Below are 72,089 nucleotides of genomic sequence, written 5' to 3'. Positions count from 1 at the left end.
GTAGACAGGTCTTTGTTAAAGATGTCTCTGCTGGACAGAGCTAGAGGATTGTTTTAACCAGAACACTCGTGCATACTCCTATCCAAATGAAAAGATATTAAAGAGAGTTTGCAATGAGAGTTGGATTTTAATGGACTGTAATTCATAAGGTCTCCTCAGAATGAGGAGAAGGTGTCTCTAAGCCACTGTAAAACTAACAGAAAAACGTTAAACAGGCTTATACATCAGTTGTCTAAAATACACTCCACTGGAGCCCTAGTTCTCCACTGCTGTGCACTACGTGAGGTCATTCACACCTATGTGAGTGCTAAGAAGCAAAGTTAGCACAAATGTTACCAGTCTGATTTGGGAACCTTTTGCATCCAATTTACAAAGTGTAAACGGCTTCTCAAGGTGCAAGGAAATGGAGAATCAAACTCTGGGCCCAGTCTCAGTCTTCAGCAGCCCATCATCAGCACAGTTTTAAAGAGGTAGAACTAGGTGCCAACATGTTTTTAAAGAGCACTGAACTAAAATTAGTTAGCCAACACATTTAAAAGAGACAGCTAGACAAGGCCTAAGAAGTCTAAACTGGTGTAATTTACATGCTGCAGGAGTTGGGAAAAGGAGGGAGTTACACCAACTTAGATTTCCTTAGACTTACCTCTGAATTTGGTCCTCAGAATCCAGCACTAAAATATCAATAACCTTATTATCACACCATTCAGACATACATCTTGTTATCTTCAGCAGGAAGGGGGAATCTTTCCCAAATGTAATGGGTACTTTCAGCAGCAGTAGCAAGCATTCACTTAAGGCAATGAACTGCAGTATCAAACAGAGGCAGGAATAACGTCTTCAAGAGGAGAGGAGGAGTGTGGTTGCTGTACAGCGTTCTCTCTTCCCACCTTCCCAGACTCCCAGCAGGCAGGCAATTTGAGCAACTTTGCTAGTCTGCTGGAGTAATCCATTGCACTTAGAGGTTTGGAACCTAGGTACCAAAGTGGGTGGGTGGGTGGGTAAATGTGCTTTGTATTCTGTATTCACTCATTCAATACTGAGCACAATTGAACTCAGAATGCTCCTATTTTTGTCATTTGGTAACAGGAACATAAATTTGTTTGTTTTTTTATGACTGAAAATGTTATACAGTCAAGAAGATTCATTCTTGGATGTATTTTGCTTTCAGACATACAGAGTCAGATATTTGGCTGGTGTAAATTGGTGTCACTCCATGTGATATACCTCAGCTGAGAATCTGACTTGTACTATTCAGTTTTTAGTTTTCAAGCCTTACTGCAAACCGGTGAGGTTGCAACCAGATTCCCAGCATGTTGGTACGCCTCAAAACTTCCTTTGCAAACCTCAGCTCATCCTAGAAATGCCACAGCATAGATTACAATGATGGAGCAATTAATACATAGATCACTGGTAAAATGCATCATGTGAATGTTATTAAGCTGTCAGTGGATTCAATGGGGACTGGATTGTTCAAAGGGTTGATACTAAGATACACAGTACATTTCACTTCTAAGCCATCCGTTCAAATCCATACCAGTAATGACTGAAGTCAGTGCCATCTGAAAGTTATTAAATGGTTTAAGCAAAATTAGTTTGTGGTCTTAAAGAAACAGGTTTAAAATACATATAATTCAATATATATAATAGTATTTTATATGAATAAAACTGCATAATATTTGTAAAGTTCACTTTTACCAGGTATGATGTCTTAACTTTTTGCATTTCATATAGCTCAGGAAAGGACAATTAGCTAATCAATTTTACTTTTGTTTTTAGTCAATTTTATTTTATGATTGCACTAATAAGATACTGAAATGTGTCAGATTCAAACACTAAGAAAATATTAAAATCTAAATCCCCCAAACCATCTATTTGCAGTGAATTAAACAGACAAATAAACTTGAAAACTAGAGCTGGTCAAAAAAATGGGAAAACAATTTTGCAGAAAATGTTGAAATTGTGAAGTTATTTTTGTTTTGTTGGGTTCAAAATAGAACTTTGTTTATTTTCTCAAAGTTCTTCACAAAATGTTTTGAACTGTTTTAGATTTCCTACGTTTCTTTTTCTTCTTTTCTCTTATTTTTTATCTTCTTCCTCAAACTTCCCAAATGTCCTCAAGTTTTGAAAAGAGGCAAAATTAAGGTTTTTTTTCTTTTTCTTTTCTTTTGGCGGGGGGAGGGATAGCTCAGTGGTTTGAGCATTGGCCTGCTAAACCCAGGGTTGTGAATTTAACCCTTGAGGGGGCCATTTAGCTCTCTGGGGCAAAAATCTGTCTGGGGATTGGTCCTGCTTTGAGCAGGGGGTTAGACTAGATGACCTTCTGAGGTTCCTTCCAACCCTAATATTCTATGAACTTCATAAATTTTCTTAAGTGGAATTTTTTTTCAAAAGTTAGAGAGGAACAGGAAAAAGTTAAAAATGAAAAGGAACTGCATCCTCCCCCCAAACCCAAACAAACAAAGAAAACACTAGACATTCACTCTATTGCACTTACTAGCAAAAAAGGAAAAAGGAAAGAAAGAGAGCAGAAGATGTGCAATTTGAAAAATGTTTTAATTTTCAAAAAACAAAACAAAATGAAAATTTCATTCACAATTAAATTTCCCATCAAAGTAATTTGCTGAAAATGAGATTTTCCTAAAAATAAATAGAAATTTTTCTATGAAACCCCACTTTTCAGTGGGAAAAAAATTCATTCCAGAAATTTGACCAGCTCTAATGAAAACCTTTCTATTAATTTTAGAGTTGTCAAATCTTTATTTAACCAAACCTAAGTTTGGGGACTAATTTAACTAACAATGCCCCTTTAAATTGATTTTTAAATAGATTATGTTTGGAACATAGAGTTCACTAAATAAGGAAACAACCATTGCATGTCAGCATTAATCTCCAATTTTATAGATTTTTCTACCAAAAGATTTATGCTGGCTGCTGTCCGCCCATAATCTTTAAGGCAGATTGCTAAAGTGGCTGACTGACCTTTCGTTCCAGGGTATAGATTGAGGAAAAACTGCTCAGCCAAACAAAAAACATCAGAAAGATGCAGCAATTCAAAATGGTTCATTCAAAAGGGCATAGCTTCACCAATAATCTATTACAAAAAAATACCCCACTCAAGCCAGAATACTATATATTTTGCAAGTATAGATGGGAATAACTCTTTTCATGTGAACTGAATCCAGTGACCAGGCTGACTTCCTCCACTACAAATGTGTCCGCTCCCCCGCCCCCTCAGTTCTGCCACTTCTTCACTAAACAGTTCTACTTCTCCAACTTAATTGAGTCCCATGCCTGCAATCTCAGCTGCCTTTCTGCCACCTTTGACTCACTTCTCAAACTGCCCCCTCCACCTCTCACTCTGCACAGGATTTCATCAATTTCCTGCAAGAGAAAATTGACAAAGTATGAAATGGCTTCCCCCCCTCTTTTCAGCTCACCTTCCCTTCCCTTTCCCCTACAATGCTTTCCTTCTTCTTCCCTGTCATAGATACAGAACTTTCTCATTTCTTTTCCTCCTCTAATGCACAGAGACCCCCAACTCCTGATCTCCCTTGTGCCCCTCTCCTCCCCTCCTTGACTCTTATCCTTAACCTCTTACTCTCCTCTGGCTCTTTCCTCTCAAATGCAAGAATGCTTTAGTCTCTCCCATCTTAAAAAACCCACATTTGACCCCGCTTGTTTCTTCTATTTACTGCCCCATCTCCCTTCTCCCGTTCATCTCTAAGCTAATTGACTGTGCCATCTACAATTGCTGTCTGGAATTTCTCACTTCTATTTCCATCTTAGACCCTCTCCAATGTGGCTTTTGATCCCTTGCACTCTACTGAAACTGCTCTCACCAGTCTCTAATGACCTGTTCCCAGGTACTTCATCCTCCTCCTTGACCTGTCAGCTGCCTTCAACATAGCCGAACGTTCTATTTTTGAAATCAAGTGCTTGGCTTCCATGCCCTTCCTCTCCTGGTATTCTTCCTACCTCTCTAGTCATTCCTTTGCCATGTCTTTGGCGGATCTTGCTTGTCCCCCGCTCCAGTTTTCTGTGGGGGTTCCATAGGGCCCTGTTCTTGGTCCCTTTCTCTCTCTCTCTCCTACTTTATCTCTGAGCAATTTCTTCTGCAAACACAAATCCAATTACTACCTCTATTCTTACAATTTACAGATCTCTCTACACCAGACTTGTCCAATCTAAAGTCTTGGCCTGTCTCTGACATCTCCTTGTGGCTGTCTAGCAGTCAGCTCAATATGGCTAAAACAGAACTCTTAATCTGTCTCCTATTACTTTTCTTGATCACTGTGGACAACATCCTGCCTGTCACTCATACCCATAACCCAGTTGTCATCTTTGACTTGAACATCTCTCTAAGCAGGGCTGGCTCAAGCGTTTTTAACGCCCCAAGCGGCGAAAAAAAAAACCCAAAAAGCCACGATCAGCGGTACTTCAGCGGCAGCTTTACTGCCACCACTTCATTCTTCAGCGGCAATTCGGTGGCAGGTCCTTCCCTCTGAGAGGGACTGAGGGACCCGCCACCGAATTGCTGCCGAAGAGCCAGACGAGCCGCCCTTTTCCATTGGCCACCCCAAGCACCTGCTTGCTGCGCTGGTGCTTGGAGCCGGCCCTGCCTCTAAGTCCTCAGATACAGGCTATGACCAAATCTTGCAGATTCTTTGTGCATCACATCTCTATGGTTAGGTGTTTCCTATACAATCTCACAACTAAAACTCGCATCCAGGCAATATCCTTCTCTCTGGCCTTGACAAATGCAATCTTACCCCCCTTTTACCCACTCAGGTGCTGCTGAAAATAACTTTTTTCTACCCCATTGCTTTGAATCCTTCCACTGGCTCCCCCTTTTCTATTGCATCAAACATAAGCTACTTGTCTTCACTTTCTAGGCCCTTCACAGCCTATACTCATCCTACCCATCATTTCTCATTCACTAGTGAGATGGCGACTGCCACTTCTCATTGGCCCATGATGCCAGACGCTATTGCCCGTATCACATTTTCAAACCGGCACTTCAGTGCTTTCTCCCATGCTGTCCCTTATGCCTATGAACATCTGCAAAACTAACTCATGATGCTCTTTCGAATCCCTTCTTAAAACTTTCCTTTGCCATAAACTTGACAGCGGGTAGGCTGCTGGTGCACTGATATCACTGCCTATCATGCCGACCAATACTGTCTCATTGTTTCCTCTAACTCCTCTGTTGTCTGTATCTAACTACCATGTCTGGCCTTATAGGTAAATTGTAAGCTCTTTGTGGCATGGACTGTCTTTTTGTTCTGGGTTTTACAGTATCTAGCACACTGGGGTCTTGATCTATGACTAGATATCCTTGGCACTACAGTAAAACTACTATTATTACTACAACAACTACTACTAATTTAAGTCAAAGACATGATGGAAGAGTCCAAACAGGTAAGAGATTCTACTAAGACTTTTTCTAGAGATATGGTATAACTTTTCTTAAAAAAACAGGCATATCATGGGGATTGACATTCAAACTTCCATGGGCTAGAGATCATGGTGTATTGTCTTTGTACCACATCGCTGGTTGATTCTTGCTTGCAGGGCTGGCTCCAGCTGTTTTGCCGCCCAAAGCAGCAAAGAAAAAGAAAAAAAAAGAAAACTCTGAGCTGCCGCCGAAGGACCTGCCGCCGAATTGCCGCTGAAGACTGAAGTGGAGGGATTGAGTTGCCGCCGAAGAGGAAGTGAGGGACTGAAGGGCCCACCGCCAAATTGTCGCCGGAGACCTGACTGTGCCATCCCAATAACGGACGGAGTGCCGCCCCTTTCTATTGGCCACCACAGGCACCTGCTTCTTTCGCTGGTTCCTGGAGCTGGCCCTGCTTGCTTGAGAAGTTCATCCCAGTGCCCCAGGGTTCTCTAGTCAGGCAGAGATACAAACATTGCTCACCTCTCTTCTGCTGGCCTAGGCAGCAAATAGAATGGCTGTCCTAATTCCTAATGGCCATGCTTTCTCTCATCTCAGTGATCTTCTCTTTTCTGTTTCACGCTCCTCACATTCTTCCTAAAGAAACAATGTTCAAAACATTAAAACAGATTTCTATAACAATACTGCCAACAGAATAGAATGCAGTGCTGGATACTCACCACTGACATCAGTAAAGGAGGAATGCAATACCGACGGGTAACCTAAAAGTTCAAGTACAGGATCTCCTTATCTACCCATGTCTACTAATGGCTGATAAAGAAAATAGGGTTACAGTGTGATACCATTATGACACAGCTCTGCAACCCATACTAACCAAAGCTACATTCCCACTGTAAGAGTGATGCCTTCCTATTTTCCCCTCTCCCTTATTACAGCCTGTTTCAGCTTTGTGGTGATGCTTTTTTTTTAATGTCTGTCTTCCAGCTATTTAGAATTTTTTTTTTAATTGGTCTCATGCAGGCCTGACTTATTTTACCTTGTTACAGGTGGTGGAGACTTTCCATGTCTGTTAAATCTTCAGTTCCAAGATAACTGTGCTGAAAACAGAATAGAAATATACCTTTACCATCAGTAGGTGTAAGCCAAAATGTTATTTTATAATCAATACAGCTGTTCAGCAGTTCTATTTAGTGTTTATTTAAAATAAAATATATCTGTTATAGCTATATAATATAAGATCACACGGATCCTTTGGGGGGGAGGGGGAGAGGGAGGAAGGGGAAGGATCACAGAAAGAGGAAGCCTTATTTCTTGTCTCCTTTTTCCCCTTCCCCTGACTTGAGGAAAATATTCTTTAGGCAAGGAGACTATGTTTTTTTGCAATTACTTGTAATTACTGAATGTTGGCCAATATGCTTACTTGATCTTTTCAGTGTATTAACTGTTGCTTTATCTGTGCTAACAGATGGAAGCTGATTTTGCACTACTTGAATTTCATAAATTGGTGCTGCCAAGAACTGCTTTGCAAGTTCTATTGAACTTTTGCTGGATGCGATAAGTTAGATCTTTGTTAATTCCATAGAATAATTAGGATTCTCTGTAAGTGCAAACCTTTGACAGGTACATGATGCTTGCAAGTACAAAAGCTGTTCATGAGTCATTATCATATCAATGCAACATATTGATACCATTGTAAAATAGAAATATGCTGGGCAACAGAACAGGCATAAAATAATCTGAACACCTTCCAGCAAGCTGCCCTCTGACCCGAGACTTTAGCAAGTATTCTCCTGTTAAATGCATGAAATTATCTTTCGGTGCAAAGATGTGTGTGAACCACTTCTGTTACTTTCTTTACTCAACAAACAAAATTTAACAGGTGAAGGGGAGAAGCCTTTTGATTTATGTCACAGACTTATTGCTTATGTTGCCAGAAAACTTCTCCCTTTGGTAAACACATGTTCTAAACATCTGTTTTATCTTTCCATTTGATTATCACATACAATAGCTCTGGCATTTAATTTTTTTCTCCTGCTTCAAATGTCCCGAGATTGCTTATGGAAGATCTAATAAAATCTGCAGTGGAATTATACTAAGAAAGAATTTGGCCCAGTATGCAAGGCATAATTTTCTCAGTCATCACACCAGAGGTACTCTGGGACATTTGGTTTCAGTACCTTCCACTGACTTACTCTGTCACCTTGGGCGAGTCACTTAATCTCTCTCTCTCTCTCTCTCTCCCTCTCTCTCTCTCTTTCTCAGTTCCCATTTGTAATATGGGGATGTTATTATTTCCTTTCTTCTACCCTTTATCTATCTTGTCTACTTAGACTGTAAATTCTTGTCTTATTGTTATGATGATGATGATGATTATTATTATTATTCACAGCACCTCAGAATCTGGATCCTGAATCACACTTAGCCCCACCAGGCAGAAATGTAATATAAACAATAAATAATAGTTGATTGTTACTCAAACTTCTGTTGCAAGTGCAAAGAATCCCCCCTGAGTACACTACAACTCATGCAATTCAAATTGTAACAAAAGATAGATGTAATATACCATGTAAATAAACATTAGGGGAATCTCTATTCCACAAATAATAGGACATCTAGCAGTTTCTCTGTAGTATGGTCAAAGATGGATACATGTTTGCAGGGGTGGGAGAGGCAAAAGTGGCAGTGCTTTAACATCGGCTGTACAGGCCTGTACCAGTGGCCACTTCTTACTGGTATGCCAAACCGGCCTGTACCCGCCCACTTTCACTTCTGCATGCTTGTCATAGTTGCCACAGATAACCCAGAAATATTTGATAGTGAAACCCAGTTAAAGCCATGCTAATGGTCTGGGTCTGGAATAGTGAACCACAACACAAGCCAATATATATAAACAAGTACAAGGTATGATAGATAGTATGTGCCAGAAAGTAATGCCAAAGTATTCTCACAGCCTTGGTTCATCTCTGCATTTTATACATTTCAAAGAGACATTGTTAACATGAAATGGAAGTGGAAGTATGGTAATTTCGCAGTGTATATGCAAGTAAAAGAAAGAAAGTAAATGTAAACCCTGTTCACCAAATTCAGAACCACGTGTGCATCTCAAACACCTCAGAATTCAGGTTTCAGAGTAGCAGCCGTGTTAGTCTGTATCCGCAAAAAGAACAGGCGTACTTGTGGCACCTTAGAGACTAACAAATTTATTAGAGCATAAGCTTTCGTGGACTATAGCCCACTTCTTCGGATGCATATAGAGTGAAACATGTCCGCAATATATGTTTCACTCTATATGCATCCGAAGAAGTGGGCTGTAGTCCACGAAAGCTTATGCTCTAATAAATTTGTTAGTCTCTAAGGGGCCACAAGTACTCCTGTTCTTTTTTCAGAATTCAGGGATATTCAGAGGTGGGATTCTAGTTCAGCCTGCTAAAGAAATAGGGATGTGCACTGAAATTCTTATCCAGATCCAGCTGTGGATTAGAAACCCCCTGAAATTTAGGAGTGGTCACATCTAAAGTTTTGACTCTGGACTCTTACTAGAGAAAAACAGTGCAGGAAAGACAAGAACAGAATATAGCGGCTTTGCAAATGAAATATTCCAACTACCTAAAATGGAGGAAAAAGCAAACCAATCTACCCTTCATGGATGTATTTCTCATAATATCTCTTGCACAAAACCATTTACTAAAAATGACATGACTTGGAAGCCTACTTCAAATGATCTCAACTTCTTGGAATGTAAGGGGTCAAAATATCCAAGAGATTGGTACATTTTTTATACATCAATATGAAAACTCCAGGGCTGCTGCCAGCTGATGAGCCAAGATTGATGTAATATGGTCACTCCGTTTTGTGCTGATTACAATCCAGGCAGCTGCATTCTACCCTAACTATCAGAAGGCTGCATAATTGGGGAGGAAAGAAAGATACTAAGAAAATAGATTCAAATATATGCACCATGTGAATTAAGAATAAGGACAAATTATGGAACTATTTATGAAGTGGTAAAACATCACAACAGAAGCAAAGGCCCCATATTTGGCAACACGAATATCGTTACATAGACCAAACTTTTTCATTTGGCAAAAATAATCTTGGTATATGTATAACCAGATCCACATTATATACTACCAAACAGCAAAGAGTCTGAGTAGCTATAACAGGGATTTTCTTTTTTTTTGTAAGACACCGAGTGCATTTTTGGCTGCATTACAAATAAACCAGAGGTCGGCAACCTCTGGCACATGGCTTGCCAGGGTAAACACCCTGGCGGGCCAGGTCAGTTTGTTTACCTGCTGCATTGGCAGGTTTGGCCGATCGCAGCTCCCACTGGCCGCGGTTCGCCGTCCCACACCAATGGGGGCTGCAGGAAGTGGCGCGGGCGAGGGATGGCTTCCTGCCGCCCCCATTGGCCTGAGACAGCGAACCGCGGCCAGTGGGAGCCACGATTGGCCAAACCTGCCGACGCGGCAGGTAAACAAACTGGCCCGGCCCGAAAGGGTGTTTACCCTGGTGAGACGCGTGCCAGAGGTTGCCGACCCCTGAAATAAACAATAATAAAATATAAGCATCTCAATAGCAGTAGTACAGAGTATTTTCCATAGCACTCAGCATCGGCCTAACTCTGCTCCATTAAAGTCAACTGGTGCTTTACCATTGACTTCAATGAGAGCATAGTTGGGCCAATGCTAAATACTTTTGAAAATTTCATCCTACCTGTGCAGTGTATTCCTGTGGACCTCCTTTCAGATTCAGCTATGTAATTTAGGTATCAATTTTGTAAAAGGCTGACAGCTTGCTAGAATTTACAGTAAATCCTAACCCAGGATCTATGTAATGGGGTGGGAAACAAGGCTGGGATTAATTCTCATCAATGCAAATGTAAAGAAGCAGAGTGGAACTCTGAGAACTTCTAGGTTAGAATTCTTTTAAACAGTTTGCACTATGTTCTTCCTTTAGTTCTTGTGTACATCTCCCCCATAGATAGCAATTTGCCGCAGATTGATCACAAGATATACGACTCTTTCTTAATCAATGCCCTATCATTACAGGGCCATGGGAAGGGGCAGCAGAAGCTTCCTAACAGTGGGAGGGGGGCACTAGTGCCTGAATCATGGCCCCACCCTCCTGCACTGCCTCTTCCCCCTGAGTCCCCGCCCTCATGCTGCCCCTTCCCTGAGGCCCTGTCCTTTTACCCGAGGCCCCACCCTCGCCCTGGCCCTGATCCCCGAGCCCTGCCCTCAAACCACCCCTTCTCCCCAAGGTCCCAGCCTTGTGACACCCCTTCCCCTAAGGCCCCACTCACGCCCCTCCTCTTCCCCGCAAAACTTCTACCCCCTCCCCCATCACTCATCCTCGGGTATTTCTGCACCTTGGTCCCACTTGTTCTCTGCCTGTGGCACTCAATTGTTTAGGCTCATGAGGGCTGTAATACGGTGTTCTAATTTTGGTTGTTGGGTTTGATGTGGGGGTGGCTGGGTGGAGTTTAATGACCTGAGACATATAGGAGATTAGACTAGATAATGTGGTGATCCTTTCTGGCCTTTTATGGGTTCTCTATGATGTAGTCAATTACTTTTGTCAATAATAAAAAACCCAATAATGATAATAATAAGAAAATAAAAAGATTGAGGGGTCTGTTCAAAAGCTTCTGGAAGTCCAGATTTGGCCCATGGTCCTCCTATTGACTAACCTTGATGTAAGTAATATACCTTTTATTAACTAAAAATAAATGATGTCAAGACTTGCAAGAGGTGAGGAAGCTTTGGACTCAAGCATCATTTTTTTTTTTTTAAGGAAAGAAAGAACAATATGTAGACACAGACTCAGATTAATAAATTAGGGAATGATTTTGTACTCTTGACTCTTGATCTCCTGCTGATTTCACTGAGTATATTTCGCTGAGTCAGGAAATCAGGATCAGATGCCTATTCTGGTCTATTATTATTATATTCAGTGCCTGTAGTGTTAGGTCTGAAGATAGATATTAAAGAGCAAAAATCAGCACAGTTTACTTAGGTGTCCTTGCAAAGCTGAGGCAAGTCTTTCTTAAGACAAAACTCTCCACACTGATCTATCACATGTACATTGACAGACTGGGCACTTCTGTGTCTCTCAGTGTTCCAACAGTTTGACCAGTCCCACAGCACCAATAAGTACATAGTTTTCAGAGCCAGGTGGGTAAGCTCACTTTCACTACAACCCTGCTGGGCCCTGAATCCTCTTTTATCTAAAGTCTCCTTGTTCAAAAGAGAAGGCAGCTCACATCTTATAGCTCACCTTTTATTTCGTTCAGTGCTTCCTGCTGTTTCATGATTAAGGCTAGTCTGCATAACCGTAGGGGTCCAGCACAAGTCTGATGACACTCATTAAACTGACAAAATGCCACCTCCTTAAAGTCAATGTAAGTTGATTGCCTTTGCTGCTCACTAGTTCAGCCAAGTTCTCTTTCACATCAGGCCATCTGCAATGCTTTTAACTCTTTGTAGAGAGATTATTTTCCAACTGGAATATAATTGATTCCACTAAACTTGCCGGATTCTCAAATGGTGTGGATCAGGATACCTCCATTGAATCATAGAATCATAGAATATCAGAGTTGGAAGGGACCTCAGGAGGTCATCTAGTCCAACCCCCTGCTCAAAGCAGGACTAATCCCCAACTAAATCATCCCAGCCAGTGCTTTGTCAAGCCAGGCCTTAAAAATCTCTAATGATGGAGATTCCACCACCTCCCTAGGTAACCCATTCCAGTTCTTCACCAACCTCCTAGTGAAATAGTTTTTCCTAATATCCAGCCTAGACCTCCCACACTGCAACTTGAGACCATTGCTCCTTGTTCTGTCATCTGCCACTACTGAGAACAGCCTAGATCAGGGATCAGCAACCTTTGGCACGCGGCCCGTCATGGAAATCTGCTGGCGGGCCGGGATGGTTTGTTTACCTGCAGAGTCCGCAGGTTCGGCCGATCGCAGCTCCCACTGACCGCGGTTTGCCATTCCAGGCCAATGGGGGCTGCGGGAAGCAGCGTGGGCTGAGGGATGTACTGGCCGCCACTTTCCGCAGCCCCCATTGGTCTGGAATGGTGAACCGCAGCTAGTGGGAGCTGTGATTGGCCGAACCTGTGGACAATGCAGGTAAAGAAACCATCCTGGCCCACCAGCGGATCCCTGATGGCCTACATGCCAAAGGTTGCTGATCCCTGTCCTAGATCCATTCTCTTTGGAACCCCCCTTCAGGTAGTCAAAGTCTGCTATCAAATCCCTCCCTCACTCTTCTCTTCTGCAGACTAAATAAGCCCAGTTCCATCAGCCTCTCCTCATGAGTCATGTGCCCCAGCCTCCTAATCCTTTTCGTTGCCCTCCACTGCATTCTCTCCAATTTGTCCAATCCTTTCTGTAGTGGAGGGTCCAAAACTGGATGCAATACTACAGATGTAGCCTCACCATTGTCGAATAGAGGGGAATAATCACTTCCCTCAATCTGCTGGCAGTGCTCCTACTAATGCAGCCCAATATGCGGTTAGCCTTCTTGGCAACAAGGGCACACTCTTGACTTATATCCAACTTCTCATCCACTGTAATCTCCAGGTCCTTTTCTGCAGAACTACCACTTAGCCAGTCAGTCCCCAGCCTGTAGCAGTGCATGGGATTCTTCGATCCTAAGTGCAGGACTCTGCACTTGTCCTTGTTGAACCGCATCAGATTTCTTTTGGCCCAATCCTCCAATTAGTCTAGGTCACTCTGGACCCTATCCCCACTCTCCAGCCTATCTACCTCTCCCCTCAACTTGTCATCCATGAACTTCCTGAGTGTGCAATCCATCCCCTCATCCAGATCATTAATGAAGATGTTGAACAAAACTGGCCCCAGGACTGACCCCTGGAGCACTTCGCTTGATACTGGCTGCCAACTAGACATTGAGCCATTGATCACTACACATTGAGCCTGAGGATCTAGCCAGCTTTCTATCCACCTTATAGTTCAGTCATCCAATCTATACTTTTTTAACTTGCTGGCAAGAATATTGTGGGAGGCTGTATCAAAAGTTTTGCTAACGTCAAGTTACATCATGTCCACTGCTTTCCCCATATCCACAGAGCCAGTTATCTGATCATAGAAGTCAATCAAGTTGGTCAGGCATGACCTACCCTTTGAATCCATGTTGACTGTTCCTGATCACCTTCCTCTCCTCCAGGTGCTTCAAAATAGATTCCTTGAGGAACTCCTCCATAAAGGCAGCAGCACAGAAATAAGGGTGGCATGGTATGGTATTGCTACCCTGACTTCTGCACTGCTGCTGGAGGGGCACTGCCTTCAGAGCTGGGCACCTGGCCAGAAGTTGCTGCCCTCCAGCCACCCAGCTCTGAAAGAAGTGCAGAAGTAAGGGTGGCAACACCACCATGCCCCCACCCATACACAATAACCTTGCAAACTCCCCACTTCCCCATTTTGGGTCGGGACCCCCAGTTTGAGAAACACTGGTCTCCCCCATGAAATCTGTATAGTATAGGGTAAAAGTACACAAAAGACCAGATTTCACCGGGGAGACAGATTTCACAGTCTGTGATGCATTTTTCATGGCCGTGAATTTGGTAGGGCCTTAATTATTCATCTGTGCTCTTCCATCCCATTCCAGATACTCTTTCATCATTCTTGTGGAGGTGAATGATCTTTACCTTGTACCCTGTTTTTCTATTCCTGTTCTTGTGGTTAAAGCACAGGACTGGAAGTCAGGTGACCTAGGTACTGTTCCTTCAGCTACCTCAGATTTCTTATGTGATCTTGGGCCCACTTAAGCCAAAGTGTTCGAACTTTGGTGCTTGAAGTTAAGCCATTTATTTAGGTGTATGAGGTGCTGAAGACCCACAACCTCCAATGAGGTCAATGGCAGTAGAGGACAGTTAGCACCTTCTATGAAGTGCTCAAGCTTATGGTGTATGTTAAAGAATACATGGAAAAAATAGGGATGGAATGTGACAAAATCTTTTAGTTTAGATGGTTGGTGATAGGTGTGCTTCAAATTTGTTCCAGGTTTCTATTATTATTTAATTTTATTTTTTGGTCTTTGGGGATTTTTGCAGGTTCTCTTTGTCTGTGGGAGAGCTAGAGGTTTACAAATTGTATTAATATTAATATACATTTAACTTGACAATAACAATACTTCCCTGCATCATATCAGTGTTACAAAGTCTAACACATCTTTGTGTGAAAAGTGCTTTGAGACTGTTGGATGAAAGATGCTAGAAAAAATGCTTTCACTGGTCATTTGCCTTCAATGCCTTTGTATAGGCCTTGGCTAAAGTCAATGGGATTTAAGCATATGCTGCAAGTTAAGCACATCCCTAAGTGTATTGCTGAATTGTGGCCATAATTCCCACTGATGTCTCTGAGTCATGCATCAGTGTATGACCTTTATTGATGGCTAATATTCTGGCTAGTCTTTACAGTGCCTCGGTTAAGCAATCCTAGACTGTTCTGTAAGCACTATTGACCTTTCTCTGCCTGACATTGGTTTTTCCATTGTTAATTCCATAGAATAATTTCTTTACATAATTGCAATCCTTGGGCAGGTGCTTCCTAGATGAATATAGCAAATAAAGTTCTTGAGTCATTAGTCAGCTAACTGCACCACAACAATACAACTAAATGCAGAAATATGTTGTGTAACTAACCAAGCATAAAATAATTTGGTCTGCATCAAGTGATCTACCTGCCTGACAAAGCATTCTGGATAAAACTGCAGTGGGCTGTTGATGGAATATTCACATTGGTGAGCAAGCTTCTCTGAGCTCGCTTGGAAAAGCTCAAATGCTCACTGCAGTTCAGCCTAGAACAGAGAATGTCTGAAAAATGGTCAGTGATTATTAAAATAGTGCTTTTTGCACTGCTACAATTAAGGATGTCAGAAATGAAGCAGTCACTTGAGAAGCTTAACACAAAACACTTTAAGATTCCCTGTACTCTTCTGCTTCCAAAAAAGTTTTCTAACATGGTGAAAATACAAAAAAGGCTTTGCAAGTAGAAGAGGGAACGGAAGAAGAATCGCTAGACAGATTTCAGGGGCAGCAAACAAAACTTGAAGAGCAAAATGATGAAGAGAAGAGAATTGTAAATCACGAGCTGAAACCAAAATTCTTATGCCAAGAGAAAGGAAGTCAATCTAATCTCAAAACATAATGATTATGACCTCATGATGTTTCAAAAATAAAAAATACGATGAATCATATACTTGGAGCACAAGCCCCTTACTTTTTAGCTATTCTTTTAAAAATCATTAGTGAATTTTGTGTTCATGAAAACTGCCAGATTGACAGTGACTCACATCTAGCATCCACAGTATGTGTGCAGTGGTATTTCAGGCTTACCCACACTGTTCTGCTTGTATGCCTGAACCATAATTCACTGATACCACCTCTGGGAGCCAGCAGGTAGTTCAGTGTTCATTCCCATTCACTCCTTGGCCTCTCTTCTGAGACTCTCAGCAAGGGGTCCAAATTGTGCTAATTGTGGTGGTAGTTTTACAGTGTCCCCAACCCACAAATAATTCTTGAAAATGGAAATGAGTGTTTGAAAACTAAAGCACACACAGGCCTTGTCTTCATTGACAAAAAGTTTTTTTTTTTTTTTACCGTGAAATAACTACCACAGGTTATCTATCCTGCTGTAAAAATATAGCTTTAATTTGACTGTGAGGAAAAGTAGCTGAGGTCAACCACAGGTGGGGATGTTATAGGGCAGACAAATACCTTTTCTCCATTTAGGATTTTACAATGAGATAACTATCACATGTTTGTTATCTCATTGTAAAGAATCACCTTTTTTTTTTAGCTGAGAAGACAAAAAGCTTGAGGTTTGTCTTCTCTGCAGGGTTAGCTCAAGTTATCTACACTCAAATGAAAGGAATCACACTACACAACAATACTCAAGTTGCACGGACTTGGTATTTGCAGGACAGAGTAACTGCATCCTCACCACATTACTAGCTCCAGCATTAGCAGCACTCAAACTTCAACCCACAGCCCTGATGGCCAGCTAACTCAAGATTAAACCACAACTTAGCTAGACTGAGAGACTTTTGTGTGTGGATGAAATTTGGGCTGGGGTAACACTTGAGTTGCACCTTGAGCTAACACTGAAGTGAAGATAAGCCCTTTATTCTGTATTTGGGTAAGTAGAAGAATAGAAACCAGAAGTCAACTATAAGAACTTGAAACTTATCAGGGCAGTCTGTTCATTGCACTCTGGGGAGAGTTCTTTTTTGTGGAAAAACCTATTTTTATAAAGTAGAAAGAACCTACACATGCTTCTTTCTTAGCTTTGATACTGAAAAGTACATAAGCAAGTGCTTAACTTTAATCAATTGCTTAAATCCTTCACTACTCAGCAAAACATTTATATGGTGTACAGAAGCACATGCCTTAGTTCCTCACTATTTAGCAAAGCATTTAAGCATGCGCCTAAATCCGATTCAAAGTCAATGTGACTTGAGCACATGTTTAAAGTTAAGCACGAGTAAGTGTTTTTACTGAATTAGGGACTAATGTCCAAATTGTGCTGTGAAAACACAGGCCCATGTTGGGCCCTCCCCCGCATAGGAAGCTTAGGGTGGTGATCTACAGCTGTGTGCTGCCTGGAGTGGAAAGGGAGTGCACACACTGCATCACTGTTTAGGAGCATAGAACATTCCCTCCAGTATGTGTCCAGCCAATGCGGGGGGGGGGGGGGGGGGGGGGAGGGGAAGTGCCATGGCTAGAGGTGCTGGGAGGGAGCAGTCCCTACACTCAGTGCAGGGGCTACAAATTTGCCTGACATTTGTGCAGGGGACAAAAATGGAGGGAGAGTCTTTCTGTGTTATTTTCCCCCTCAAGTCCCCATGCGAGATAATTTATTAAAGCCCTCGGCATCTAGACTTTGACTTTGGCTCAATCTCTTGGCCCTGCGTTGATTACAGCTGCTCAGCAACATAGCAGAGTTCCTTCCCTCTGACAGGAATCCTTCCATTGACCGGATTTAAATTGCTCGCCCGTCTCTGTCAGGGCAGGGAGAGATGGGGACAAGGTAGAATGGAAAGTGTTCTGCTGATTCTGGGCCATCACAGCAGTTCATGTGTGACCTCTGCAGCAGGGGCGGCTCTAGCTTTTTTGCCACCCCAACCTTCGGTGGCATGCCTGCGGGAGGTCCGCTGGTCCCGCAGCTATGACATACCCGTTGCCGAATTGCCGCTGAATCCGTGGAACCGACAGACCTCCCGCAGGCAAGCTGCTGAAGGCTGCCTGACTGCCGCCCTCGCAGGGACCGGCAGGGCGCCCCCCATGGGTTGCTGCCCCAGGCACGTGCTTGGAGCGCTGGTGCCTGGAGCCACCGCTGCCTCTGTAGCTGGTGGAGTTTAGAACAGCCTCTGGCTGGCCCAGGAGAGTGGGAAGGTGGCATAGAACCATCCCTTCTCTCCTCTCCTGCTCTCCTTAGCTGCATGACTCTACACTTGGCTGAGAATTTTCACCATGTATCACAATTGTACAGTAGGATAAATTAATAATTTTGTGTCCCTCCAGTGTCCACCTTTCAAAATGTCTCATTTCAGCTCTTCGAGAGGTGGTCCAGAATTTGCATATAATGCTGCAATATAAATTATGTAAGGATAATGATTCAAGGACTCTTGAAAGACTTTAAAACCCCTGCTGTCTGCAAGGCACACCTGTGCTTCTTTACTTATTAATATGCATTTCTTTGTTTCTGTGTTTATATTTAGAACACTGGAAAGGGCAGATTGGAAGAGCATAGCTTTTGAAGAAGCTAATAATAGAAGTCATGTAAAGAACTGGAGAAAATATGGAAAAGACTCAAATGAGGGATCAAAATACAAAGTTGAAGGTTCAACCCTAGGGCTACAACTAGTACTAATAATCTATGAGCACAGCCCTCAAGAGGAAGTGAGATTGCAAAACCCAAGATTCATGTGTAGCAAAAGTATAGTGCTTACAGAGAGGCTGTAAGACGAGATTCCTATACTTGAGTGGTTAGCAACAACTTGGCAAACAGCTCATAGATTATATTGATATTGGGGTTTCAAGTAGTCTTGGCTCAGAGCTTAGGATCTTGTTTTAGCTTTTAATAAGAGCTAAATCTAGTCCCTGGTGAGGGATTACTAAAATAAGGGGTAGGGAATGTTTAAAAAGGGGAACACATTTCCTTTTGTACATATAGGGGTTGATCCTGCACAGAGCCACGGCAGAGTGCTGCGTGTATAAGTGTAAGGTAAAATGTGATAAGCAGGGGAGCCTGACTCTGCACTAATGAGGCTGTTGGGTTGCTGAGTTATTCCTGACTATTGGTACTCTCAAAATTATACATACTAACAGCCACAGGGGGATACTTATCTATGCACTACATTAGCATAGCATAGGAGAGCACGTTCTCATGGTTTGTCAGACACACCCATTCTCTGCTCAGAGCTCCCATTATCTAGTGGGTCACACTTGTGGGTCAGGAAGCAAGCTCTGAGGAGTTTTGAAACCTAATACCACTCAGTACAGGGAACAATACCTGGGGATAGGTTCACAAAGAATCAGGCCGCCTGGGATTCACAAAGCCCCTTGCTCATCTGCCTCCAAATGCTGTAGGGGCCTAATTCACTTGGTGCCTAAATTTTTGCATTAGAATTTCCTAAATGCCTGTTTCTGCCTCTGAGCATGCATGCTGCAGTCCCACACCACAGGCCCCACATCTGAATGCCTTAGCCCCAGAGTGATACACAAGCCAGGGAAAGACAGGCTTTCCTCCACCTAACTTACCTGAGATCCGGGAAGTGTGCTCAGACCTTGTCTACTGGCTTTAACCCCTCTTGAGAAGCTTACACAAGACAGGGTTGTGGCAGTCCACCTCCCCCCAGACTTTTAGTACAGTGATTAGGGTACTCACTTCAAAGGTAGCAGGTCACTTCAGAGGTAGCACAGTGGTTAGGTAGTGATGTGGGAGGCCCCAGGTCCAAGTCCCCACTCCGCCTGAAAGGGAGTGGGATCTGCTACTTCAATGGGATATTTTGAAGTGGGGCTTCTTCAGTCTCTCCCATTGAAGCTGTTTCATTGTGGATACATAATTTTAAAAAGGCAATCTGACTGGCTCCTGAGTCTCCCAGGTGAGTGGTCTAGCCACCAGGCTACAGAGTCATTCTCACACAGGCTTGCTTGCTTTCTCTCTGGCCCAGTGTTGTAGCCATTCCACTGTGGCTAAATATTGAAAGAATCATTGGGTCAGAAAGAGAGAGAACATTGAGCAAGCCTGGTGATTAGGGCACTCACCTCAGAGATGGGAGATTTGTGATCCAGTCCCCCCAGCTCCAGACACTTTTAAAAAATATTGTATTTTTAGTCACAGTGGAACAGATTCAACAAGAGAGAATGAGGGCACCCCATGTCACAATGTCCCATAATCCAGTGGTTAAAGCACTCACTTCAAAGGTAGCAGATCACAGTCCAAATTCTTTCTTCTCCTTCAAAGAGTGTAGAGGGGACTTGAACTGGGAGTCTCCCATATCCCAAGTGAGTATCCGATTCACTAGGCTAAAAGTTATAAAGAAGTGTCTCCTCCCCTGTGAAACTGAGGGAGGTAGCTCCCTGTAGCATGGATTTAAGTACCTATCTATGAGAGAAGGGCAGTGCTTAGCACATACTTTTGTCTTGGTATCTCCCATTGACTACCTTAGGCAGGGCACCGTCTAGCTTGCTGAGACACCTGTCTCCAATCATTGTATAGGGCGCCTAGGTGCTGAACTCAGGCTTTGTGAATCCCAGTGATATTCTAGGCACCTACGTTTCTTTGTGAATCTAGCGGCTAGTACATAATCTGATGTGCACTTGGGAACTTTTAGTTCATGCCAGCAGGGTCTACATGGTCCAGTTAAGTATACAACATACTGATGTGCTTTAGAAATCACACCCCTCTAGTGTGCTCTGCTGCTTTGTGTAGAAAAGTCCATACACTAGGGCAGACTCTCCCTAGTCCCTGGAATGCATATTGTCCCAAAGAGCACAAGGAGGAGGCATAGTCATGGCTACGCCCCCCCTCTCCCCCCCCCCAAACCAATCAAATTCGAACTATCTTAAGAACTTATAGGGCTCCCATCACTATAGTTTCTGAACTCCTCACAACAGCCCTGTGAGGTCAGGCGGTGTTGTTATTCCCCTTTCACAGGTGGGCACTGAGATGCAGAAAGTCTATATGACTTACCCAGAGTCATACAGAAAGTCTCAGGTAGAGGAAGGAAGTGAATCAGGATTTCTTAAGTCCCAGTCAAGCACCTTAAACACAGGACAACCATCCTTCCTCTCACACTGTCCTGCTGAGCAAGCCTGACACAACGGAGCAACAGGCTACTGTGCTCTGAAGCATAGGACAGCCTGCACATGCTTCATTCTCCCAGGTTAGCTGAAGGTGGGGTTGTGTCTCTGTTCATAAGCACATAGATGGTTTCTATCAAGTTAAATGCAGGATTGTGCCTTATAGACACAATTGAGTCCTCTGCTTTTGCTCAATCCTTCCTCACTCAAAAAGTCAATGGAAGTATTTTTCAGGAAGGAATGGGTAAAAAATTAATATAAACACCAGGATTTGCCATTATGTGTCTCCTTATTTTGGATAATGTCTCCTTTTGTCACCCCCCCCCCACTTAACTTATTCTGATTCCTGGTTCAGAAAATATAAAGGTAGATAAATGACTATAAGCATATGTGTTTCTCCTGCCTTCTTTCTGCTGCTTGGCAGATGATCTAAAAAGTAAATGATGCCTGAAGAACTGATAAATTAGCTACTTGAATTCACTTGGTAGGATTGTTTATTTAAGTATAAAGCTTGACAACTTGAAAAGACTTGTGGAAAAGGGTTGCTGTCAGGTCAAAATGTTTATGGCCATGTCCTCAGCTGGTAGAAATGGGCATCCTTGCGTTGACTTTGATGGAGCAATGCCAATATACACCAGCTAAAGAGCTAGTCCCTTAGCTTTACATATGGGGTTACGTTAATATGGTTCCTTTGTCATGCTCATCAGTGTGGGTACTGCTGCACAGTGTTAAGGATGTGCTGCATGGTTAGAATAAATGTTAAACTGAGTCACCTGTAGCCCATCACTAGTTACCAATGCAGGTGGAAATGAAATATCCCACAAGAAGGATAATACACCATTCCCTCTCTCTAAGTAACATAGGTTCTAATATGTAGGTTCTAATATGTAGTGCTCTGCATGAACCATTGCTGATTTAGTGCCTATACAGTCACTGCACTACCAGTACCTCCAGTAATTCAAGCATTGTAAACTGCTTTGGGGGGTACTTGGAGAGCATGAAGGGCGCAATATAACACCAAATTCTCCTCTATTCAGTTTGTGAAACTATGAGTTATACTTGGCAGGGTGGGAGAAAATATTTGTATATGGCTTCTGACTAACTCCTGTGAACAGTTTTTGTGCTGTTTCAAAGTAATTTAACTCTGGGGAGGGAACAAAAGCAATGATCATCCGTCCAGGATCAGAATTAATAGGGCCAGTATTGATCAGCCACAGCTCTTCACACAGAGTTCTGGCCAGAGTCAAATGTAACATTTCTTCACATCTGTCTTTGATTTTCTCCAGAGACTTTCATCTAAAGATGTGCCAGTTGCAGAATGCTAGCCATCTAATTCTACCCATCGGTAGCAGCAAAGAAAAAAATGACACCCCCACTCCGCCCCCCGCAAACCCAGCCAGATAATTGGAAACAGTATGGGCAGAAAGGAAATATTTGTCTACATTTTACATTTCATAGTATGGAAAGGAAAGCTCCTAAATTCAACATGCACAGTTCTTCTTTGGGAATTTCTTAATTTCTGTTTTTAAAAAATACATAATTTTTGTGAAGTAACATTTAAAATAAAGACAAAATGGAAGTGGAAAGGATGAAAAAAGGAATCCAGCCATTTATCCACAATGCTACTGGTAGTAATGTATAACTGCTGTGTTACTGAACTAGGAATTCTTAGACATTCATTATTAATGTATAAATAATAATAATGCAAGTCATTCTAGTTGTCTTAAAAATGATCAAATGGAATAGCATGGCTAATACAAGCGATAATAGGACCTGAAAGCTTGTTTCTACTTCCAGTGACATCAATAAGAGTTTTCAGAGTAGCAGCCGTGTTAGTCTGTATCCGCAAAAAGAAGAACAGGAGTACTTGTGGCACTTTAGAGACTAACAAATTTATTAGAGCATAAGCTTTCGTGGACTACAGCCCACTTCAGCATATGCATCCGAAGAAGTGGGCTGTAGTCCACGAAAGCTTATGCTCTAATAAATTTGTTAGTCTCTAAGGTGCCACAAGTACTCCTGTTCTTCTTTTAATAAGAGTTTTGTTACTGATTTCAATGGTAGCAGTAGCTGACCCTGAGTATATCACATCTCAGTCCTACTGAATTATCAAAACCATTAGCAAAGAAGGGGTAGGTTGTGCAGAAGGTTTGTCATTTGTCTTGGAGCCCAAGATCAAATACTGAATCAAGTCAGAATTGAAAATCAGTTTAGTGGGCTCATTTAAAATGTTCATTTACAGCTCCCTGAAAGAATCATCACAATTCAGAATGATTTCAGCTTGGACTAATGAGAGACAAGGGGACAGCAAGACTGGGACAGCAAGACTGTGGCCTGGTCAGGATGACAGGGCATTGACAAGAGTTCACTTGGAGCAGGGGTGGCCAACCTGTGGCTACGGAGCCACATGTGGCTCTTCAGAAGTTAATATGCAGCTCCTTGTATAGGCACCGACTCCGGGGCTGGAGCTACAGGCGCCAACTTTCCAATGGGCCAGGGGGTGCTCACTGCTCAACCCCTGGCTCTGCCAAAAGCCCTGCCCCCACTCCACTCCACCCCTTCCTGCCCTCTCCCGAGCCTGCAGTGCCCTCACTCCTCCCCCTCTCTCCCCAAGAGCCTCCTGCATGCCATGAAACAGCTGATTGGGAGGTGCGGAGAGGGAGGAGGAGGCGCTGATCAGTGGGGCTGCTGGTGGGCGGGAGGCGCTGGGAGCGGGGGGGGGAGGGAAGCTGATGGGGGGCTGCTGATGTATTACGGTGCCTCTTTGGCAATGTACATTGGTAAATTCTGGCTCCTTCTCAGGTTCAGGTTGGCCACCCCTGATCTGGAGAAAACATGCACAGTTGCCCACTGCATGACTTGCACAACATTTATTTGCATTTGAACATGATGAGTAAAAGAAAATGGACCAGATTCTCTGCTAAAGCTGAGGCACACACAACATAAAATAGAGGCTGCAAAGGTGGTGTCATATTCCTCTGAATCTGGAACAATTGTGAGCAGGGCTGGTTCTCAGGAATAAGTGAGATCAATTTAGGGGCTGCTCAAACAGCTACAAGGGGCTGAAACAGCAGGCAGGGACCAAGATATAGTACAGTGCCTCTGGTCACACCCCGTTTCCTCCACTCATACTTCATATACCACCAGCAAGGAGGGGGATTGCATGCTGTAAAACACAGAGGCTCCTTCTTCCACTGGGATATTCCTGGGGCTAGATATGCAGGCTTTGCAGCCAGAATCCACCAGCAGTTCAGCAGAAAGCAGCTACATTACACTAGGGAACCTGATCCCATCTTTGCAATTTGACTAATGCTGTGAATCAGCATACAAATATCAATAAATATAATAAGCTTGTGAGTGCTGCATGACCTCAGATTAGTGACTAGTTAAAGTAAATGGTGTCAATAACTGTATAAAGATAAATATGAGGAAAACAAATCATTATTTCAAGATCAGTGCAGTCTTCTCTGAGTAGCTGAGATGAAAGATAACACCTCTGTAGTTTTACTTCTGTATGTAAGATGTTAAGGGGCTTGGACATTATTTAACAAATTTACATGAACTAGATTCACACATTGTCAGTGGATGCCCCAAGAATGCAGCAAAACTGCACATTGTTAGAGCAAGAAGACAAAATGCTGCCCTTTCAACAATTCGCTGGTTATCAAAATCAAACATTTCCAGGCAGGCAGAGTCATTTTCCCCCCATTCCCTTCTGAGAAAGAGAGTGATTGTAACATCTTTAGCTCCATTATAGCTTGGTTCCGATTGAGAATTTTCTTAGCTGAATTCCAAATGTCTAGTGAAATACACCCAAGCCTACTAATAACAGTCACCAAGGATACACAGAGATTTAACACAGTGTTTGCAGAGCTGGGAGTAATGGTTGTCAGGCTGAGATAGTGGAGTTACAGTACAGTACTTCATTAGCTCATTTGGAAGAGCTGTGATTTTAGAACAGAAGGTCTCTAATTTGGATCTCAGCATCTAGTCTGTAAGCACCTCACAAATCTCTCCCACCCCTTTTCCTCCCACCCCTAGGTATAACGAAAGGGCTTATTTTAAAAAGTAGCTTTTTCATGAAGATTAAGGGATTGGTGTTTGTTGGATTTTTTAACTATCATTTTTGCTTTATATAACAGTCTTTATGGTCTACTGAATAGGCGTTGTATACAAAAGGAAAATATTCATCTGTGTATGCCTCGAAAACAATCTATCCATTTTTACACAGATAATCTGTTTGTTTTTATATTTTAATATTGCTTTCATTGATTGCAGTAGTCAGGAAGAACAGTTCAATTCTTCATACAATAGCATTTTTTTAAGGGAATGAGGGGACAACACAGCAATTTTGTAAAGCACTGGGTCTTTCTTTCACTCAGATTTTCAAATTTTCTTTTTCCCACTCCCAAAGTTCATTCCTGAGAGATGTGTCAGTTCGAGTTGTATTGGTCATGTAGTGTGGTGACATGAAGTTACAGAGGTAATTTGGTGGAACACATCAACACAACATTGTAAAAACCATCTGCCCTTGGTAAGGGTCAGACCAGGTGTTTGCCACCTGAATCTTTGCAGGCAATAAATAGACAGAATACCCTGTGATAGGCAGGGTGTTGCATGGGATTTTATTATATTTTGTTGCTGTTCAAAGCTCGGCAAAAATAGTGCTAGAAGCAGATTAGGGCAACCAGATTTGATGCTCACTAAATAAGGACAGGGACAAATTTTTCCCTCCACATCAATTAATCTAAGAAACAGATCTGCTAGAGATTCTTGACTGAGCAAGGATGCAGAAGATACTGCCTCTGTAGTATCACTCTTTCCTTCCCCTGAGCTCTGTGGAAGTCCCCAAGCAAGGTTGAAGATCTATGTATAGCAGGAGGTGGTCTGGATGGCTTTGCCTACTGGGGAATCACCATTCTCAGGGACCAAACCTCTACCCATTTCAGAGTTTGGGAGCAAATCCCTGCCCACACCCATGGAAAGAGAAATAAAAAGGAAAAACTGTGTGAGAGAACTATCTAATTCCCTAAACAGGGTTTTCCAGTGCAAACGATTATTGTGGTTCACAGCGTTCTAAGTAGTCATCATCATAGAGGTCCTAATTTAAGAGCCTACATGATGAGGACACAGGAATGCATAGGTGTTTTTCTTTGTCACTTATGATGCAGGATATAACTCATTACTGAGAAAGATACTTCCCTTTTCCAATTCATATCATGCCCTTTCCCTTACCTTTACTAATTAGCGCTAGGCAAATATACAAATATTCAGTTAGATAAAGCTCCAAAATGTCCAGATACTTTCCCCAAGTGTATTCAACCCTTCTTTCAAACCCATCAATCTCCACCCATTAACATTCTCTTACCTATTTCCAGATTCTAACCTCTTTTCCCAGTAAAACAAGCTATCTGTGTGATCTCCTGAAAAAAAAGGCCTTAACTGAGTAGCATTCCATCTCCTGGATTTACTTTCACAATGACATAACCACCTAAGCACACAGTAAGTTCATGGGGGAAATAAAAATCTGTGTTCTTGCAGTTCAAGGTGATGAATTATGTCTTTACACCAAAGCATTTTTACTGTCCCGTGGTTTTTCCCATCGTCTAGCTCTCAGTATTACTGTACCATATCTCCTGTTCCATCATCCGTAGGATAAAACCATGTATCAAAGAGATTGCAAACTATTGCTTTCAAGTCTTGCTCTTCTGCTCATTTCCTGTTAGTCTGCTGATATAACCCATCCAGAGGCATTTTTCATTAGGAGCTATAGTAAGTCAGTTTCTTAACACATGATTTGAATTTTCACAGTAAATATTGGATTCGGCTACCTCTAAGCAATGGAGGTAATGGTTTACGGGCAATCCAGAAGACATGGTTTGTGTCTTGCTAAGATACTTGGTGACACATCTCACTCTGCTCTATTACAATCTTTTTGTGTTAGCCATCTTGAGACCACAAAAGAGATTAGGAATTAGAGGAAAATACTTTTCAATCTACTTTAGACCCAGAGTTCAATATAGGTCCTTCAAGGCACTCCTTTATTCAACTGTCTTTGAGCTATTTTCAAAAATAAAGCAAAGCCTCTCTTTTCAGACAGCCTTTTTGGACACTCTAGGCAAAGCAGATCCTGATAAACAGACCAGATTTAAAAATGAGTGACCTGCAGAGTGCTCCAGAAATTTTAACTGTAAGTTTGAAACATTATTTACACAGAGATTTCAAAAATCTTCAAGGAAACCTCTGCCAAATGGCTTTTTGAAAGAGAGGTCCTGAAATCTGCAGGAGACCGCTGAAAAGAATTTCCAGCATATTACTCCTATCTTTTCTTTAGACACTGCTAAAGTTGGTATCCCTAACTTGAGAGCGCCTATATTCTTTATTCATGGGACTGGTAATCTTGAAGAGTACTTGTGGATGGATTTCCATAAATAGAAAAAACCACACTATTTTCAAGCTAAGTTAAATAACTTTATTACAGCAGGGACAAACAGAATAAAGGGAGAGAGCCTTAGGTGGTGTAAATTAGAGTAAAATCAGATCTCATCCACAAGGCCGTAATTTCCATTGCCCTGCATCTTGTATTATCATCCATGCCTATACAAAGTGGGGGTAAAACCTATCAAATCAAAACGACAGTATTTTACACCCATTTTGCATTCAGTTTGCACCGTGTAAAAGCCTGCTCAAGGTGCAGAGGAGGAGAGAATCAGACCCTAAACATGTTCAAATCTTTGGGCCAGATCCTCAGATGCTGTAAACTGGCATGGCTCCATTGGAATTTCTTATATTTGGAGCCTATCCCAGAACTCTTTTGAGGTGCTGAACAGGCACAAATAACATTGTTTGCGTTCCAAATGTACTTCTTAGTGCATACAATGTGACCAGTTATATAGTGGTTCTCATTTAGCAAACTATAGTAAGCTTTGAAATTCTTTACAATGCATTACAAATTATTAAAATATTACTAATTAGCCTTCAGTAAAATGTCTGCGGTATTTATGGCACTGTAAACCTAAAGATAAGTAAAACTGGTGGTGCTAGTAAAACATCACAGAATTTCTTCTTTTTTCAGTAATCCTTTTTACGGGCTTAAAGAAAAACGATAATATCAAGGTCTTTGGTGGCTCTAGGACATTGATTGCCAAACCAAACCATTCTTCCAAATATCAGTAAACTAGGAGCAGCAGAGTGCTATGAGCTATTTTTCAGCCAAAAGGATTAGATTTGTCTCTTAGACGGGTCTGACATCTAATATAGATTTCCAATGGGTTGAGTTTAGCCAGTCATAGTTGTGACTTTGTGAGAAGAATGTGTGTGTCTGAGGGTGGAGGATGTCCCCTGCTGGGGAACTGAAGCATGCAGCCCAATCTCCTGTATGTAAATTCTTTCCTCTGTGTTATTAGGGGGCCTTCTGTTGTGCTCCCACCTGAGACAGCCCTGGAGGGATTTGTGCCTGTGATCATATCTCTAGAATAATTTCAATTAGTGCTTCACAGTACAGTTGCTTCTAGAGTCATGTAATGAGGCAGGTATGGTTCTTGAGGGCTTGGAAAGAGAAAAAAAGATGAAACATAACATCCTAAGCAGCTATTTGGTTTTATTATTTGTTTCAGAGACATACGAGTAAGAAATATCATCTCTTAGAGACTCGGCCCTGTGGCCTGTCTGCAAAAGCACAGTAGAAAGACTGTACAATAATTAAGGGAAAGTAACAAGCTGCGCTTGTTAATGAATTCAATTTTGATATATTTCCATAAAAGTACCGACATTGTTTATGTAAACAATACAAACTGCATCTGCTATTTAGCTTCGTGTGAGATTTTCCGTATCATTGAGGTTTGGGGAATATCACTTAGGGAGAAAAGCAATTTTAAGGTTATCATCTGAGTGACAAAGACATTAATCTGACAAGATATGCTCAAGAGACCCAAGATGCAATTGTAGAATTCTTTTTGGCTCTCTCACCCATAATTTCATGGAGCTCAGTATAATTAACACACTTCATGGGATTTAAGTAACATTTGTTGCTTCTCCATCAGAATGCAAATTTGAGAATGATATGGATCTGTACAGGAGACAGCAACAACTGTTCCCTAGGTAATAACTTGTGCACTGCTTCCCACTGCAAAAAAGGTGACAGACAAAGCATTACTCAGGTTTTATTAGGAAGTTAACATATGTTTTATAGCTGCTACAAATGCTAAAACTAGGTATGTCATCAAATTAACGAAAATTAAATGGTTTATCGCCAACTTGAAAATTTTAGGCTCCATTTTCTTAAAAGCCATATAAAATAATGGGACCTGCTGTCAGTGAGTGAGTGTATATAGGTAGATAAATGGGCGTGCAATCAGCTAAACAAAAAGAAATCAGAAGGTCACCAGCGTCTGTTAATTCTTAAACAAAAGGAAGGCATTCCAGCAAAAGACAGGCAATAATGATAGGTATGTGTGCCTGTTTATTTGTGGAGAAATACATTCAAGCATCCCACCTCAAGGATCCTTTTTCTTCAGGAACAGACTAGAAAAGCTGTTTACTCCCCTGTCCTACATTCACCTCAAAAGAGAAAATAATAAACCCACACAGTGTAAGGAGAGATCAGATGGCCTTAGTTACTTATCTTTTCTGTCAGGCAAAAATCTGCCAGAAAATAGTAATAATAACAACAACATAAACAACAAATAAACAAATAAAAATCCATCACACACATGCCTACTAGAAAAAAACAGGGCAAATTATGCAAATAATTAATTAGCCACTGCTGCACTTCTACAAAAATAACCCTCTGATATGGGAAAAAGATTCCAGATTTTGTACTTCTTTTACTAAATTATATTTGAATAAATATAAACAAAGTGAATAAATGTACAAATGCATGTACAAACACATAAACTAAATGAATGAAGTGGGGCGTACTGTACATATTATTTTGGTTTATTAATGCTTCAGGTTTTTCTTGATGTCCTTCAGGCATATTAAGCAACTGCTTTAAAAATGATCACATTTATCCTCATCTGCTTTCCTCCACACACAAAATAAATTAATAAATAGACTAGGACACATGTCCAAATTAAGTTTTCCTTAATGTGTTTGGCATTGGCAGGACACAAATCTGAGAGAAAACTCTTAAGATTTCATCCTTACAAAATGGGAGATACATCTAATTTATCCATTTGTCTCTTATTTTCATTCAACCACAACTGAAGTATTTTAAGCTTTTAGGATCATTTTAGGATACTACTACTTCTTTATATTTGTAGTTCAAAATAAATGATAAGAGAAGTGGAATAGCTAAGCTGGCTAAAATTGCATAATAAATAAAATCAACATCTCATTATCAGACTATATATTTGTGTGAGTGCATGCGCATATATAATATATATGAAGTTATAGATCTCTGGAGTAGCATTGGTGCTTCCGATTTCTAAATTTTACTCTGCAGATCATACATTAAAGTCAATTGAAAACTTGAAATGTTCTAGAAAGAATAAGAAACGAACTTTATATGTTTCAGTAAAGATTTCTTCTTGGTAAGCAGATGGAGGCATTCAGTTGAGCAGTAAAGCATTGCCACTGACGTGAGCACAGAAATAAAGAGGATAGGCATGCTGAAAGAACCTTAAGATATGGGCATATCTAAATGGGAGAGATATGACACACACACACTGTAAACAAATATACTCTGGTCTCAATCCAGCCTGATTTGAAAATGTCCAAGCAATGAAACTAAAGAAAAACAATTCCAGTGGCTGTTTGCTGGATGGTTTGTTTATGTCTGAGTATTTTTTCCCTGTTGTCCTTTTGTTAAGGCCCTGAAATTCTCCTTTTCTCTTGCAGAATCTCATCTCTAAGGGAAATCATACCAAATTAATTCATTGCACATTCAGTATAACCTATTGGCTATAGCTAGACTCATGCAGAGCATTTCCAGTGTGATACTAAATGGCTTGTCTCTATTGGCTTCCCAGCCAAGGGTTGTACTATGCATTTATTTTGCGTATTAGTGCTAGGTCTGTGAAATCATCTAGTGCCTGGCACTCAATGTAGTCAATTCTGAGGAAATGTATTTTAATTGTGAGACATTTATAAGATGATATCTAGAATTTAAAGCTAATCTATATCTTTCTATCCTTCTAAAATCCACTCGTGAAGCTCTGAACTGCTGAATTTTCATTTGCACATTTATCCTGCTTTCTGACACCTGCTGCCCAATAACTGATGCCATGAGCAATCCATGCTTAATCTATGAAACTAAAGCAGTGATTTCTATATCCTTAGTTTGATGTGCTGCTTTGTCAAAACAAAAATGTGCTATCTTTTCTAAGGAAGCTATGAAATTACAATAATATATTTATGAAACAGGTACTGTGCAATTAGGTATCTTGGTAGTTTAAGGAGTGAAAGCAACAATTCATAAAATATGCAATTTTGATATTTTTATGAACATTTGAGTTTTAATTTTTTGGGGTAGAGTTTTAATAATGTAATGACAACACTTTCTGTCTTTTTACAAATATGGTATTATTTTTATAAAAATGCTGTAGTTCACTTCAACAACAACTTTTCTGATATTGTAACAATTCTTTGTTTAGAACAAATTTTATTTTACCATTTTTAAAATGGGCATCCTCCATTAGTTTCTTTTGCTTTATATGTCCCAAGGTCAAAACAATATAATAATTAATTTTAAAGAATTAATTATATAAAAAAAACCAGATTCACCCAAGCAAAGCAGAGAGCCTCAAAAATATAAAGATACTTTGTGTTACCCTGATTAAGAAATGCCTGATTAAGTAAGTGGGCCTTACTCTGTGTGACCAAGGAATCTATTAGGGACGACTGGCAAGGACCTTAGATTGGTGGCATAGGGATTACAGGAATCACCTGAGTCTGGTGTGCATTCTGGTTCACCAGAGAGTGTCATATGAGGTCAAATTAAAATCGGTGTCACACTGGTCAACACTCTCATTACAAAACACATCTATGGATGTTATGTAAGGAGTTAGACATGTTCACTGAAAAATATAACGTCTGTGTCTAGGGACTGGTCACCAGCAAAGGTGAAAAACAAATGTTTATCTGTCTGTCAGTGATTTTCAACTGGTTTTCCACAGACCCCTGGGGGGGCCGAAGACTGTGTCTAAGGGATCCATGAAAGGTTGTCCTTACCATAGAACAGTGGTTTTCAACCTGTGGTCCACAGACTGTTGTGGGTCTGCAGACTATATCTGAAATTTCCAAAGGGGCCTGCACCTCCATTAGAAATGTTTTAGGGGTCCGCAAATGATAAAAGGTTGAAAACCAGCGGTGTAGTTCACAGTGGATCTCCTTTTACCAGTCTGAACTGAACGTTAATGAACAATAGTGAAAACATCAAAAAAATAAACTAAGAGGAAAAGGAAAAATCTAAAAAAGAGTCCTATGATTCTGTTGCATATGTAACCATTTGTTTCTAATCTTCTCTCTCACTATCACTTGAATCTCTATTCTTTGATGATAAACTTATCCTTGTTTTCACTATAGAATCATAGGACTGGAAGGGAACTTGAGAGACCATCTAGTCCAGTCCCCTGCACTCTTTTTCTTGTGAGTTATGGATGTTGAGGTCCTGAAACAGTGAGCTCCTAACCCACTGAGGACCTTATACTTTACTAGTAGGACTTTAAATTTGATGCAGAAGTAGATAGGAAACCAGCAGAGTGGGCAGAGCACGAATGTGATATGTTTGCACTAGCCCTAAAAACATAATAGATGGGGGGTACTGCATGTTGTACAGTTGCAGGGTGTGATTTTTCTAAAGCATTTGGCACTGTGCTATCTCTACTCCCCTTGAAGTCAATGGAAGTTTTACTTTACTACCTCACCGAGTAATTTTGAAAATCTTTGCAGTAGTTTCTATTTGATGATCCATCATGTTCAACTTGAGATAGTGAGTTGTAACAGGATAACCTGGAGGTAACTGACACATGCTCCACAGTGTCAAGGTCCTTGTATGGGTTGGAGTTTCCTGGCAACCAAAGATGGAGGAATCTCTTCACTGCAATCTGTGAATGTAGCAGCAGTGAGAAGTCCTGGATGACCTGGTAGCTATATACCACTTTAATGATTGGAAATTTTGTACCCTGGACCTCAGATGACAAGGTTAGTTTATTATTCAGCTCCTTGGAGTGTTTCCTTAATCCTACCATCATCATTTCTGGGAATATATATGCATACATTTCCCCTAAAAAGAAATCAAAGTAGAATGAAAGAAACTTTCCACAACCACTTCCATTTGAACCCTCAACCAAAAAATGAGTTGCAGTCCTCCCTTGCAGCTTTGCAATTCCTCCCTCATGGACCTATTGCCTCCTTTAGATGAAGGCTGCTTTAAACCTGAAGTCTGATGGGCCACACTCCAAGAAAAGTCCATGGGAAAGTCTCAGTGCACCTGAAAAGTCTACCAGCAAAAAGTAATAACCTATGAAGGAAATCCTATTTGCCTTCAAAGTTCCATCACTACCCTGTTTCCCATCTCAGAACACTCTCTTTAAATATGTTTCTGGTCTTCTAAAAAGTACAGATGAATCAATGTCCTTTTTCCTTTAAGATTTTGAAAATAAATATGTGATCTCACCAATATCAAACCAGCACAGCTTTGAAAGTGCTGGGTACCTATAAAGTTCGGGTTTTGCATTAATGTGCTTTACCACGGTAAAAAATTCTCATCTAATGCAAATGCATGATAAATTGTGTCCAACTGGCTCTAGGTATTTCAGCTGGGTTGACAAAATTCATTGTATTAAACTTACATTTACTTTCTAATTAAAATACACTTACATTGCCCGCAGCAACTGAAGCTTTAACATAGGTTTCATCAGGCAAGTAAACTAAGGTAAGTAATTGTTTCTGCAGGCTTATCTGTTTTAACTCAAGTTAAAACTTCGTGTTTCCTAGCTCATTGGCCTGAAAAGTAGTAATAATTGTCTTATTACCAAAGCAATATTTGTCAGCACTGATGGTAACTCTGCTTATGCACAGTTATTCTGTGACTACAGGGCAGAAGCAGTGGTTTACCCATGCGCCATGTGTGATTTCATAATTATTATTGAATCATTCCTGTAGTTCTTTCCCACACTTGCTCAGCTCACGCTGTGATACATGCAAGAACTGAGTTTTTCATAGACTGTCTGAAGTCCAAATGAAAAGCTTTGCAGTAAAAAATATATTCTGCACAGGGGGAACCTGGGCCAGATCTGCACATGGTGTAAACCAGCATAGTTCCACTGATTTCAATTGAGTTGTTTTACACTACCTGAAGAACTGGCCCTATATATTTAAAAGGGATCATATATTTAAAAAAATCCAATGTCTTCTTCTCAAATAATGTTCTTTGGCTAAGGGTAGTAATCTAGTTTAGTTTAGTGCACTGTAAAATGTAAGTTCAGGAACTAATCCTAAACGTCCTCCACTTTTCTCACGTAACTGCACAAGAGTATTCACTATTGAAAGCTAATAAACATCTGCTAAGGCAAGAAACAGTGGAAAGGGGCAAGATCCATGGAATATCTAAATGGTTCCAGCTGCTAACCCTGGTGAGAAGAGAAGAAGGTGGGGCTGGAAGCACTCAGGGGCTTTGAGGAGACAACCAGGAGAGGCTGTGAGGGCCATGTCCACAGCAAACCTCACACTGGTACATTTCGATTCTCGAGACTCCTGAGTATTAAGTATTATGCAGATCTCCTTCAAACCTGTTTGCACCTTCAGCCTGGGCACAGAAACAATCTTTCCCGTTTTTTTCTGATAGCTTCCTTCCCCTCTCAATATATCCTCAGCTTTCTGTGGGTCGAATCCCAGGCAGATAGCTCTCATCCATGCCTCAATTTCCATTATATGCTTGGTAAGTTTTTTTTCTGAATGGTAACAGTTGGCCAAGATGGAAATATGGAATATTATGCCTGTGGCCCTGTTGGAGAGCATCTGCATACTATTTGTTACAGGTCCAAAGAATGTAGGTCTAGTTGGATCCCCTGCTGCTTCTCGATGTCTATGCAGTAACAGCTGCTAAAAATGTTCTTGTCGCTTTCAAAATTCCATCCTTTTCCTTTAGGTGCAGATTATCCCACAGCTACCCAAGCATTTGTCACCTGGAGGTTGGACTGTGCTATGCAACTACATGGGCGCTGCACCATTTAGAAACTTCAGTGGCCCATTAGTAACGTGGTGGGGAGAGATCTCAATATTGTTGCAAAAATGATATTAATAAAATTATTGTAACTTGTTTGCACCTTTATTGAATATTAAGATCTAACTACAAGAATGTAATAGACAGGATGCTTGGAAATATAACAATACGTGTTTACCTAATTATGTTAGAAAATGTTAAAGATGATCAAATAAATTCCAGAAAATGTCTGTGTCTAGCTCCCAAGGACAAGCAGACAAACCATGTAAATATACTAAGGCAGAAACTTGATTTTGAAAGGAATACAGGGTTGTGTTATCAAAGCAAAAAATGTAGAGGTAAAGTGGGCCTATACTAACCACATCCCCTTTTCTTTTCAAAGAAAAACCTGAGTTTAAACCTATACAAAAAATTCTAGAAATATCTGGGGGGAGGGATTGCTCAGTGGTTTGAGCATTGGCCTGCTAAACCCAGGGCTGTGAGTTCAAACCTTGAAGGGGCCACTTGGGGATCTGGGGCAAAGTAAGTACTTGGTTCTGCTAGTGAAGGCAGGGGGCTGGACTCAATGACCTGTCCCTTCTAGTTCTAGGAGATGGGATATCTCCATTTATTATTATATCCTTATTAAAATTGATTTATTTTGTAAACACACTAAAGTTTTGTAAACACACTATATGGAACAAATATATGGTGGGAAATGTTTTATAGAAGATACTAGTTACTTTCAATTCATTTTTCCACTTAAAGGATCTTTGTTATTTCCTAAATGCTGAAGATTGTATAAGCTTCTTTTAATATGTACATTTGTGAATATTTCATATCTAAATGAAAGCCTTCATATAACAACGGTCTGATATCATTGTTACATGAAAAGTAAGATGTTTTATACACACATATAGCAAGGTAATTATGATGCTAGACTAATTACTAATATAGGAAGCCATTTAAGCCTAGAATATTTATATTAATGGGGAAATAATTAATTAATTGTGGTCAGGGCACAAGCAAACCCTCACCCAAACACAGAAAGACAAGAAAATCATTGTTTCAAAAATTGCAATGTAGAGTAAACCACCTTAGGCTCAAGACTTCCTAAGAGTTATTTAATTTTAAAAGAGTGGTGTGAGAACTAATATGACTTACATAGAGAATGGGAGTGTTTGAACTTTTGAAAACAGCATTTCATTTCCTGTCAAACTCTAAGAAAAATTAAAAAATTATCTCAGAAAATGGACTGAATTAAAAAAAAATAGTTAGTTTAACTTTAAAAGTTATCTGAATCTTTCCTGCCACAAGAAGAACAAAGGCAATTAAAGAAATGTTGATTATTCATTAAAAAAGTGTCATCTGAGTCAACTCTCATGGCATAGAATCAATGACAGACTGAAAGCAACCAACCTGAATCTAAATAAGCATGAAAGAGATGTGTTTTCCTATAATTTCATGAAAACACAAGAAGGATATATAAGACTCTAAAGTGAGCATCCCACACTCTTATGCCCTGTTACTTTTCTTAGCCAGCAGGCACTCCGCAACTCTTCCTGTCCATCTCTACAAGCAACCCACCAAAGAGTGATATGAAAAATAGAGAAGACTCAGAAAGAAGCCAAGAGAAGGAAACCTTCCCAAGATATCAACATGGATTGGTGAGTGAAAGTTAAATAAGACACAGACAAGGGATTAGATATAAAACTCTTCTAATGATTATATTGGGATATTTGGGATTCTGTTGTAATTTAAAAGACAAACAGTTTCTCCTGTTAATCACCAAGTGATTAGACCTACTCCCGGGGGGCATTCTGCACCAAAAAATTAAAATTCTGCGCACAATATTTTAAAATTCTGCAAATTTTATTTGTCAGAATATCACTATATAATCACATCAGTTTCAATTATTTTGGTAATTTATTTCAAAATACCTGTCAGCAAATATGTCTGTAACAATACAGACACACACAAAATTTTCCCCTGGAGTAGAGAGTTAAAGAAACCCCTATGACAAGCCAGTTCCTGTTTCTTTGCTCCTTCCCCATGCCCAGAGCCCAGACATAGGGCCCCCCGGCCCAGTTACTTGCACCCCTTTCCCCCCAGAACCCAGCCGCAGGGGCTGGGGCGGAGCAGAGGTGGGGGCCATGGGGAAGAGGTGGAGCAGGGGCTGGAGCAGCACGCAATTGCGTAGGGCACCAGGAAATTTGGGGCACCAAATTTCCTGGTGCCCTACACAGCTGCATAATTTGTATATGGGTAGGGATGGCCCTGATCCTTCTTCTTCTAGGGTGAAGGATATAGATGGAGTGTCTCTCCGTTCCTTATATCCCCAAACGGATCTCCTGGAGGTTGAGTCTCCTGTTACTCTCTGGGGTGGAGGAGACATATTAATACTCTGTCTCTCCAGTTCAGGATCAGGATAACCCCTGCTGGCTTTGTTTACTGCTTTCAATGACTTTGTTTACTGCTAATATGTAAATTGAAGTAAACCCACATTCCTTTCTCTTTATAAAGGTGCCTTTACCTAGTCTAGGCTCCCTGGTCTTAAATGTGTTCTAGTAACATCATATAGAGGTAATTCATAACTTTGCACATAATATTAACCCATGCATTTTACTATGATATTAATAACCAGTGTGTGATTAGCTTTCATATGATACCTCACAAGCCATATTTTGTGCAATTATTATTGCAGTAGTGTGTAGGGTGTGAACAGAGGATCATAGACAGCTCCTCAAATGGTTTTCTCTAAGTAACTGATTCAAATATTTTCTTCAGTTTCATAGGATGCAGTTAAGATTGCTTACTTTGCCAACTATAAAGAGACTGGTTATTTGTTAATAACCAACGGGTCCACTTGCTATGAAACAAAGATATTTTCCCCAGCTATAAACATTCTTAGATATCTAAAGATATAATAAAGAACGGAGTCACAATAATTTTGGGAAACATTACACTTTGGTCTTAATTTACCAAGAGGAAAGCATATCTCAGAAGTGTTCACTCTAAGGACTGTAATCTCTATTCAAAGCTCTGCACAGGGAGACATATACAAGAGATTGTAATGGAAGTAATCAGTTTATCATTTGTTTTTAAACATACGTGTTGTTTAATATTTTTGTCCTTTCTTTAATAATCATAGAATTATAGGACTGGAAGGGACCTTGAGAGGTCATCTAATCCAGTCCCCTGCACTCCTGGCAGAACTAGGTATTACCTAGACCATCCCTGACAGCTGTTTGTCTAACCTGCTCTTAAAAATCTCCAACGATGGAGATTCCACAACCTCCCTAGGCAATTTATTTCAGTGCTTAACCACCCTGACAGGAAATTTTTCCTAATGTCCAACCTAAAACACCCTGGCTGCAATTTAAGCTGATTGCTTCTTGTCTTATCCTTAGAAGTTAAGGAGAACAATTTTTAGCCGCCTCCTTGTAACAGCCTTTTATGTTAGGGTTACCATATCTAATAAATAAAAAAAGAGGACCTTCCACGGGTCCTGGCCCCGCCCATTTCCCCACCCCAGCCCCGCCCCAACTCTGCCCCTTCCCCGCCCTAACTCCGCCCCCTCCTCCCTCCCACTCCCAGCCACGCGGAAAGGGCTGCTCTAGCGCTACCGGCTTCACGGTTTGCCTGGCAGCCCCCAGACCCTGCGCCCCCGGCCGGTGCTTCCCCAGCGCAGCTGGAGCCCGGGAGGGGAAGCACCCAGCCGGGGGCGCAAGGTCTGGAGGCTGCCTGGCAAACCGTGAAGCCGGTAGCGCTTGGGCTTCGGGCAGCCCCCTTGCCTCCGGACCCTGCACCCCCAGTTGGGCACTTCCCCTCCCGGGCTTCGGCGGCGCAGGGTCCGGAGGCATGGGGACTGCCCGAAGCCGGTAGCGCTTGGGCAGCCCGGCTCTTAAACAGAGCCGGGCTGCCCGAGCCCTACCGGCTTTGGGCAGCACCCATGCCCGGCTCTTAAACAGAGCCGAAGAGTCAGAGGAGGAGCAGAGTCGCAGAGGCTCTGCTCCTCCCCTGACTCTTCGGCTCTGTTTAAGAGCCGGGCTGCCCGAGCGCTACCGGCTTCGGGCAGCCCCCATGCCTCCGGACCCTGCGCCCCCGTCCGGGCACTTCCCCTCCCGGGCTCCGGCGGCGCAGGGTCTGGAGGTATGGGGGCTGCCCAAAGCCCATAGCGCTCGGCTCTTAAACAGAGCCGAAGAGTCGGGGAGGAGCAGAGCCGCCGCGGCTGGAGGCTCTGCTCCTCCCCTGACTCTTCAGCTCTGTTTAAGAGCCGAGCTGCCCCAGCGCTACCGGCTTCGGGCAGCCCCCATGCCTCCGGACCCTGTGCCGCCGGAGCCCAGGAGGGGAAGTGCCCGGCCGGCGGCTGGGGTCCGGAGGCAAGGGGGCTGCCTGAAGTCCATAGCGCTCGGGCAGCTCGGCTCTTAAACAGAGCTGAAGAGTCAGGGGAGGAGCAGAGCTGCCATTTTCCCGGACATGTTCGGCTTTTTGGCAATTCCCCCCGGACGGGGATTTGAGTGCCAAAAAGCCGGACATGTCCGGGAAAAGGAGGACGTATGGTAACCCTATTTTATGTACTTGAAAACAGTTGCCATGTCCCCTCTCAGTCTTCTCTTCCCCAGACTAAACAAGCCCATTTTTTTTTATCTTCCCTCATAGGTAATTTTTTCTAAACTTTTAATTGTTTTTTTTTGTTTGTTTGTTTGTTTGTTTTGCTGAAATGTGGCATCCAGAACTGGACACAGTACTCCAGTTGAGGCCTAATCAGTGCGGAGTAGAGCAGAAGAATTACTTCTTGTGTCTTGCTTACAATACTCCTGCTAATACATCCCAGAATGATGTTTGCTTTTTTTGCAGCAGTGCTACACTATTCACTCATATTTAGCTTGTGATCCACTATGACCCCCAGGTCTCTTTCTGCAGTACTCCTTCCTGGGCAGTCATTTCCCATTTTGTATGTGTGCAACTGATTGTTCCTTCCTAAGAGGAGTACTTTGCATTTGTCCTTATTGAATTTCATCCTGTTTTCTTCAGACCATTTTTTTAGTTTGTCCAGATCATTTTGAATTTTAATCCTGCCCTCCAAAGCACCGGAAACCCCTCCCACTTGGTATAGTCCACAAACTTTATAAAAGTACTCTCTGTGCTATTATCTAAATCAATGATGAAGATATTGAACAGAACTGGACCCAGAACCCTGCAGGACCCCATTCCATATACCCTTCAAGCTTGATTGTGAACCACTGATAACTAGTCTCTGGGAACAGTTTTCCCACCAGTTATGCACCCACCTTATAGTAGCTCCATCTAGGTTGTATTTCCCTAGTTTGTTTATTAGAAGGTCATGCAAGACAGTCACTACCCCCATCTACCATCCCCGCCCCCATTCACAAGGCTTGTTACCCTGTAAAAGAAAGCTATTACTTTCATTTGACACAATTTATTCTTGACAAATCCATGCTGACTGCTACTTATCATCTTATTATCTTCTAGGTGTTTGCAAATTGATCACTTAATTATTTGCTCCATTATCTTTCTGGGTACTGAAGTTAAGCTGACTGGTTTGTAATTCCCCAGGTTGTCCTATTTCCCTTTTTATAGATGGGCACTATTTTTGCCCTTTTCTAGTCCTCTGGAATCTTTCCCATCTTCCATGACTTTTCAAAGATAATCGCTAATGGCTTAGAGATCTCCTCCGTCAGCTCCTTGAGTATTCTAGGATGTATTTCATTCAGGTCCTGATGACCTGAAGACACCGAACTTGTCTAAGTAATTTTTAACTTGTTCTTTCCTTATTTTAGCCTCTGATCCTACCTCATTTTCACTGGCATTCACTATGTTAGATGTCCAATTGCTGATAAACTTTTTGATGAAACCTGAAACAAAGAAGTCATTAAGCACGTGTGCCATTTCCACATTTTCTGTTATTGTTTTTCTCCCCTCATTGAGTAACAGGCCTCCTTGTCCTTGGTCTTCCTCTTGCTTCTAATGTATTTATAGAATGTTTTATTGTTATCCTTTATGTCTCTAGCTAGTTTAATCTCATTTTGTATTGTCTTTCTAATTTTGTTCCTACATACTTGTGGTATTTGTTTATATTCATCCTTTGTAATTTGACATAGTTTCCACTTTTAGTAGGACTCTTTTTTGAGTTTCAGATAATTAAAGATCTCCTGCTTAAGTCAGGGAGGTCTCTTGCCATACTGCCTATCTTTCCCATGCAGTAGGATAGTTTGCTCTTGTGCCCTTAATAACATCTTTTTGAAAAAATGCCAACTCTCTTGAACTTTTCCCCACCTAAGACTTGTTTCAAAATAGCCATGATTAATAATTGTGATTATTTTGCTTCGCCTTGATCATGGTGTGCCCTAAGTTACATAAAAGAACACCTTCAGTGTTTATCACCCTGAGCTGTGGTCAGAGAAACAATATTTTTAGTAATTTTAAAAACAAAATTACCTGGCATCCAACAATTTAAAACTACCCCTTTCCACCTCACAGCACCAGTGTTTCTCGTAGTGAAAATATTACATCTGTGCCTCATGAGGTGCACTTACAGCCAACAGATTTGTGGGTGAAGTTGATGGTGCTGGTTTTGACCTAGAAATCCCTAAATGATTTCACTTGTGGTTACCTGAGAAACCAGCTCTCTCCTATTGTGTTTCCTCAGCAGTTGCAACCCGCTGAAGTGCTTGAGGTAATGCAGCCCTGGTTTAAATGATGGCATGGCATTCTTGATGAGGAGTCCTAGATGCTATGATTTTGTGACCGTCAGGGAACATTGAAAGATGTATTTGTTTCCCTAAGTATTTCTTGAGGGTTAAGGCATGGATTGGGAGAGAGCTGATGGGGGCATAGGGATAAGTATAAGAAGAGTGGTTTACTGTGGGGTTTGTGATAAGTGCTTTTAACTTTTTTTTACAGCATCCAGAGCATTGGAAGAGCACTTTTAAAAATGGGAAAAAATTAATACAATAAGAGAGGAAGATTTTCAGAGAATCTGTAAACATGGGAAACAGAAAAATGCAGTTATTCTAGACATGGACTGGAAATGTGTTAAGAAATTCCAGTACCAAATAATGGCCAAAAAATTCAGGTCATGAAGTGTACGTGAATTGAATTACCTACCATGCACAGAATTGGATGGAGTTAGCCTAAGATAGAAGAAAAAATGAAATAAAATCTTTCTTTTTTTCAACAGCATCACTGGGTGTTACCATGTTGACAGCCCAGACAGCCTTTATGATTTTCTTTGGGAGGAGTGACTTAGCAAGACTGCACCTCAATGACATTGGACACAGCACGAGCAGAGGTATGGTAATAGTAGCGAACACATGCTTATCTACCGCTGCTTTACCTTTTTTGAATGTTACAAAACCTGTGTGAGCCACACATCTGTCTGCAGTCACTAATGTTTTATCATTTGTGAGTCTTTCTTTTCTCTTACTCTTGAGAATTTTTTTCCAGACCTATAACCTACTGTAGGTGGGCTAGAGAGATGAGCTTTTAATGAAATAGAACACATATGCACAGATAAAGTGACACTAGCAATACGGTTCTCTTAGAAGTGTAAGAAAAATGAAAACTCTCTGCTTAGAGAGTACAGGCAATACTATGTGCTAATGACACCACAGCTGAGCCTAAAGAGAGTTGAAGCCAGAAAAGCCTGCTACCATCCCACCCACACCTGACTTCTACACATTTCTTCACTTGTCAAATCTGTCTGTAATAAAGACCACTTCTAAGTGGGTAAAAATGTTTCTAAGTGAGTTATTATTAAAAGATTACACTGCCACCTTCCTCTTGCTGAGTTTGTATTAATGACTGAGGACACAGAGGAAACTCTGAAATCTCTCTTACATAGTTGTTAAAACGCAGTCTGGTATTGAGGGAAGGTAACTGTTAGGTTAATCACTCCTTTTTTTTACGGTATTCTCTTATTATCCAAGTTAATCAGTCACAAGGATAGGGGCAAGTTAAATGCACCCATATAGAAAAATAGAACCGTGAGTATAATACACCTGTACCTCGATATAACGCTGTCCTCGGGAGGCAAAAAATCTTACCGTGTTATAGGTGAAACCGCGTTATATCAAACTTGCTTTGATCTACCGGAGTGCGCAGCCCTGCTCCCCCCCCCTTCCCCCTGGCGCACTGCTTTACCGCATTATATCTGAATTCGTCTTATATCGGGTCGTGTTATATCGGGGAGTATCACACAAGGAAATTATATATTATGAAGGTTCCCTGGTAGAGACTCCATAGTTAAGGTTGTGTTCTAAAATGGGACATAAATCCCTGTTTTTTTCTAAAAGTAAAGTGGCCTTTTGGTGTGAAATATCACAGTGTTAGACCCTTTCAATCTTCTATGTAGTTTTGGTTTGGTTTATAATTTTTCAGATATAGGAAAAGTTTGGAATTTGGCCCTGCCTGAAATTTTTCCCTTGCAGTTCATTTTCATTTTCATTCATTTTCAACTGATATCTCTTAAAACATTGCGTTTTAAAACAAACTATGCAAAATTTGGTAGAAAGGTATATCCTCAATAAATCAGGTGCAATTTGTAATTTAATTTTAAAAATATAGATTTCAGGTAACTTTTGGGCAGTTATTCATCATAAGCAAAACTTATTGAGCATAAACTTCCTTGTGCGTACCTTATATCCAGCTGATGGGGAGGAGAGATGCACTCATGATAGTTAATGATGTGCTTGGCACTTCTGATGAGCTCCAGGCCAGACTGCAGTGAAGCTAAAGAATCTTTTCCTCATACATATGAAGAAGGAACTTATTATGGTCTTTCCAGCTCATATATGACAGCTAACCCCAACTACTGCTGGACTGTTTGCCTGATAGCCCAGGATATATCTTTGGAGCACCAGACAAAATTCAGTCAGAGCTCCCTCTCACTTGCCAGAACAATGTGTGTATACATTATATTATCTATGATCATCAGTAGAGTGAGATCTCTGGTGCAATTTTGTAGACGGCTACAAAAATAGCATTTGTATTTAAAAAACACACACATATTGTAAAAAGCAACAGAGGGTCCTGTGGCACCTTTGAGACTAACAGAAGTATTGGGAGCATAAGCTTTCACTTCTTCAGATGCAAGTCATATTGTAGGTGAAACTGGCCCCTTTGAAATTAATGTGTTTCATCATTGATTTCAATGTAGTCAGGATTTCACTCGGTGTGTTTCTTCCCTTATTTTATTTTATTTTGGCACTGAACTTCAGTAATTTTTAGGTATTCTGTCTCCTTAGCTTTTGGCTTTTCTCCTCTTTCCTTGTTTTGTTCTTTCACTCACACATTTTTCTTTCTATGATCCTGATATCTCTCTTCCCCTTTCTCTCAGTGCAGATTAACTAATTTCTCCTTCTCTTCCCTCTTTGCCATCCTCCCTTTCTTTCCTTGCATTTCCTCAAATCCCTTCTTCTTCATGTTCTTTCATGAGAATCCTTCTTCCCTTTAATTTATATTTTTCTCTCATCTTGTTTCCTTCCTTTTCTCTCCCTCTTTTTTTGTCCTTCCACATCCCTAATTTTTTAGATTCCCCCCCTTAAATCTAACCTTCCTCCCTTCCATTCCCCTCAGTTCTCTCTTTCCTTCTCTGTCCTCTTTCTTCACTGCCATGGCACAACCGTCATTCTCTGCCACTAAAACACTCATGTCTTCACTCAGACTAACCACATTCTCGCACACCACTCACTGTTTTTTCTTGCCTCACTCTAACAACATCCATTCCTGTAACATTCCTGAACTCACACACACACCATGCACCCTCCATTGACCATTCCCCCCACATACCATGTATCCACTACAAACCGCAGCCCCTTAGTGGATCCCTCTCTTTCTCTCTCTTCCTCATCTCTCTTTCCCCCAGTAGCCAGTCCAGAGGAGAAATGCAGCTGAGGGACCTGGCAGATGTAGCTACTTTTCCTTATTCGCAGCAACCTCTGCAGAGCAGGAAGTGCAATCAGAGCAGCATCAATGTTTTCCCTCCTAAATGGAATTTGTGAGTGCTCATTGCCTCTGAAAGTCAGGTGCTAAGTGGCTCAAATTAAGCATCCAAAAATTAGTTGCCCCTTTTGAAACTGGGCTTTAACCTCAATCCGTCTCAGTTTGCCCATCTGTTCACTAAGAATAATATTGATTTCCTTAACTCACAGGGTTTGTTGAAATGTGTAGCTTGTGAAGGACAAATTCTGTTATCCTTTCTCAGCCCCCCACCCCCAAATACTCCCACTGAAATCAGTAGGACTACTCAAGGAATAAAATAGCCTCATATTGAAAATGTAAAGCACTGGTAAGTGCATATTATTATTGGCCTACCCATTAATATCATCAGTGACAGGAATTCCATAACCTCCAGTCTAGCTTGGTCTATGGCCCTATGCCTTGTTATTATGATAGTCAATGGGACAAAATATTTTCTAAACTACAGCAGGGCTTGGCAACCTCTGGCACACTGCCCGCCTGAGTAAGCACCCTGGCAGGCCGGACCAGTTTGTTTACCTGCCGCCTCCGCAGGTTTGGCCGATCGTGGCTCCCACTGGCCATGGTTCGCCGTCCCAGGCCAATGGGGGCTGTTGGAAGTGGTGGCCAGCACATCCCTCGGCCTGTGCCACTTCCTGCTGCCCCCATTGGCCCGCGATCGGCCGAACCTGCGGAGGCAGCAGGTAAACAAACTGGTCCAGCCTGCCAGGGTGCTTACCCTGGCAAGCCGCGTGCCAGAGGTTGCCAACCCCTGAACTACCCTTTTGCAGTCTCACAGAGACTGATAACGGTGCAGTTGTATGTGTGTAACAGAAGATTGGAACTTGATGGGTACTAATTTCCTTAATATTTTTTCTAAATTTTCCCTGATGCTTTTGCCCATTACTTTTTGTTCTATCTTCATAGACTATTGAGAATAACTGGCCCCTTTATTCCTAACATTCCTTTATGTATTTCTAGACACTATTAATCATGTGTCTTTTCACTTTCCTTTTCTCAAGACTGAATATGCCCAGTTCTCTTAATCTTTCACATGCAGCTTATTATCCAAACCTTTCATCATTATTGTTGGTCTCCTCTCATCATTGCATTTTTTTCTTTTTTTTTTAATATGGTACCCAAAACTGAATCTGATATTCCCATTGAAGCCTAATCAGTGTTGAGTAGAGCTGGATAATCATGTTGCTTGTTTCATATGTGATACTTTGTTCATGCAACTCAACACAGCATTTGCATTTTTGTGGCAGTATTTTTGTTGATTCCTATTTAGTTTATCATGGACAAGGTTTTTCTCTGCATTATTACTGCCTACCCAACACTCTCTCATTTATATGAATATTTTTTCCTATACAAGCATATTTAAATTTGTCTTCACTGATGTTAATGTTAGTGATTCCAACCTATTTTTCCAATGTATCAAGATTGTATTTTAAATGTATCCACCCACCAGTATATTTTCAATTCGTCCCAACTTTGTGTGTCAGCGTTTTTGATTAGCATCCTTTCCACTCCATCTTCCAAGCCCCTAATGAAAATTTTGAGTAGAATTGAACCCATGACCCAGAACAGACCTCTGCAGAACCACACTTGATACTTTCTCCTAACTTGACACTAAACCATTAATAATTGCTCTCTGTGTTACATGTTTTTAGCCAGCTGTGTATCCGTCTCACAGCAGTTGCATCTAATCAACATTTCTCTAGTTTCCCTATGAGAATGTCATGTGGAACTGTATCTAATGCTTTATTAAAATCAAGCTGTACTATGTCCACTGCATTTCCTTTATCCACTAAGCTTGTTATCCTATCAGTGAAAGAAATGAAGTTAGTTCAGCATGATTTGTTTTTGATGAGCCCATGTTGCCTAATATTTATCACTCATTTTCCTCTAGGTGTTTACAAATTATCCGCTTTATTAATTGTTCTAGTAATTTATCAAGTATTGAAGTTATACTTATCAGTGTGTAAGGTTTTAACAATGAAAAGAAAACTACCCATTTTGATCATGCTGGAAATACAGTTAAAAATGCTGAGAAATGCTCTGCTATATAACTCTCTACCTTCAGAGGGTCTTCTTTTCTTATAAAAGTTTAGAGAGTTGATTTGAAAAAAAAAACAGTTTTCTATTATACAATATTGTAATAAGGGTCACATATATCACAGAAATACTAAACTAGGTCTCACTGTAATATCCCACCCCATCGCACACAGAGCGCTGTATATGACTATCCTCTGCTATTTTACTGAGCCTGCCATTACAGTCTTTGCACCTCACCTCACTTCTGACTTGCAGCAATTGCTCTTCAAGACCTTGGTCTTCCTCAAGCAAATCATGGAGATTTGTGCTTAATGATCTGGAGGTCTTATTCCCATAAAGGAAATATTATCTAATGGGAAGAAAGCTGAGCTCACACTTAACTCGCTTTTACTTGGGACCGACACTGGATTTGCATCCAGGTCTTCAGGTGACAAGCTAGTGCAGTAACCTGCTGCAGCACAGAATCCCTACTTTCTCTGCTCTAAGACTAACTGAGTGTTGCATAGTGCAGTACCTCTTGTGCAAATCCATGGAGTCAGGCAGTGGCTTCAATCAGATATGAGAGGCAGTTAGCATTGCAGCTGTGCTTTCATCCTGATTTGATTCCAAAACGTTAGGAGCCCAGATGTGTAATGACAAGTTGCTTATCAATCAACATAAAATATGCTGTAATTTCTGTCAGTAACAAGAAGTCATTATTATTAGAAAGAACCTGGACCAGTCTCCTACAACCCACTGCTAGAGTAGCCCTTTAATTCTGAATCTAAGCAACAGCAGGACAAATTTAGCACAAGAGGCAAAAAGCTACTGAATTCAAGGGAACTATACCAGCTTACACCAGTGGTGAATTTGGCTCAAATTGAATTTTCTTAACCTAGTGTATTCTGGGGCTCCTCTCATTCTACTGTAATCTGTGTAGGTTCTTACACCGCACTTATCACCATAGTGTCGGAGTGACTTCCAGTAGCATATTAAGCAATGTGACTAATGTCTGTCACATGTTTGTTCTCTCATTCTCTCCCCAGGAGGATAAACCTGTTCAGTGGAGTGTCTTGTTTTGGTAGTTTTTTGTGGGATTTGTATATATGTTGCTATGCAGAGAGACAAGGTGGGTGAGGTAACGTCTTTTATTGGACCAACAGAAGTTGGTTCAATAGAAGTTGGTCCAATAAAAGACGTTACCTCACCCATTTTGTCTCTCTAATATCCTGGGACTGACATGGCTACAACAACACTGCATACATGTCACTATGTGTTTATGTTAGAGAAAGCAGGTTAAAAAAATGCACCTTGCAGTTGGAGCAGAAGATGCTGAGGTTTGTAACAGAATTATAGAACCGTAGGGTTAGAAAGGACCACAAGGGTCATCTAATCTACCCCCTGCCAAAATACAGGATTTGTAATGTCTAAAGCATCCAAGATAGATGGCTAGCCAGCCTCCTTTTGAAAATCTCCAGTGAAGGAGATTCGATGACTTCCCTAGGAAGTCTGTTTCATTGTCCTACTGTTCTTACAGTTTTTCCTGAGATTTAATCTAAATCTGCTTTGCTGTAGTTTGAACCCACTGCCTCCTGCCCTGCCCTGTCTGGCAAGACAGAACAACTTTTTTATGGCAGCCTTTCAAGTATTTGAAGACCATTATCATGCTCCCCCATCCCCGCCTTAATCTCCTCTTTTCCTAACTAAACTACCCAATTCCTTCAGCCATTGCTCATATGGCTTGCATTCCAGCCATTTGATCATCTTCGACTCTGGATTCTTTCCAGTTTCTCTGTATACTCTCATAAATTGGTGATCCAAATTGGACCCAGTACTCCATCTGAGGCCTAACCAACACCGAGTAGAGCAGGTACTATCACCTCTCGTGAGTTGTATACTATGCCTCTGTTAATGCAACCTAAAATTGCATTTGCTTTTTTTGCCACAGCATCACATTGTGGACTCATGTTGAGGTTCTGATCTACCACTACTCCCAGAACCTTCTCAGCATTTGTGCATTTGTTTTTTCTTTCCTAAGTGTAGCTCCTTACATTTGTCTTTGTTGAATTTAATTTTGCTGTCAATAGCCCAGTTCTCCAATTTATCAAGATCCCTTTGAATTTTAGCTTTATCCTCTGAAGTGTTTGCCCACCTCCCCTTAGCTTTATGTAATCTATAAATTTGATTAGTATGCTCTCTATTCCCACATCCAGGTCATTAATAAAGATGCTAAATAACACTGGACCCAAAACAGATCCCCATGGAACCTTACTTGAGACCTCCTTCCAATCAGATATCATTCCATTAATAGTTACCCTTTGTTTGCAGTTGTTTAACCAATTATGTATCCACCTAATGGTAGTTTTACCCAGCCTGCATTTCTCCAGCTTACTTATGTGAATGTCATGTGAGACTATGTCAAAAGCCTTGCTGAAGTCCAGGTATATTATGTCTACCATATTCCCCCATTCACCAAACCAGTTACCCTGTCAAAGAAGGAAATCAAACTGGTTTGGCATGATTTTTTCTTGGTAAAGCCATGCTGGCTGCTAGTGATTACTTCTTCATCCTCCAGATAGTCGCAAATTGAATGTTTTATACATTGCTCTAGTTGCTTTCTGTGTATCGAGGTGAGGCTGACTGGTCTATAGACCCCCTGGCTCCTCCTCTCCCCCCTTTTTAAAGATGGGCACTATTTTAGCCTTCTCCAATCTTCCAGGACCTCTCCTGTCATCTATGAGTTTTCAATTATTATTGCCAGTGGCTCTGAGATTTCTTCAGCTAATTCCTTAAGCACCCTGTGGTGAATAGAATCAGTCCCTGTTGACTTGAATTCATTCAAATTAGTAAGAAGATCTGTGACATGTTCTTTACTTATCCTGATCTGCATCCCTTCCCCTTTATTGTCTAGGATAACTTTGCTAGTTGTCTGGTCACATGTTATTTTTGTGATAGCCGTAGTTCCTGGGGAAGTTCATCCCACAGTGTACGAATGAAAGAAAGTTTTGTCTCCTACATGGATGAGCTTTCTCTTTATTGTACAGAAAACCACTGTGCCAGAGGAGTGTAATTTTCAGCCCTGGTCTTCATCCCAGAACTTTAAGTAGTCTTTTAGATATACCGAGCCCAGGTCACGGATCTCCTTGAAGGACCAAGACCTTGAAATTGATACAAACCAGTGTGAAACCAGTGTAGAGAACAGAGGACAGGTCTGATGTGTTTGCAGTAGCTTGAATTGCTGAGGAGATGCACTGCAGTGTTCGGTACTAGTTGGAGTTTCCTAAGTGCTGAAAGCTTAATGCCCATGTGCACTGCCAGCACCAGTAGGAGAAGTGTTCTGGTCCTTCTGGTTCTGAAAAATGGGTCAGGGAAGGTGGGCAAATTTCCTGCTCCCTGATTAAATCTTCTAGAACATTTGAGGAACAAAAGCCTATCAAATAAATCAGATCTGGGAAGTAGTTGAGTCTCAGAAACAGAAAGGGACAACCAGTTGGCCTATGAAGACCTTAGGAAGGAATGTGAATAAAAGGCCACTGAGTCAATTACAACCCCCAGAAATTGACTCTGGATAACAGAAAGAGCATCAGGCCTCTAGGAAGAGGGATCTGGTAAGAAGGAGATAGGGTCTGGGGACAAATGGAGTCTTTGGTCCCAGGGGAGGCGTACTCAGAAAAAGTTTCAAAGGATTTTTACCAGCACTAGTGAGAATACCTCTTTCAGGGTTTGATCCATAGCCCGCTGACGTTATAGCCCTGCTGAGCCACTGTAGCCTTGTTATGCAACATGCCCAGTACAGAAAGAATTCTTCAAAAATGTAGCTGCCAAATTGTAACAAACCTTTACTGATCTGAGTGAACTGAGATTTTTCAAAGTAATATCATTTGGCCAAATTTGGACAATTTTTCATGGAAGAAGCAAAAGGCACATCCCTGACATTAAGGCAACCCTTTGCCAAATTTCAAATCCCTAAACCAAACATAAAGGTGCTAGAGCTTCTCAACTAAACAGCTGTAAGAATTTAACATAGGCAAAACAATATATTTCCCTCTAATTTCATTCTCAGAAATGGCTGAATCACTTTTGCTGAAAATTTCCAAAACAATTCAATCTCAGGCAGACACCTGGCATAGAAAATTTCAGCCCAAATGGTTAAAATTTGGCACAGTTATAAGCAACTGAAAACAGGATTGTAAGTGTTGGGCAACCTTAACTATATGAATCACCACCTACATCCCCTATAACACAGAGACAAACCTTGTGATTAAAGCATAGTACACGGAGACTGTGAATCTGGCTTCTGTTCTTGCCTCTGTCACAGATTTCCTGTGTGATCTTGGACTAGTCACAACAGAGTTGGTACTTAATCTTTAGTTTTCCCCTGTGTGAAGTTTAATCCTTTAAAATTTGTAAAGTGTTTTGAGATCCTTCAAATGCAACATGCTATTTAAACATTGCATGCGCGCACACACACACACACACACACACACACACACACACACACACACAAAACCTTTAGTATGGCTCCAGCTTGCGTAGGGTTAGGTTTAATAATCAAAAAGACAACATGAAGCAATGGGAACAGACAAGAGCCAGTGAGGTTTCAGAACTGTACTGTAGACCTAATGGATATCACAGAACATATATCTCTTTCCAATAATAAAAACATAGCATTATGAAATCATATTGAGTTACAACCAGCTGATTTTAATACATCCCATCAGACAATATTTTGGGGTATTTTTTTCCAAAAATCCTATATAAAGTATCTCACTATTATTATTATTTTATTTATATTTCCAATATAATTTTTTCTTCACCATAAAAGAAATTTAGGCAGGAGACCCACATCCTCCTGTCAGAGAGCTAGTTTCAACTTGTTCTACTGCTGGCAGTACACTCAGTATGTATTCTGTGAACCTCTCTTGTAACTCTGTAGTGAATGTGTCCATATATCTATGATTCAGGGCACTTTTTTCTCTTTTAGTGAGTTAAGTCATTTTTGGTATTTTAGGACAGTTTTATTGCAGGTTGACAACTGCTTCTGTATAGAAAAAAATGAATACATGAGGAGTAAAATAGGAGGGAAGAAAAATGGGTATGTGATACAAAACTAAAGTGAATAAGTTATCTCAACTGTTTTCATCAACAGTGGGCAATGAAAACTGCTTTCAGTTCAGCTTCCCTTCTTTCTGTCTTCTCATTTCTCTGACTTCTCTTTCTTCCTGAGTATTGGGAAGGGAAGGAGCATGGCAGACAGGTACAATTCCAACCAGCCCTTAAGCAGTGTCTTAACTGTGTCAAGTGCCAACGCAGTCCTCAGCAAGCCTGGCACAGGGGAGACACAAAAGTGACATAAAGCTACCTTTACTTCCACTCAGTTTCTGTGGCAAGATTAGCTCCATCCCAGGGATGTATTTGGCCCCTGAAGTAGTCAAATTTTTGTAGCTGGCTTCTATTTTTACATTTCCCTCCCTTCTGGCTGGTAGGTATTAATAGCTCCAATAACCTGTATGCTATCTTCATAAAATACCTTTCAACCTGAATTTCAAAAGACCTAATTCTCCTCTGTTTTACACCATATCCAGTAATTTGCACCAGTGCAAAATGGGTGTGAAATGCTACCAAACAAGAATTAAGTTACTGGATAATTAAATCCATTGATTGTTACAGCTGGCACTGCCACTCTTCTGGTGCAGCACTCTGATGAAATGGCTCTTTGGCAGTGCCCCCTACACACAGGAAATGGGAAAACAGAACAGCGACAATAAAGAGAAGGGAAGGGGAGATCAAGTTTTAAAGGGAGGGAAAATATAAATCTAACATGCAATAACTGTAAGGAGGATTTCCATGTTATTTACACTCAATAGGCTGCACTCCTCATAACCCACCTGTGGCTCCACCATTCCCTGAGGATAAATTTTACAACCTCAACCCAGTTATGACTTGGCCTCACATTGATAGATGTCTAAATACATAAAGTATAGCAACATATAAAATATACCTATAAATGTTAAGACCTTTTAATGTACACATTTCTCTTTCCACTTTGGTGCATATCATTTTGAAGGGAGAAATCATTTAGCATGAAGATTTGTCTTCTCTCCTAAACTCCATGGAGAAATGAAATTGCTATTGAGGGGCTAGAAATTTGGAATATAGAAATGGATGGAGAGAAAGGTCTGCAGTCCTTATTCAGACAAAACTCGGATTGATTCTGACGGAAGTTCTGCCTGAGTAAGGACTGCAGGTTTGGATCCAGATACTACATTGATAACTGTGAGTGGCTTCTGATGGTAGTGTGGTGAATCCTGGAATAAACTTGAATGGCTGTAGATGTTATTCTCAGAATGTGTGTAGAATGTAGCTTTATGGATAAAAACTAAAAACATACCTACAGAGGTTTATATTCTGTTAATATCTATGCTGGTTTGGTAGGCTTACAATTTTAGTTCCACTTAGAGGAAAAATGCTATTTATTCTATTTTAATTCAATAAAAAAATTGCTACCAAATAGAGCCTTTTAAAATTGCAGAAGTGGTAGCCATATTGGATGTCCTTCTCAGAAGCAAAGAGTCCCCATGGCCATTTTTTAAGCATTAAAACTTCATTTTCACTGTGAAAAGCCTATCTGAGTATTTTTAATGCTCTAATAAGCTTTTCCCCACTGAAAGAGAAGCTTTTAAAGCTTACTAAAACATTCATGGTGGCTCCCGACTCAGGGGCCTGGCGTCCATACTTCTTTAGTTTAAAGGGCCTGATTTTCTACTGCTTTACACCTTAAGCCTGATTCTCGATTTACTTAAGGCCCTTTACACCAGTTGGGTAGTGTTACTGTAATCTACATCTACTTTAAGGCCGCTTTACATGGCCAGAATCATGATATAAAGGGGTCTTAGTGTAACTCAGTGGTTCTTAATCTGCAGCCCGTGGGCCACTTGCGGCCCAGTCAGCACATAGTTTCAGCCCATGTGACATCCTCAGGGCCATAATGGTAAATAGGTTGAGAACCACTAGTGTAACTCATAGTAAGGTCTCTGATGTAGTAATTTACATAGAGTGGTCACTCATGCATTCCCCGAATACTGGACATTCCAGTATTTCCAGGAATGGCCTGAGCCCACCCCTGCTGCTGTGACCCCCTCCTCTCACCCCCCCCTGGCATGACCTCTCACACCTCATGCGTGCGAGGTCATGGCAATGGGGGTGAGGGAACAGCACGGTCTTCAAAATCACATCCCCCATCCAATACCAGACAAAACCACGTCCAGTTTTGCCTCAGTGCTGGGAAGGAGACATACCACCCAAAAAAAGGTCTGTCCAATTTAAAACTGGACGAATGGCCTGCCTAGTCATTAACACCTGTGCAAAGTGGGAACAAAATATTACCAATTCAAAATGTTAACATTTTTCACTCACTTCGCACAAGTTTAAATGACCACACATGATACAAGGCAAAGGAGAAATCAGGCCCTAGGGCTTCATTCTCCTTTCTCTTACACCAATTTTATGTCAACATACATTTATTTCAATAGAATTACTCCTAATCTACATAGCTGTAACTGAGAGGTGAATCAGCCCTTTTAATACGTCTTTCATCTGTGATGCCACAAGCATATTTACTAAGCAAGGGCCAGATCCTCAGAAGGTGCAAATTGGGGCAGTTGCACCGAAGTCATTGAAACAATGCCAATTTACCCAACTGAGGATCCAGTCCAAGGAGTTAACAAGTAAGAACAGGAACAGAGTCATGTTACTCATGCTAGGGCTGGTATCCTTAGTGGTGTGCAGGTGCATACATGGAGGAAGGGACCATGTGGTCAACAGCACATATCCATGCTCAATATGATTATATATGGCACCTCTGTGTTTTCATGCTTAGTGTGATGCCAGCAGTGAATCCTAGCAAATATCACGGGCCAGGTTCCCCACACACAGGTAAAACACTGCAGTAATGAAGTGGTGAAACAGGCCCAATGATTTTTAGACTTGTTCTTACACAAACCCCCTTTTTGGTTTAATGGTTTAATATCATTGTTTGTGCTACTGTAGCTCACCAGATAGATGGCCTGGATAGAAGCCAGGCAGTTTAAATTCACTGTCTAGTTAAGTTGTTATTCATTTGCTGTAATATCTAGGTTTCAAAGCACTGAGTAACAGACTAATGTTGCCTTCGAAAATAAATGTATCACATCGCACAGCCATAATGGCAGGTTAGCATAATTAAAGGGAAAAAAACTAGCTACACTCCAACCTACCATTAGGTCAAGTAGCTCTTTTTTTTTTAACTCTTCCCATCTAATTTATCTTTCTCACCAAAAGATATGAAGTTCCTTTATGAAGGCAGAGAAAAGCCACACGGGAGTAAGCAATTGATCAGTAAAATAAAAAGGACTTTCCTCCATTATATTATGATACTATTCAAATTACTTTAGAGCCCATTCTTGCTCTCACTATAGCCAGTGGAAGAATTCATATGGACTTCAGGGAAGCATGATTCAAACTTATAAAAAAAAAGAAAGGTGGAAAGCATTCTTCTCTTCATTTGCATATGTTGTTTTCCAGAGGGAGATGGCTTTGTTATGCAAAGTTTTGAAATGGGCTTCTTTACTATAGTGACTCCATGCATGCATATACATGGTGATGCATAGGCAAAAGTACAGACCTAACTAGTAGCCAGCTCTGATATGGGGGGCTTGATTCTTCATTCTGTTACAGTGATTTTTTTGCGTAAGAAACTCTGCTGAAGTTAACAGAACTACCCTGGTTTAAAGCTGATATAACAGAGCAGAGCATCTGACTCTGGGTTGCACTTTCTGCAACCATTTACTCCAATGCAAAGGAGTTGTAAAATAGGATCATTGTGATTTGGTAGGTTTCAGAGTAGCAGCCGTGTTAGTCTGTATCCACAAAAAGAACTGGAGTACTTGTGGCACCTTAGAGACTAACAAATTAATTAGAGCATAAGCTGTCGTGGGCTACTGCCCACTTCTTTGGATGCATATAGAGTGGAACATATATTGAGGAGATATATATACACACATACAGAGAGCATGAACAGGTGGGAGTTGTCTTACCAACTCTGAGAGGCCAATTAAGAAAGAGAATTTTTTTTGAAGTGATAATCAAGCTAGCCCAGTACAGACAGTTTGATAAGAAGTGTGAGAATACTTACAAGGGGAGATAGATTCAATGTTTGTAATGGCTCAGCCATTCCCAGTCCTTATTCAATCCTGAGTTGATTGTATCTAGTTTGCATATCAATTCCAGCTCAGCAGTCTCCCATTGGAGTCTGTTTTTGAAGTTTTTCTGTTTTAAGATAGCCACCCGCAGGTCTGTCATTGAATGGCCAGACAGGTTAAAGTGTTCTCCCACTGGTTTTTGAGTATTATGATTCCTGAGGTCAGATTTGTGTCCATTAATTCTTTTGCGTAGAGACTGTCCGGTTTGGCCAATGTACATGGCAGAGGGGCATTGCTGGCACATGATGGCATATATCACATTGGTAGATGTGCAGGTGAACGAGCCCCTGATGGTATGGCTGATGTGATTAGGTCCTATGATGATGTCACTTGAATAGATATGTGGACAGAGTTGGCATCGGGCTTTGTTACAAGGATAGGTTCCTGGGTCAGTGTTTTTGTTCAGTGATGTGTGGTTGCTGGTGAGTATTTGCTTTAGGTTGGAGGGTTGTCTGTAAGCGAGGACAGGTCTGTCTCCCAAGATCTGTGAGAGTAAAGGATCATCTTTCAGGATAGGTTGTAGATCTCTGATGATGCGCTGGAGAGGTTTTAGTTGGGGGCTGAAGGTGACAGCTAGTGGTGTTCTGTTATTTTCTTTGTTGGGCCTGTCTTGTAGGAGGTGACTTCTGGGTACTCGTCTGGCTCTGTCAATCTGTTTTTTCACTTCAGCAGGTGGGTATTGTAGTTTTAAGAATGCTTGATAGAGATCTTGTAGGTGCTTGTCTCTATCCGAGGGATTGGAGCAAATGTGGTTATATCTTAGAGCTTGGCTGTAGACAATGGATTGTGTGGTGTGTCCTGGATGGAAGCTGGAGGCATGTAGGTAAGCTTATGCTCTAATAAATTTGTTAGTCTCTAAGGTGCCACAAGTACTGCTGTTCTTTTTGTGATTTGGTAGCATGTTACCTCTACTTTGCACTAGTGTAAATGACTACACAAGGTGCAGGGCAAAGGAGAAGCAGGCGATTTTGTGCTAATAAGCACCTTCTCCGGCTTAATTCAGTGTGCACCTGTCTGCATATTGCTGCTTAGTGTTTACTGCATCATACAGTTAATGCACAATGCACAAGGCAGGGATTTTTATGGGTTATTACTTACTCTATCTAACAAATACTGCACAGAGGACAAATCAGTAGTCAGGGCTGCTTACTGGGCAGTGGTTACTCCTTAGCACAGGGATCGACAACCTTCGGCACGCAGCCCACCAGGGTAAGCACCCTGGCGAGCCGGGCCGGTTTGTTTACCTGCCCTGTCTGCAGATTTGGCTGATCGCGGCTTCCACTGGCCGCGGTTCACTGTTCCAGGCCAATGGGGGCTGCAGGAAGCGGTGCGGGCCGAGGGATGTTCTGGCCACAGCTTCTCGCAGCCCCCATTGGCCTGGAACAACGAACTGCAGCCAATGGGAGCCGCAAACGGCCGAACCTGCGGACGCAGCAGGTAAACAAACTGGTCCGACCCACCAGGGGACTTACCCTGGCAGGCCGCGTGCCAAAGGTTGCCGATCCCTGCCTTAGGAGTTGCTGGTTAATACTTAGGCTTCCTCTCCACTACACTGCTTTTAGCGATGCCATGTCTCTAAAAGTTGGGCAGTGTAAACGCTACTTGTCAGCACTTTTACAGACAAAATACTTCCACCCCCTGCGAGCGGGGTTTACATTGTTGACAGGAGAGTGTTCCTGCCACCAACGAGCTGTTTACACTGCCACTTGCCATGGCAAAACTTTTGTCTTTGGGGGGGTGGCTTTTTTAAGCACCCGTGAATGAGAAAAGTTTTGTTGTTCAGTTGGCAGTGTAGTCAAAGCCTTGCTGGTTATTGCACCTTACAGTTACTATGCAGTGAATTTGTCAGGGCTAATGGCTGGTTTTGAACAATTATGTGAAGAAACAACCACATCATGCCCTTTTTGAGTCCCTTGAACCCTTTGAATATCCACACTGAATTAGTTGAATTTTATGGTTCTCATCTTCAAAGCCTCCCACTCCCCTGCCCGTTATCTGCCCTCCCTACTTATCAGACCTATTCTATTATTCTGTCACTCACCCCCACAGTTTCTGTGCTTGACCAGTAATGCTAGGTCCTAATATACTGCTTGTCTGCTTCTCCCAAAGTGACTTCACGTTTTCTTCCATGGAATGTCCTCCCTGGTCTCATTCAGTTCCCTGCTTAAGACAGCCATTTTCTGCAAAGCCTTCAAGAAATTAGCCAGCGAAGGCGGTTATTTATTTTATCATCTTTTAAAAATACCTTCATTAATCCATCACGCCATGCTGTAACCCTAGTTGAATAACTAAATTATCTTACTGATGACACTCCATCCTTCCTGCCCCAAACCTCTCCAATCAGCTTATTTACCTGTCATGATGTCATATTTGAAGTTTGTTTGCAAGCTGCTCAGCCACTTGATATGCCCTTCCAACCAGACTGTGAACTACTCTCTGGGAATGGTTTTCCAACCAGTTATGCACCCGCCTTATAATAGCTCCATCTAGGTTGTATTTCCCTAGGCACATTTTGGAACACATCCCTAGACATATTTTAGACACATCCTTCATTTAAAAAGCTCTGAAGGGATAGATATGGCTTTTTCTCTATGTACAGGAAATAGCTGGATGACAGTATAATGTGTTTGTGCAGAATATGTGAACAGAAATACATTTCCCTATAAAGATCCAGCTCTCAAAATATCATTAGTATGATAGATGATTAATGACTTTCTGTTAGCTAGATTTAGTATAAAACAACCCCCCTTTTTTTGCCAAGTATGACAGGAACAGTAGCAGATGGAGTTATGATGTTGTAGGAACTTCTGCATAATCTCTTAGATGTGTTACCAAAGAATGAAACCCCTCAGAGAAGCTTACAATGTGCTCTTGCAAGAAAAGTGGAGGGTTGCCAAAATATAGGTGAGAGATTAGATTGTGTTTCAGGCCCGCAGAACAAAATAATTTTAAGAAAGAATTAGGAGCATTTTCTCCAGTCATTTCCACCTGAAAAATGCATTCCAGTAGCTAGGAACAAAGGAAAACACAGTTCAGTAACACCAACTATGAGAAAATTATTGAAAAAATGATGAAAAAGGGAAAAATAAAAAACATAATAGCCTCTTCATTATGAAATATCCATGAAAGCATTGAGATTTGAAGAGCATTACTACCATCAGAAATTGCTCAGTGCATGAAAAATAATTTAAAAATCTGTCTCCACAAGAGATTTCATACATTTGACTGTTTATTACCAACTTTGTATTTTTATATCTCATCTACTGCTCTTTTCCTTCTCACAATAATCCAGCGGAAGTGTCTTGAACAGAATAATGGTCTTTGAGGATTTCCTTTTTTCTTTATTCTAGTGATTTTTAATTTGATGTTTTACTTTTCTGTTTGTTCTCTAAGATGGTGACACACCATCAATTATTTCTAGTTTTGCTTTCTAAACAAGAAATACATTGATTTCTCAATCCTTTAGGAAAATTATACTCATAACACAGGGCAAAGTATCTCTATTCCAAGGGTTTCTGTGACAGAATCACTTATGATAAATGAGTTTGGCTGTACATCCTAATAATAGATCATCTTTTCTTACAAAACAATAGAGGAAATGAAGTGCATGAAGAAATAGTCCTATTTAAAATTTCAATTCTGTTTAAAGGAGGACAGCAATTCCATAACATAATAAGACTTTTGTGTACTGTACCTTGTCTTCTAGAGTAATTCCTTTGTTAATTATTAGCCATTGAGGGCCAAAACTTGTCTTGAGATGCATGCCTTTCCCACTGATGTCAATAGGAAATGCAAGTGTGTATCTGAGGGCAGAATTTGGCCCCAAGGAGTAATTTACCATAATCCCTTACTGCCTATGTGAGAGCTGGGACCCAGAGGAAAAAACTTTTGCTGAGCAATAAATAAGGTGGAAGAGTAGATGATATTTAAGTCTTCCAAAGATAACTCTGGTTGTCTTCAAAGTTATTGTTAAGTCTGCACACGGGAGAGGAAACCAAAATACTGAAAACTAGACAAGAATTGTGGAAATAGCCTTAAAGAAATAGATTTGATTTATTTTATTGGTTTTCAGAGGAGAGCAGAGAAATCTCAGATATCCCTATTTGTGTCTCTCCTGGCCTATTTTTCTTTTCCCTATTCTGATACAGTGAGTTGGAGGGGAGAAGATTACAAACATAACAGGAATTGCTGTGATGAGAATTCCCAAGTTAAAGTAAACTCTCGCCTCACAGTCAGTTTCACCCTGATGTAACCAAGTTGGATTGAATGGAGTTTCATCTGCTTACACCTGCAGAGAACTGGCCCACAGAGTCTAGTTCCTTTACAAAATAAATTTTCTGACACAAGAATACAAACCACTTCAATAACCGATCTACAGTGTGAGGAGAAGAAGAGTATCTTGATGAATAATGACAAGCAGGACAGATAAGAATGCACCACTTTTTGCCCAATACATTATTACTGACTGGTTTCCAGCTAAAGCATATATGATGTGGGAATTGAGTGTCTCTTCTGGAATTGTAGGCCAAGATTTTTAACAACAGAAGCCAAAACTTAGGTTCCTAAAATTTAATGTGGGCTTCTTAAGTAAGGGGATTGATTTTCAAAAGTGATAAGCAACTGGAACTAAAAGAGACTTAAAGTCAGTCGGTCTCCTGAAGAGGTGCAGACGTCTGCCAGCATACATCTCATTTCAGGATCAGGGCATTATTTTGAAGAAATAGCCCTTGGCATATCACTGCCCTAATTAATGAAAAGGCTTCTATCATGTTTCATGTAGCTATCATATCTTGGTAACAACATGAAAGGACTCCATATGTGTATAGCTAAATTGGGTCTTAAGAGAACTATTTATAGAGATGCTGCAGCTATGGCTAGCATTCAAGCCATGTGCACACAGACTGACTTCCTGATGCCTTCTCCAAACTCTTCCCTCCTGCAACCTATACACCTCCCTCCAAGGAGGTTCTATGCAGGTTGCTACATCTTTCCTTTCAACAATTTTAGTTACAGTTGTGTCTTTGTGCAAGCATTTGCTGACTTATTGCGGCCAGAGATTACTAGTACCTAGACAACATGACCTTTACCACCATTCCATTGTAACCCATGAAGCCTCATAGTCCTTCATGTGTTCTAATCTTCAAGCCAGTCTCCCACTTCTTGTTTGTATTTTCACCATTTACCGGGTACTTGCTTACGCCCTGTTGCTGTCTTCATTCTGTTGATTGGCTTCATGTTGGTCTTCTGTATTGCGTATATACCTCGTTTCTTCTGACTGGACTACATTGGGCTATTTGAAGGCTGAAGTTCTTTCTAAGTCTCCCTGGTCCTGGCCTATACAGTCTCCCTGTATGTCTTGGTCTGCTGGCTGTCTGCCACTACTCCACAGTTGTCTTTGGTTTTGTTTCCACTGCTATCCTGAATATGTAGATACCTCATATGCCCTCTGTCCCACTGCAGCTTGGACTTTACCTTTTGCTGTTGCTATTTGTTAGGTGGATCTAGACTTTCTCACCAGGTGTCTAGTGGCCGCAAGTCTTTGAAACCTATATTGTAGCAAGCTGCCTGCTTAACTTGGCAGTCTTTTAACTTCTTCTGTGAACTGTCCATTGTTCCTCAGCTAAACTGCAGCAGACGATATCTCATAGGATCAGAGTCCTGGTTCTTCAGCCCATCAATCTCCATGCTGGGCTACTCTCTAGTCCCTGGGAGAGTTACTGTGATAGTTTAACACTGCCAGGTAGGGATCCCTTCCCTGTTTTGCCTTTGCTGTCAGTTTCTTAGATGTCTTTACTGCTGTCTCTGCCTTCCCGTTGCTTTGTGGGTACCTAGGGGAAAATGTTTTATGCTTGAATTCTAATTGGGCGCTGAAGGATTGAATTCTGCTGCAGTGTATTATGGCCCATTTTCTGCATGCTAGTTATATCATACCTTGCAAAATGCACATTAAGTTTCCTGATCACAGCTCTTGCCTGAGCATCCTCCAGAAAGTCTATCTTCCAGAAATTGGAGGAGTAATCTACTGTGACCATGTAGATACTGCCATTAAAAGTGAAAAGGTCTGTTCTGACCTTTTCACAAGGTCAGGTTTGAATTTTATGAGGCTGCGAAGTCTCCTTTTGTTGTGGATCATTATACTTGGAGCTCACGCTATTCCATGTATACTCTCAATTGGGCATTCATGCCTAGCCAGTAAATACACTCTATGGCTCATCTTAGACATGCCTCTCTTCCCAGGTATGAGGCATGTATCCAGCTCATTATGTCAATTCTGAAATCTGTTGGAATTACTATTCAGTTCCCTTTAAACAAAATCTCTTCTTGCACACACAGCTGTCCTTTGTCTGATAGTAGAAGGCAACCTCTTGTGGCACTTGCTTCTTGCAATCTGGTCAGCCCTGGAGTTTGAATTATTTTACTGCCTGTAACACTCCATCCTGTTTGGTGCTTTATTGGATTGCCTATAGCCTCCTATCGGAGATTTGACAGTACTGTACCATGTTGGTAATCTATCTCTTGTTTCACAGAGTCATCTGAGTTGTACTTTGTAAGGTCTGGCCTGCTCAGCATACCTGCCACCACTCGTGACTTTCCTAGTCAGTACCTTTAGCCTCACATCATAGTGCTAGAATCTCAATAACATGTTTGCAGTCACTTGGGTACAAGCAACATTTTCATGTTGCTTTCCAATGGCTTGTGATTCAACCACATGTCCACCTTGCACCCTGATGGAATCTTTCTATTCCAGAGAGGGTGGCTAGTAGCTCCTTTTCTGTCTGAGCATATCCCCTTTCTGTGTCTGTCAGGGCTGAATTAGCAAGTGAGATGAGTTACTAGCTTGTCATCAGTGTTGCTCCTATGCCACCTTCAGAGGAATCACTCTGTAGCTCTACCTGCTTTGTAGGGATGGAGTACTTTAGGATTGGTGCCGCTATGAATTTCTTTAAAATGCCTGCTCAGAGGTCCCTGACCATTCCCACCCTGCATCTCTCTGTGTTAACTCTCTCAATGGTTCACAGGCTTCTGATAGGTCTGTGCAGAAACTGGGAAGAAAGTTGGCCAGGCCTATAAATAGCTGGATTCCCTTTACATCCTTTGGTCTGTGGATTTCCTTAATGGCTCTCAGTATTTCAGAGTCTGGCCAGAATCCCTCAGAAGTCAACAGATGTCTGATGTAGAGGACCTCAGTTCTCCTCAGCTTCAGCTTATCTGCATTCATCCTAATATTCTGGTTCCAGGACTGGTTTAGAAGTTGTCACAGTTTGGTGTAGTGGTCGCTTCTTCTTTGACATCTCTTCCTACTATAAGAATGTCATCAGCTACAATCTTGATGCCTGTATGACCCTCTAGGATTCACTTTGCACTGGGACACCCATAGGCATTTGTATCCAGTGGTGCCTGCCAACAGGTGTGGCAAAGCTGTCAGATAGCTGGATGGCTCATCCAGCTGAACATGCCAGAACCTATTCTTGATGTCATACCCATTCTTTGATGTCCCTTTTGCCTGGGATAAATTAGGTAGTATGTCCTCAGTCATTGGTAATTTCTTTTTCATGCTCTGGTAAGTGGTTGTGGGTCAATACAGAGCCTCGGTTTACCTGGAAGTTTTCTCACCACTACTAGGCAGCTGTGGTAGTTTCAACAGGTGTAATAATGCTTCTTCTTTGCAGGCTTGCCAGTTCCTTCTTCAGTGGCTCCCCCACCGCAAATGGATTTTAATAGTCTCAGGGGTTGCATATGGAGGTTTATTTCTAGTGTTAGTCTGCCCTCTAGGTGTCCATCTTCCTGAAATATGTCCTTGTATTCTGATAGAATGCTGAATAAGGCACACGGGGACTGTACTCCCTCTGAGGATATTCTCATGTTGTACTGTGCCCAGCAGTGAGTGGTACTTCTGTGTGTCAATTACTATAAACTCCAAGCGATAACATCTCATTTCATGGGTGTCTTATTCACAGCCCGCATTTGCCCGCTGGCTTTAGAATGGTTTTATTGTACATCACCAGCACTTAGTCACATTTCTCTAGTCTAATATTGCTGCTTATCAGTGTAGCCGGGATTACATTGCAGCTGGCTCCACAATCCATCTGGAATCGAATTAGTGGTTGATCTAAGAGCATATTTGCAAACATGGCAGTTGAATGGCTGACAGCCTTCTTCTGCAATGTGTATATATTGAAAGCCTTTGGATCCGCTAAAGTCAGACTGCAGATATCTTCCTCTTAATGGAAAGTGTCTACTTCATCAATCAGATATGACCCATGCCTGCTGATACTCCCCGGGGGGGTGGGGGAGGGGACAAGGGAGGGCGTGGAACACATGGGGCGGGCATGTAACCGCCCCACGTGTCACCTCTGGGAGGAATCTTCCTTCCAGCCCTACCTCCCTAGGCCAGGGCAGCCAATCCCATCAGTTCCGTGGGGTGGGGGGGGGGTGGCCTATGGGTGCATCCTGGGAGCATATGCCTCTGGAACAGCCCAGGGAGTCTCACAGTACCAGTGTCTCCCCAGAGCTCCTGTGCCCTTGCAGACATCTCAGCAGGGGGAGGGTCATGATCAATGCCTCTAACTTGGGCTGAGCAGAGGGATGTGGGATGTGTTCCTGGTCCCTTCCCCAGTGACCCCACCCCCCCATCCTGCACCCAGCCTGAGGTCGCCATGCTCACACCACGAGAGTTACCTGTGGGGACAAGCGCTCTGCCTTCTCCCACTGCGCCTCCTCACAGCATGTTTCTGACTCGCTCAGCCTCTCTTCCTGGCAGCTGAGCCTGTGTTGGGAACGGGGCGGTGGGATGGAACTGCTTCTCCTGCTGGGTGAGGGTGGCTGCTGCTCTGTGCAGCGTCTGCATGTGAGAGATCCTGCCTGGGGAGGAGGCAGAATCCCAACCTCTTCTGCTCCCCACCCAGGCCCAGCTGCGGGGAACAGGGGCCAAGTGACCTGGAGCCCCCCCATCCTCACCACCCGTTGAGAAGCAGCTTCACCCTGCCCTCTCAGCTTTCTCCCCGGGCCCAGGCCCGACTGCAGGGGGGAGGGGCCAAGAGAGATGGAAGTGGCAAGTGGAGGTGCAGCAGGAGATGGACAGAGCCCTCTTCTCCCACTGAGCAGAGCCAGCCCTGCAAGGGCAGCTCAGCAATAGCTGAAATCTCGGGGGGGGCACTTGACCTTGCAGGCCCCCCATGCATCGCCTCTGTCATCAATCACTGCATGCACGCCTGCTTTTTCTTTCCTTCCTGACATATCTGCTGCATTGGTTCTGTTTCCCACACACCTTTTCCCATTGTTGGTAGGCAGAGCATTTTTCTTTCTGCTTTTCATGTTCCTTTCCACAGTGCACCATGATGTCTGCATTCTTGGGCCTGGTCTACACTAGGAGTTTATCTCGAATTTAGCAGCATTAAACCGAATTAACCCTGCACCTGTCCACACAACGAAGCCCTTTACTTCGATATAAAGGGCTTTTAATATCGATATCTGTACTCTTCCCCGATGAGGGGAGTAGCACTGAAATTGATATTGCCATTTCGGATTAGGGTTAGTGTGGCTGCAATTCGGCGGTATTGGCCTCCGGGAGCTATCCCACAGTGCACCATTGTGACCTCTCTGGACAGCAATCTGAACTCGGATGCATTGGCCAGGTAGACAGGAAAAGCCCCGGGAACTTTTGAATTACATTTCCTGTTTGCCCAGCGTGCAGAGCACAGGTGACCATGCAGAGCTCATCAGCACAGGTAACCATGCAGTCCAAGAACTGAAAAAGAGCACCAGCATGGACCGTACGGGAGGTACTGGATCTGATCGCTATATGGGGAGAGGATTCAGTGCTAGCAGAACTACGTTCCAAAAGACTAAATGCCAAAACATTTGAAAAAATCTCCCAGGGCATGATGGAGAGAGGCCTCAATAGGGACTCATTACAGTGCCGTGTGAAAGTTAAGGAGCTCAGACAAGCCTATCAAAAAACAAAGGAGGCAAACGGTCGCTCCGGGTCAGAGCTGCAGACCTGCCGCTTCTATACTGAGCTGCATGCAATTCTAGGGGAGGCCGCCACCACTACCCCACCTCTGACCGTGGATTCCAAGGCGGGGGTAATCTCAGCCATGCCTGAGGATTCTGCGGATGGGGAAGAGGAGGAGGAGGAGGAGGATGACGACGAGCTTGCGGAGAGCACACAGCACTCCATTCTCCCCAACAGCCAGGATCTTTTTCTCAGCCTGACTGAAGCATCCTCCCACCCCCAGACAATGAGGCCATGGAAGGGACCTCCGGTGAGTGTAACTTTGTAAATATAAAATACAGTTTAAAAGCAAGCATTTTTTAATGATTAATTTGCCCTGAGGACTTGGGATGCATTCGCGGCCAGTGCAGCTATTGGAAAAGTCTGTTAACATGTCTGGGGATGGAGCGGAAATCCTCCAGGGACATCTCCATGAAGCTCTCCTGGAGGTACTCCAAAAGCCTTTACACAAGCTTTCTTGGCAGTGCAGCCTTATTCCGTCCTCCATGGTAGTACACTTGACCACGCCATGCTAGTAGCAAGTAATCTGGTATCATTGCATGACAAAGCCTGGTCAAAGCGAATGGTCCCGGTGTTTGCTGGCATTCAAGCAACATCCGTTCTTTATCTCGCTGTGTTATCCTCAGGAGAGTGATATCATTCATGTTAACCTGGTTGAAATTGAAATACAGGAATTTAATTAAGGGGACAGAGGTGGCCGTTCCTACTGGGCTGTTTGCCTGTGGCTGAAAAGAAATCCTTCCCTGCAGTTAGCCAAGCGGGGGAGAGGGGGGCGGGGGGATCTTCCCTCATACCAGCCACGCGGTGGTGTGTGGGGGGGGATAAAGCGATCATCCCAGAGGATTGGATGGGGGAGGGGTTAGCTTGGTTTCTGCTGCTGCATGTTAACAGGAAAACCGCAGCACTCAACAGGCTTTGCTTGGTATGTGGGAAAGGAGGGCGCTACTTGTAGGAAAGCTGCAGAAGCCGAAAGACAATGGCTTACCATGGCTGCATGCAAGCCGAATTCTGTTGCCCAGACATGCCTCTGTGTTCTCTAACACCAAAGCCACAGGCACTCAATATTAAGATGCAAAATGCGACCTTGTACCGAAATCACATGTGCTATGTAATGTGAATAGTATTGTTCACCGTGAAAGTGACATTGTTCTGTAAAATGTATCTTTTAAAATACTTCTCTCCCTTTTTTCCCTCCCTTCCGCAGCTGCAAATTTTTCAAGCCTCCCTCCTCCATCCCAAAGGCTATCTCAGATAAGGCATCAAAAAAAGAGGACATGAGACGACATGTTCTTGGAAATCAAGGAATCCACCCGCAATGAAAGAGCTCATCTGAATTAGTGGAAGGACACGGTATCAAAGTACAGGAAAGATGCCAATGAGCATCAGGCCATGAGCGACGCTAGAGATGAGAGGTGGCAGGCTGCAATGCCGGGGCTGCTGCGTGATCAAACGGACATTCTCCGGCATCTGGTGGAGCTTCAGGAATGGCAGCAGGATCACAGAGTGCCGCTGCAGCCGCTGTAAAACCTCCCTCCCCCCTCACCATGTTCCATAGCCTCCTCACCCAGATGTGTAAGAACGCGGTGCGGGAGGCTCCATGCGCCCTCCCACTCCACCCAAGTGGACAGCCCAACCAAAATGCTGTCATTACATTGAACTTTTTTAGTGGCCTTTTCCTTCCCTTCTATCCTCCTCCCAAACCCCACCCGGGCTACCTTGTCAGTTATCTCCCTCTTTTTATAATCAATTAATAAAGAATGCATGATTTTTAAATGATAGTGACTTTATTTCCTTTGAAAGCAAGCTGGGATCGAAGAGGGAGGGTGGGTTGCTTACAGAAAACAAGTCAATCAAGGGGGCGGGTTTTCATCAAGGAGAAACAAACAGAACTTTCACATGGTAGCCTGGCCAGTCATGAAACTGGTTTTCAAAGCTTCTCTGATGCACAGCGCTTCCTGGTGTGCTCTTCTAATCGCCCTGGTGTCTGGCTGAGCTTAATCAGTGGCCAGGTGATTTGCCTCAGCCTCCCACCCCGCCATAAAGGTCTCCCCCTTACTCTCACAGAGATTGTGGAGCACACAGCAAGCAGCAATAACAATGGGAATATTGATTTGGCTGAGGTCTGAGCAAGTCAATAAAGTGCGCCAGCAACCTTTTAAACATCCGAATGCACATTCTACCACCATTCTGCACTTGCTCAACCTGTAGTTGAACAGGTCCTGACTACTGTCCAGGCTGCCTGTGTATGGCTTCATGAGCCATGGCATTAAGGGGTAGGCTGGGTCCCCAAGGATAACTATAGGCATTTCAACATCCCCAACTGTTATTTTCTGGTCTGGGAAGTAAGTCCCTTGCTGCAGCCATTTAAACAGAGTAATGTTCCTGAAGACGCGAGCGTCATGAACCCTTCCCGGCCATCCCACGTTGATGTTGGTGAAACGTCCCTTGTGATCCACCAGTGCTTGCAGCACCATTTAAAAGTACCCCTTGCGGTTTACGTACTGGCTGCCCTGGTGCTCCAGTGCCAAGATAGGGATATGGGTTCCATCTATCACCCCACCACAGTTAGGGAATCCCATTGCAACAAAGCCATCTACTATGGCTTGCACATTTCCCAGAGTGACTACCTTTGGTAGCAGCAGCTCAGTGATTGCTTTGGCTACTTGCATCACAGCAGCCCCCACAGTAGATTTGCCCACTCCAAATTGATTCCCAACTGACCGGTAGCTGTCTGGCGTTGCAAACTTCCACAGGGCTATCGCCACTCGCTTCTCAACTGTGAGGGCTGCTATCATCTTGATATTCTGGTGCTTCAGAGCAGGGGAAAGCAAGTCACAAAGTTCCATGAAAGTGCCCTTACACATGCGAAAGTTTCGCAGCCACTGGGAATCGTCCCACACCTGCAACACTATGCGGTCCCACCAGTCTGTGCTTGTTTCCTGGCACCAGAATCGGCGTTCCACGGCATTAACCTGCCCCATTAACAGCATGATCTCCAAAGTGCTGGGCCCACGGTTTGATAGAATTCCATGTCCATGTCCTCATCACTCTTGTCGCCGCGCTGCCGTAGCCTACTCCTCGTCGCCTGGTTTTGCAGGTTCTGGTTCAGCATAAAGTGCACGTTAACACGCGAGGTATTTACAATGTTCATGACTGCTGTCTTGAGCTGAGCAGGCTCCATGCTTGCTGCGGTATGGCGTCTGCACTGTTCACCCAGGAAAAAGGCGTGAAACGGTTGTCTGCCATTGCTTTCCCGGAGGGAGGGGGAGGATGTACCCAGAACCACCCGCAACAATGTTTTTGGCCCCATCAGGCATTGGGATCTCAACCCAGAATTCCAAGGGGCAGAGGAGACTGTGGGAACTATGGGATAGCTATGAGATAGCTACCCACAGTGCAATGCTCCGGAAATTGACACTAGCGCCGGTACATGGACGCACACCGCCGAATTAATGTGCTTAGTGTGGCCGCATACATTCGACTTTATACAATCTGTTGCCAAAAACCGGTTTCTGTAAAATCGGAATAATTCTGTAGTGTAGACATACCCTCAGTCAGTCTTTCTCTGTTCTGTTTACTGGGTTCCTTTTCCTTGAGCTTGTATACTTGTTCGGCACTGGTTGTTGTTATTGGAAGCCGTGGCCAGCACATCCCTCACCCGCGCCGCTTCCCGCCACCCCCATTGGCCTGGGACAACGAACTGCGTGGCAGGTAAACAAACTGGCCCGGCCCGCCAGGGTGCTTACCGTGGCAAGCCACGTGCCAGAGGTTGCCAACCTCTGCTCTACAATCTCATTCTGTGTGGGATAGTAGTACTTATCAAACCCCATTATCAGCTGTTCCAGTGTTTCAGGCATTATTTCTGGAAATAGTGTCATATTCACTTCTTGTCTTTTTTCCCCCAAATGAGAAAGTAAATAAAAATTGACCTTCATTTTCTCATCTTTATCCCCAATGGTGAGCACTGTATACAGAATTAATTCTTGCTTCTATGTTTGTGCAAGGTTTTTCATCTGGAAATCCAACATTCCTGGTGGTCTGAGTCTCACCATGCTGCCTGCCTCCTCTGTTACTAGGGGCCACCTTGTTTGCAGGTTACTCATACTCTCTTTCTTGTTGTGGGTAACACTAGATCAGGGATCGGCAGCTTTGGCATGTGGCCCATCAGGGAAATCCGCTGACGAGCTGGGACGGTTTGTTTACCTGCAACATCCGCAGGTTCGGCCAATTGCAGCTCCCACTGGCCACGGTTTGCTGTTCCGGATCAATGGGGGCTGCAGGAAGCGGCACGGGCCGAGAGATATGTTGGCCGCTGCTTCTCGCAGCCCCCATTGGCTGGAACGGCGAACCGCAGCCAGTGGGAGCTGTGATTGGCCAAACCTGCAGATGCGGCAGGTAAACAAACTGTCCTGGCCCGCCAGCAGATTTCCCTGACAGGCCACGTGCCAAAAGTTGCCGATCCCTGCACTATATTGCCACAAGGTTTCATGTATCATGTGCTAGGTAACAACGTGACAGGACTCCATACTTGTAAAATTAAACTGACTCTTTATTAAAAGAACTATTTAAAGAAATGCAACTGTGGCTAGCCTGAAAGTTGTGGGCACACAGATTGACTTCCTGGTGCCTCTTCCAAAATCTTTCCTCCTGCAACCTAGGCGCCTCCTTCTGAGTTCCATGCAGGTTGCTACATTGCACACTGGTATCTGATATTTGTGTTACATATATTGCAGGCATTGGAAGATGGTTTCCCAGCATAAGCAGTGTTTTTCACATTAATTTTTCTTTTAGTCTTTGTCACGCTAGAGCTTTGAAGTTCCGATGTTAGCTAATAGGAGTGAGAAGTAATCACTGTTCCTGAATAGAGCTATAGTATGTGTCACTCTGGGCAGACAGATAGTATAAGGAGAAAAGAAATGAACAAGTACTGATTATACATTAAATGGATTATCTCACTACTGAAGAGAATATTTTTGTTTTGTTACTTTATGATAATCTAACGCATTCCATAAGCCTTTATCTAGCTGTCCTATAGACTGAAGATTTTGGGAGTTTTGAAAACGAATCTTAATTTTAAATGTTTCTACCCATTTTCCCCACAGTTCTCCCAAAAGTCATTCTGAAATATAAATCCCCAAATATAACTATAAAGATATTTTTGTGCCCATGCTTGAGTTCTAGCTTCTGTATTCCCATTCAACAAAATCAACACCCATGCTTTTTCAGGCAGACCATTTTTTACATCTTCAACACTTAAAAGACAGACTGTCTGAAACACAAATCCATTTCTCACCAATAAGATGATATCCATGCTTTGTTGTCCATCTCTGACTGACTTTTTTCATTTACATGGGAATTTCTTTTTTAAATCCCTCATATCTCTTCTGGCGATGCTTGTCATGCACCCCAAACTGAGGATTTCCGTGTACTCGATGTAAATTAAGCAGACACAAACAATCACCCCAACTCACAGATCACCCAAAGTGGCTGCCACCCAACAATCATAATGTGTTCCAGTTCACAGATTTTGAAGAACATAAAGAGAAAATGGCTGCCCTCTGCCATTACATCTAGGTAAGTTAAAGAAAAAATGTTCTAGAAAAAGTGGCTGTGCTCTCTTGAACTGAGGCTATAATATTAAGGTTTAGTTGATATTACTCAAATATGTGGTGTTTGCATGAGCTTGGATTCTTTCTGAACTATCTGCCCAGCTCTATTTAGTAAATTCACAAACTCCTTTAAAAAAACAATATTCACTGAAGATAGCATGGCCTATTGCATTTTGTACAAGTCAAGGTCAGATGATTTATGTTTGTGAGGCCAAACAATATACTTTCTCATACAATACAGAAGATTGAGAGATGTTGAGAAATATATATATATATATATTCCCATCAAGGGCTGAGAATACCACAAATTTTCACTTTCTAGGGGTCTCCT

Source organism: Malaclemys terrapin, chromosome 1 (genome assembly GCF_027887155.1).
Source record: "Malaclemys terrapin pileata isolate rMalTer1 chromosome 1, rMalTer1.hap1, whole genome shotgun sequence".
NCBI classification, from domain to species: Eukaryota; Metazoa; Chordata; order Testudines; family Emydidae; genus Malaclemys; species Malaclemys terrapin.
This window is presented reverse-complemented; position numbering follows the sequence as displayed.